Consider the following 57,104-nt stretch of genomic DNA (forward strand, 5'->3'; position numbering starts at 1 on the left):
AATGGTTTGTTTTTCCTAAGTCATTTCAGATAGATAGTATTGAGTTCTTGATGTATATGTTCATGCAGCCTCCATGGATCTTCATGCAGCTCCACTGACAAGACAGTGGTCTCAGCCCTTACATTCCAAGAAAGCAAAACTTACTCCAGAAGGTCAGCAGCATTGGACTTTGCAAAAGGGTCAACATATGCTCTAAAAGAGTATAGACCTCCAAATACATTTTGTGAAAGGCTACAATATTACTTTTAATTCATGACTGATTAAAAGATTTTTGAGTTTGGTTTCTTTTGGTCATCCTGGGATCGTGGCAGTTTCTCAACCGAGATGGACTGATCTTATACCCCTTTTGATATACTAGAAGAAGAGAAGCCAAGTGAATGGTTGCATTTTGCATGGATATTTCTTCTCCAACCTGTAATTTCTTATCAGAAGTGTGGACACAGTTCCCTCAGTTTTCACAAGCTAAATGTGGAATGCATTGTTAACTGGTTTTGATGAAATGCAATTCCAGATCATCTTCTTTTTACTTACATCTTCTATAAATTCACATCCTCACTTCTCACACTATTATTTTTTCTTTAGCAGTTAATCTATGGAATACGATTAATTTCTACTGAAAATATCTTTTAAGCCCTGTAATCATAACATATATATTGGTGTAATGTGAGGTTTTCATATACAGTTCCACCTTCTTTTGCTTTCCTGTTTGAAGAACACTGGTTTGATTTGTGAATTCTCTCTTCCTTTTTAATTTAATCATAATGAATTTAATGGTATTTTTTATTGTTGTTTTTCTTCTCAGTAAATAGCATTTAAGATTAATTGCTTAGTGAAAGCAAACACAGACAATTTACTCAGGAGTATAAATAAGAGTCACTTCATTTGCCATATGAACAAATCACGTCAGAGGTTTGAACAAATAAACCTAAACAGAAAAAAAAAGAAAGAAAAGAAAGTAACAAACAATCCTTTTTTTAAAAAAAAAATGGAATTTTTAACCTTTGGCAAAAAGTTTGATCTGGCTGATGTTTTCTTTCTGCTCAAAGAATATATATAAGCTGAGTTGTACTTCCTCAATGATTTTCTTTTTAAATTATTACTCGGCCTGTAGAGAAACTGCAAGAGACAAAAGACTGCCTGATTCCTCAGAACTACTTCAAAGTCCAATGTCTCCTGTCCAGGGAGAAAAAGATCCTGAAGTACAGCTAGTGATTTTCTTTACCCAGACAAGAGCAGTAATGTCTCTCATGAAATGCTTTTATCCCATCTGATCTTACTCAGATTAGAGAAATATTTTGCAGCTAGTGCAGAGTGTCTATCTCTTTGACAGCCCCAGATCTTAGCACAGTAACATTCTCTATTCAAACTCTGAATTTTAGTCAAACTGCATAAATTTTATTGAAAAAACACACAACTTTTATCCGTATTGAAGAGTTTAAAAACTAGAGGGATCAAATAGGTAAAACAGTAATACACTGTAACTTCATCTCTCCTTCTCTTACTCCTTAAAATATGTCATTTCATTCAACCTCCTTTTAAAATCTGTTGTCTCTTTCTGGGTAACCACTGAATTAATTACTCTTTTGTTTTCCAATATCTCTTGTCGGATTGTCCAAGACTTTTGAGGAATTCAGAATAGTAGTTCACAGTCTTGTGGATTCTGGTTGCTAATTCAAGCAGATTAGTCAATAACAAACCAATGGCTGGTTCACTAGGTGACATCCTTCTTGAGAAATGCAAAATGTCCAAAAGGAAGGCCGTATGTCCAAATCAAACTTGCTTTGTTGCAACATCTGAAACCTTCCCAGGGATTAAATTTCCTCAGTCTGTTTTATTAAGGAGAGCTGGATTAAACAAATCTAAACATGTAAAATTAGGTGGCATAAATATTGCTGTATTTCTGTTTCATTTCCACTGTGTTCAGCAGAAATGAAATTTGTACTTTCCAGGAAAAAAAAAATTAAAAAGAGCCACCAGTGTGCAGGATAATAGGAACAAACTACTCAATTCCCACTTGTAATATAAAAACACAGAACTGAAAAGATCTGTACAGATCCAGTCTCCAGAAATCTCTGGAACATATGGCTACTGAAGAAGCCCATGAAGCAACTATTGCACTTGCAATGGCACATGATGCTTCCACATCAGCTAGCTTAAGAATTTTAATAAGAGGTCAAGAGCCATAGCAATTAAGTGTCACAGGATGAGAACAGGACAGATTAAGGGAGTTGTCAATGACAGAGTTATCTGCAATAACACAGAATTTATTGAAAAAAACTCCCAGATGGTGGGAAAAACCTGTTTGTCCTTGCCAGACTGACATAGGGAAAGATCCTCTATTGACTGTAATTCTGGCGAAACAGATTAATGCAGAGCACATAAAGAGCATACACCAGAAATACACCTTGGCATCTTTAATGTCAATAGATACACAAAGACATTTTGTCCTGCAAGCCCAGGGTTAGGAAAGAGGTGGAAAGATTAGGAAAGAGGGGGAAGAGCCGACTGTCCTACTCCAAAGACAAGCAGCAGAAACTGACACATAGATCAATATAATCTTTGCATTCTCTTACACAAATGTAAATAAAAGTCTCTTTTTCTTACCCTCTTGGAGGTAGTAACACATGCAATATATAAGACCTTAATTTTCTCCCTGAGGATTTTCTATATAATATTTAAAAAAATGTTTCAAATTCAGTTTTAAAACCTTTTCGGTTTTTCATACTCAGGACATTATTCCAGAACTTGGTCTTCAGATACTGTTTCCAGTTTACATGTATTTATTACCACAATAAATATTTTATCTTGTGACAATATTGCCCCTTAACTTAAACAAATCTCCTTCATGTTTAACTCTGTATGTTGCAGAGGTTTTTTTCTTTATTTAATCTAGGGCAAAGGGTCATATCTTTTAAGCAGAAGAAATTGAATTCCTCACCCTTCCTGATGTCTTATCTCAGTGTCTCTGGTGATAACCAATGTAGTTGCAACATTCCCTTTGACATGTATGTTGCTAGAAGATTTTTGTTATCAATCTTCCTGTATATTTCAGGTCATATTGTGGGGCAACTTTGTTAGAATATGGTTAGAATATTTTTCTTGACAGCAAGATAAAGTCTCATCTGATCCCTTCCCAGCAACTTTTCCACTCATACCTGCTACTATTTGCCAGTGGTGTGTTCTACTCTCTCTCTCCCTGTTTTCTCTTCTTCAGTCTGTTTTACTCCTGCTAAAACCCTTGTAAGACTTAATTAGTATCTAAATTAGTATCTAAAAGAACTGTGAACCTAGTTATGCTAAGTACCACATAAACACAAAAAGGTCTGCACCTGATGCAGACAGTGAGTGGAAGAAATTATCGGAGAAAGCAGCAGGGGAAGTAATAACAGAAATAGACATTTTAGTAGGGCAAATTACACATTATATATTGTTTCTACCTAAGTGAGACCATAAGGCAATGTTAAAGTATGGTGGACTTTTCACCTCTGGCAGACTTTAGGCTGGTTTATATAGCACAGCATAACAAAATAAAGTTAGACCCAATTGCCAAGAAAGAATACAACCAGTTATGCATATCTGTTATGCCTATCTACTGCCTCTACTCTTAATGCAGTTTCATCTTAGTAGTAAAATTATAAGGGAAGGGCTTATCTTTAAGGTACAGCTCTCTGATCCTGTGTTTATCCTGGTACTCCCACCTGGAGGTGCAATGAGACCTTCACTCCTCACCCTATTATCTTGAAGTTTAGGCAATATATTATCTTGAAGTTTAGGCAATATATTATCTTGAAGTTTAGGCAATATTTATCCCTAAGAGACCAGCCTCCTGTATACGTTTCTTAACAACTTAGAATGCATAAATTTCAAGTATTAGGATTCCTATATGTCAATTAAATTTTGAAATGTTATTAGGGAGGTACTTTTCTTTCCTGCAACATTTGTACTCTTTTATTCTATTCCCTGTATTAAGCGATCAATATTTTCAAAATTTTTGAACAAAGCAGTTCTAGAGAAAGTTCCTTGAATAATTCACAGAAACTGAGTAACAACATGGTTCATTTTACTAATAAATTACAACAATTGAAAGTTGTTTATGATCAGTTGCAAAGTACTTTTTGAAGGAAGTTACGTTTGAGTCATAATTCATTGGCATTATCCTTGATGGTTGTTAGCAATCATTAGCTGAATGTTTACTGGCAATCAAAAAACCAGGCAGATGATGTCACTTTGTGATGGTACAAAAATATGGTTCACCTAAGTCTTGAGTAATTTGTGTAACTCGGGTAGTAATATTTCATAAGGGCATAGTCAAGTTAGAAAGCGTATAGGGAAAGGCAACTAAAATGATGAAAAGAATGAAACATCTGTCTTTTGAGAAGACAAAAAAAACCCCTCTGAGAGTCCTTGGTTGCCAGAGGAGAAGGCAGAGAGGAATGTGTTTGGGCTTATCGTGCCATAAAGGCAGCAGGAAAGGTCAACAGAGAACTTTTCATCAACTCCCACAGCACTGGAACTAAGGCAAGATCAGTGAAACTAATAGGACATTTGTTTAAACAAAGATAATAGGACATAATTGATTACATAGCAGATAGTGGACTTCTGGAATTCACTGCCAAAGAAGCTCATAAAAGCAGAGGTTATCAATAGGTTCAAAAAGGGACTAGGCAAAGTCATGAATAACTGATCCTTAAACAGGCATGAAACACGACAGGCAGAAATGTACACTCTAACACTCCTGATACATTTCTGCATGCAGCAGAAATACACGGGAAAAAAAATGCAGAAAATGGCCAGGCTCACGTGGTCTTACTGAATAGCATCTCCTATTGCCTTTCTCAGAGCATATTGTGCTAACTGGAGTCACTGTAGTGATTGTAGTATGGTATGTCTTATGTTCTTAAGAAAAAACATTTGTTTGTGCCCTGTTCTAGAACACCTGCTAATAAATACAATTTCCCTTCCTGATATTAAAGAACATCTTTTTGTATAAGGTAATATAAATCCATTGGTCTAATTTTTTCATGATAAATATTGACTGAAATTGAGTGAAGCTATTATATAATATTATATAAGTAAATGTCCTATACTTGATAACTATATATTACAAGCATAATATACTGAATTACTTAAGATATATTCATAGGAGAATGGATAAAGAAGGGATAAAGGCTCAAACAAAAACAGGTCCTAGGGCAGAACTGTAGAAATAATGGACATGTCGGTTGTAATAATCTGAGATAAAGATGTATATGAAATTAATTATTACTACATTATCTATGTCTTATCCTGAAATAGCAATACAATCACATATCTGATAAGCAAGCTGATAAAAGAATCAAACATACAAAATACATGCAGATTAGTGGCACAGTGTCAAATATGTGCAGCGTGAACTTGGTTTGTTGCAAAAATAAAAAAGTCCCTATAATTCTACAAAAAAGTAGGATCACAGTATCTTAAACCCACAGGTTATTTCATGGAGAGGCATGGCATGGTTCTAAGCTGGCATCTGTTTACAAAGGGCAAATACATATGTCATGCTGTAAAAGAGGAGTCTGCTTTGCTCTCTTGAGGAATCACAGGGCAGAAGGCAGAATCCATGCAGCTTTGTAACAGTCCAGCCTTGGGTGTTCTACAGACTGTCTTGTATACATACAGCAGATTATAGAAAGACCCTCAGTAACTCTCGCTCTTCAGGTTTGGTCATATTCCATCATTCACCAAGAGATTTTATGAGCAGTAAATACACAGCTCAAGATTACCCAGCAATTATTTATTGGCTAACACAAAAGATGAATAGCTGGGACTACCATGCAACAAAGATAAGCACTACTATGCTCACCATCGTCTTCCAATTCTCTAATTTTCTTCTTGCTATTTTCTGTCCATCAGTTACTATAAATTACCACCTCAATAGTTATACTTTACCTGTCTTATTACTTTTCTTATCTTACATGCTATAGCTCAAGTACTGTCTCACAGCTCAAAATAATCTTCTTGAAGCTCTAAGCCACGAATATAATTCACAAAACTGGACTCTAGGTCATGGAGAGCTGAACTTGAATCCTTGGGCTGAATTGCATCCTCTGTCTGGGTCATTCCTTGAATAAGTTGTCTCTGCACTCCTCTTGCTTCTGCCATAGCTATGCTGTCCCCTTTTTCTTTGCACAGTTCTTAAAACCTGTATTTGCCTTTTCTGCTTGTACACAGCAGTATAGCATGATTTAATTACTGCATATAAAATCCATTTATTATGATGATGTAGAAGGTTATTTAAAATGGTGCACACCTTTGCTTGCAAATCTGACATCAAATGATTGTAAAAATAATTAAGTTATTCATTCTTCCAGCTGACAAGTCTGTGTCTGAACAGAGCATAAATGAAATACTGAGCAGAAAACCAGAAAATCCTTCCTGTATATTGTGCTGTGAAAGCTGACATCCGAATTTAGATTACAAATTTAGGCTCTAAACATCTTACCACAGAAGTATTTACCTAATATCCTGCTGATAAAGTGATTAGTTCTGAGTGGCAGAGTGAGGCTGTGTTAATGCAGAAATCAACCGTAATCTATAAGAACAGCATCATGGTAATAAGCAATAAGCAAAAGTCCTTCCAGTGTGGTTTCTGCATCACGCTGTTCATAAATGGTCAGGTGCTCAGAATGCAAAACTTCCAATAATAGCTTCAGGCTAGGCATCCTACGGCGTAACTCCTTACAACATGCTGAGGACACAGTAAATGAAAGTACACATTAGTCAAGATTCAGTGGGCAGTCAAGAATCAAATGTTTTCACAATTATCACTGAGTCTTGGCACTCAAATATTTAGGTCAAAATTCTGTGAAGACAAACCAAGAGCATAGCATATGGCATGCTTTGCTTGTGTAGTGTTCATTTTATTGCAGAGGCCTAAAATTTGTTGATTATGGTGCTTCTGTGACACTTGTGAAGTTATTACAAGCTAATTCAATAACAGCTTTTTCAGCAACAGTTTGTATAACTTATGAATATATGTACCATGTTATCATTTGGAATTTAAATTCACACTTTAAAATAACACCAAAATAAATGAGCACATGAAGCAAGTAAGAACACTTCAGAAGTTAGAAAACTGAGAAAATGAATCTGAAATTGTCACAGGCTGAGTACCAGAGATTATCCTAGTGATAGAATCACCCATTTTTGTGATCAAACTTTTCATTACACTTTCCAAAGAAGCTGCTTAAGAAATCTGCACCTGAGACTTTATTTCTTTCTTGATCTACACACAACATGGTATTTGTACATACAATACAACCAAGTGCAAGGAACAACTTCCTATTAGAGGATTAAAATTCATGTTTTTCTTCTCTGGTTGTCATTATTAAAAAGAAGGATGCACTGCACATGCAAATACTCAGAGGAAGGTGACCAAAAAAATTTACACTTAATTCAAAAATGTGGAACCAAAAAAAGACTCCTAATAAAAGGGCAGTTCTAAAAGCAAAACACACACACAATTTCGACATTCTTTATTGAAAAAAATGGCAAAAAAGGCAATTTACCTATGACAGTCCTTTTGTTTGTTTTCTTGGTAGCATCATGACTGAAAGCCTTGTGAGAGATTGCACTTCCATTTTCAGCTCAAAAATTCAAGAATTTGCAGAGACTTCTGCAGCATCTTCTGAAGTTTACAAAGTCTGAACAGTTACAGACTGTCTTGTATTGTTACATTGCCTTGGATTTGGTGACATTTTAGCAACATTCCACAGATGCAGAGGCTTCTGCCAGCTAGAATAATTTTCCCAGAAGAATACCTAGTATACATTTCCCTTGGAAGGAGTTATAATAACTAGATGATACTGGACAGTCCCTTTCCTTTTGTACAAAAGAATCTGTTACCAGAGAACATCTCTTCATATTTAATTCCTAATAAAAACCAATCATAAAAATCAGGAATTATTTTTATTCTTAAACAGCAAAGCTAGTTTCAAACAAGCTGTAGTCACTCATTACATATTGCTTAACAGTTTAAATAGCAGTGATTTAAAAGAACATTTCCAATGTTGTTCTTTGGAAAATGAAAGTCTATTTTCTGACCAGCTGTCATTTAAAATAAGTATCAAAATATATTTCTCTATAAACCTGAACTAATACTAATTTGGAAATTTCAAATCAAAATTATTTTAAAAACACTCTACTAACAAAACCAAAAGGCTATTCTGAAGTTTTTTGTGATATCAGGTTACATCCCAGTGCACTGTAAGCTTTCTTTGTTTTCAACTTCTGAACACCAAGTTCAAAATGCACAGTTCTGCTGTAAGTGCTTTTTCAAAATGAATGAAGCCAAAAGTAGCCTGGGAAGGAGCCCAGAACTGCTAACAGAGATTACAACTAAGAATGCCATTAATAAATAGTAGGATTTACTGTGCTAAGGCACAGGTATGAAGAAGTGTTAGCAGAAAAAAAGAAAGTGAGAGGTAATGAAAGAACATGGCTAAGGCTTCAACAAATAAAAGGAGCTGAGGGAAATGAATCCTACTGGCAACAGATAAGCAGAAGAAACTATGATCATTTCCCTGCAGTCACTGTAGTAACACCCAATATTATACCGCTATCAGGAAAAACCTTTGAAATCCATTGGGAAAACCCTCCTGCTTGCAGATACTCACAAGCTACCAGTGCTGTGGTACAGACAGGCCTGATCTGACTGACAACAGCAAGGGAGTTGAGTGAACTCCACAGTGAAAAATCATTTACTAGGATTTTTCTTTAAGTGCCGAAAGTGAAGCACCTATATGCACAGAACTGCTTTGAAAGGAAAATTCATGAACTGCTATTTTGTGCATCTGGTGTCTTGGCTTTAGGTCTCCTCTTGTTCTGGCCTTAGCAGTACAAGACTTATTGCAAAATCTATTGAAATGTTTTAAGGATGGTGTTTCCAGAGGAGTCTGCTCATGTCTGATTTATTTTCATTTTAAAAATGAGTTTGGTGGTCTAATCTCTCATCACTTACACAGGAATCCCTGAAGATTAGCTGGATGTCACTTTCAGGCTTTTATATCAGCTATTGCTCTTCCCTGATTCATAAAGATGTCACTTGCTTTATCTGATACCATAGATTCAAATGATACCTTGCTCCGAGCATCCCATGATACTTCACATGGTGTGAAAGACCCTGCTTTCATCTCAGACCTTTCCTCTCTTTTAAAGTCCTTTTTATATGCATTTAAAGATGTCTGTTGTGTGCCCAGCTGCCATGGGCACTTGGAAATGTTTTTTTCCAGAAATCCTTGTGTTTTCCAGAAATCCTCCTGTGCTCATCACTGTATCAGAGCTCTCTTGCACCCTCAAGCTGAGCCTCAGAAGAGGGGGTGTGGTGGTTTGGGCTAGGCCTTCCTTGGTGACCAGTTTGTAACCAAGGAAGGGTCCAGATGTACCCAGTATTCCCTACGATTTTTACGTAAGCCAGATTATAAGAAGAAAGGAGGAGACGCCTTCGCTCTCTTTCCTTCCGGCGGCTTGGAGGTGCAGGTTCCCTGCTGTTGAGTCTGCCGTGTTGGGGAGCGAAGCCTGGTTAGGCCTTGTCGACCTTGGGAGACAGAGGTTGCCGGTGATCGTTCCAGAGCGACTCTCGGTTGTCCCAGGAGAGTAGTGAGCTATTTCTTTGCTAACTCTTTTAGTGGATAGATATTGGGCTGCTAATTGGGATATTTATATATATAATATTTTGGTTTTGTTCCTTTTCCCTTCCCCCTTCCCTTTCCCTTATTTTTAATTGTATATAAGTGTAAATATATTTATATATCTCACTTTGGTTGTCTCTCTCTCGTTTCGGGTTTTCTTTCGTTTTTTTCTCCCTCTTCTCCCTGAGGTTTGAGGGGGGGGGGGAACTCTGGTGGTAAGGTTTGGAGACTTGGCAGGGAGCCAGCTTCAAACCATATCAGGGGGAGAGGCCAGCTCTTAGGCAGGAGAAGCCCCCTTGGAGGCTGGTAATACCTTACATTGAGGGTGCTTCTGTTCAGATCCTTCCAGCCTCCACTCTGGCTTCTTCCACCATCTGTCCCAAAGCTCAGGGGAGCAGCATCACATGAAGCAGTGCCAGGGAACCTAATGAGACCTCCCTTGTCTCCTTGGTGTTGGCCTGGTTTCGGCTTTAGCACAGACACCTCTCTCCTGGCCCCAGGGTTCACACTATTGTCCTTCCTCTCCCAGGAGCAGACCTGCAAACCAGCATCTAATGCCACCCTGAATGGGTGTCATCAGCAGCCTTACTGTGGTCAGAAGGGTTCTAAGGAGAGGCAAAAGGGAGTAAGGTCTGGGCAGCTGGCTGTGCCCATCTTCATATCCAACTCTGGTTTGTTATCTTCCCTCTCTCTGTACTAACGGTTCTTCCTTGTCAGCACTACCCTATTGCACTTCCACTTGGTTCCTTCAGCTTCTGCTCCTAAACCAGAGAGCTGAAGAAGTGGTAAGGGGAGCTACTGAGCAATCTAGACCATCCTTTTAATGGTCCTGCAGAAAGCCATCCTTTTTTTAAATTATTAGATTAGACTGAAAGTCACTGCACAGGTCATTCGCAGGGATTCCTGCAAAGTACTTCTGCAGAACTTACAGGGCCATCAAAAATCACCAACCCTTGATGCTACTAGACTCACATTCAAAGTGTGAACTCAGTGACCTTCTAAGTCCCAGCCAATATTCCTTCCTCAAACATGATGCCTGCCCTGAAGACTCCAGACACTTCACATGGTGGTAGTTGTTATCTTACTGTTCACTGCTCCCTCCCAGTATTAATCCTCATATTGTAGCAACACGAAGGATAATTTCTCTACATGTTACTTTATCATATAGGTACCTTTTGCTAAAACCACAGCTAAAAACAAGCATATTAAGAAATATAGATTCACACTAAGGTAAAAATGTTGTAGTAATAAACTTTAAAATAACATTAGTGGAAAAATAGAGGGATGAGACTAATGACCTGCCTAATGCTGCCTCAGACTCCATTTCTAAATTCACCTTTTCTTTTCTGAAACAGACACAAAATACAGTTCAGAGTGATAAACTCATTCTGAATTGCCTGATTCTATATCTCTTGTTTGGAAAACAAGACATAAGTCTTTTGATGTTTAGCTAAACTAGACAGAAACTGTCTACACAGAAAACCCTTATAATGTTAAATAGAAAAGCAGTTCAACAAAAACCATCAAAATTTCCCTCGCTGTGACTTTACTATTACATTGCCACCTGGTAAGAACCTCATCTCATCTCCCATCCTATCTAGAAACAGCCTCAGACGTGAGTTTCAAGGTAACAAAACTTCCTGCTGGACCTGTCCTGACTAGGGACTGGTGGTATGACAGGAATGTGAGTGGAAACAGCAGGTGAAGACAGGACACCCAAACTGTCTGATCTGAGAGGAGGTTACCCCAAAACAGGAAATGAACAATGGCAATGTTTGCTTACAATAAGGATCTGTTGGATTAAGCAGCCACTAGGGGATTATCGAGAGGATTTTGAGAAAATAGTCAGATTGAGAAGTATAAAAGATGGGAGGAAACTTGTGACTGTGGGGTAAAATGTGGGAGTGGGAAGGCACACAGCGTTCTGACCTCTGCCTCAGATGCTGCCAGGAGTGACCCCACTGCCATCATGCCCCATCTCCTCTCTGTCCCATGCAGAGAACAGGGCTGACAGGATGGGGTGCAGCAGCAGAAGGACCCACAGCTTGGAGCACATGGAGTGCCTTTTTGCCAGCACATGGACTAGCTGGCAGCAGGGAGCTGCACTGGTACACATAAAGACCAGTCCTGTGAGATGGGGTGCACACACCTAAGTAAACTCCTGTGGGATTAGAAATGGTGGAGATTAGGGTGATTAGAAATTTATAGGGGCTCTTTAACATCCTGCAAATGTTTTGTCCTCTGGTTTATCTGTCAGCCTGTTGATATTGATCCAGAAGGTGAAGTTCAGAGAGTGTCAGCTAATTATGTGTCATTAATAAATCAGTAAACCAATTAGATCCTGATCTGAGTTAAACCACTTCAGTGAATCAAGTCTTCCTGGCCACACTCCCTGGTGTTGAAAAAGCCATATACTACTAAAAACACAATGAGCAATTAGCATTAGTACCCCTGAATCACACTCAGGTTACAATAGGTCTTTAACTCAGATGATTGACTATTTCATTTCCTAGTATAAATGTAGTTAGAAGATAACATGCTTCTTCTTGATGCTCTGATTATCTCAAAGACAGCTGCTGGTTGTATTTCTGTGCATTCCTGTGCTACTCCTCTCTATATGTGGTCACCCTGTAATATGAGCCTATACTAGAGAATGGAAATTTATTTTTAAATTAAATTTCAGTGGGAAGTCTGAAAAGTGTTATTTGCAGCCCAGCTGTTGAATCTGGGGAAACATCTCCCAGACGAACCATATGTCTATAATTTATTACAGTCATAGGCTATAACTAAGGAAATTAAAAATAACTGATTGGCTAAGAGGGTGCAGAAAGAGCAGAATTAAATAAAAGTTTCCCATTCATCAAAAGCATTGAAAAGGAAAAGGTAACTAAAGCTTTTGGATCCTCAAGTATGAACTGGAAGCAAGAGGCTTCAGTGATTAGTTCCAAAGAAACAATACATCCCCTAGGATTTTATTGAAAATATTAATCATGAAACACAGAAAATAAGTTTAAAACATATAATACAAATCTCTCATGAAAGAAGTACACACATAATTGTTATGAATTTAATAGAAAGAAAATAATAAAGCTACTGGTCACTTTAAGTTTTTTCCTAAAAAGAAGCTCTAGCAAATGGCCAGCCTATTACTGCTAGAGCGTGCCCTGATTTCAAACATTAAGTCACAACCAAGGACATCCTTGTAGCTGCAGATCAGGACCTCAGCAGGAATAAGTTCAGTTTCAGAGGAAGATCCCCATATGGAAGACCTCTTTTTTTATTATGGAAGGACTAACATTAAACTGCTTTACTGCAGATAGACAAGGGCACATCCCTGATTTGCCACCCTGTTTCTTGGGAGGTTAGATCCATTACATTAGTTTTGTTACCCTGCAGTTACTTAAACCAGTAGGATCTTGTTTTGTGGCTAGCAGTGGCTGTCGAGGTGAAAAGTTAATGGTTTCCCTAAGCTCTTGCCTGTGGCCATGTCTTTTGAATTGTCTTTCTTTGACATCACTTTTTTGGCCTGAAAGCATAAAAAGTCTTGCATTATTCACGCAAAGTTACTTCTCACTCTTTAGATAAGAAACAATCTTTTCACTCAGTATGTATATGTTATTTAATATAATGTGTTTATGATTAGGGCTCTTATACAAGGCCAAAAAGTCCACAAATCCACAAGTAAAAATTAATAAGCAACAGAGAAACATAAAGTTATTATTTTCATAGCTATATTGGAAAACAAACCTGTAATATAGCACTATAAAACTTACTTATAGGAATATATACAAAAACTAACACAATTACAAGATTAATATGCTTTACAATAGAGAAGATTTAAAGTTACACCCCTTCAAACTAGTTTTTAAGATGTCCCCAAAGTGTTCACAGTTTTATTATGTGGCCTCCTCTGGCTTAAACTACATCAGCAGCACTTCCAAAGGTGCAAATGAACAGTGGTTGCTAGCAAAATAAAATATCTGGCCCATCATCTAGGGATATGCAACTGGATATGATTTAACTGCATTTACTATGGTACAATACAAAAAGTTAAACCCAAGACTACAACGGGCAGAAACAGTGTCTGATAAATGGCTAGACCAAACAGGTACTGTTCCAATTAATTATAGTTCCCACATGATTCAAAGGCGCTTTGAAGGCAGCAGGCACTGAGAGTATTCATCTGGGCTGTGAAAACGTGTGGAACCAGGGACAATCAAACTCACAGCAGAAGCATTATAAAAGTTATCAGTTATCTTTGTAGTCCTTCCAGCTTTTGCCTCCAAGTGAGAGCTGGAAGATTCTTTATGTAGGAATTAAAGATGCTAGCAACAACCAGTGGGACTCCCCAGTGCTGCATCAAACCAGTTATCTATTCTGTGGCAATTTCTCCAGTCTGGTAAAATGTCACATATGCTTATTTGGCCTGGTTTATACAGAGAGAGAAACAGAAAAGATGTCACTACTGCAAAAAAAACAAAATCAAAACCAAACCACAAAAAATGCACATACACACAGACAAAACCCAAAACAAAAGTAAACAAAACAACAACAAAGAAACCCAGAGCCCTTCATTGTATAAAAATAAGAGCAAGTAAAAATCATATTCTGTCCTAGAATCACAGAATGTGGAGCTGGGGCTGAAGCACCCCTTTATTCCATGTTTCTCAATAGGTTTTCTCTTAAACACTTTTGCTTTGTTTCTGTGAAAAAGAAGTAATTACTATTTGACAGTGTTATTGTTTCATTGCAATTGCAAATACCAAACAACCATAACAGCTAAGGCAACCACAATGATTACAAGAACCTGCATCTCCCACAAATTTGTCTAATGACACAATCTGAGTACAATTACAATGTAATTAGAAGGCTGAGACTTAAGGTGTCTTTAGGAAGGCAATTAGGGGTTCAAAAATCCATGATATAGTAAGTAACACAGTAAATAACATGTCTGGATACCATGTTTGCTCTGTGTCTTTTTAAACATTCTGCAAGTCATGAATAGTATGTGAGTATTTGGTCATTTGTACATTGGCTAATCCCTTTTTAGAGGACTGGAGGGTGTCTGAAGCTTAATCCAATTGTTCCATGTACATCTGCAACTGGTGAAGTGACATTTCCTCCATCTCCTCCTCTTTATTAGAGACTATTTTCAAGCTAAAAGAAAAAAACGTACTTAGCATGCCATAATTTTCCATGCAAATTCCACAGATATGTCACCATTTGCCACCTTCTGTCCCACAGTTCATTGGAATAATGTCTTTTAAGCCATCCTTTCTATTGTAAATGGGAAGCTAAAGATGGAAAGGGTACGGAACACCAGACAGAAAAAACTCGGGTACAAAGACCATTATGGCTGGCATTTGGATCAACCAGAAGCAGGGCACATATTGTAGAAAGTCATACAGATACTTCAGCTGAATCAATTCTTCCTATATATGAATTACAGAGATTAGAGATTCTTATATAGAGCATTCAGGTCTACATATCCCTTCCTGCTAAATGAGAATACAATGCATTGAGTTAAACACTCTCAAATATTTCTCTCAGCTTGTCCACTACAGAGAGATGGTAAAATTACTTGTCTTTGGTAACATGTAACTTAGAACATTTTACTTTGTTTAAATACTTTTCTTAATCCTATAATCTGTTTGTAAACTGAGATGTTGATAAACTAATCATTTTTATTCTATTCAGACACATATCTAATCCAAAAATTTCCTCCAAGAAAACAGTGAAGGTTCTTTTCTATGGGCTCTTACATAAACGTATAATAAACCTCAGCTTGACTTATTGCTCCAGCACACTTCATATATGGTAAGGGAGATGTGCATGCAAGGGTGGAACTCAGTACTACATGAGCAGGTAAGAGCTACTGTGAGAATATGTTCTATTTTATAAACATTGCATATATTTGCTTTTGTTTCATTTTTAACAGCTAAAGATGCTATTCTCAGCATCCCTCATCTTATCTTTATTTGATCAGTATCTGTCTTGGAATTTAGCCTTGAAAATGGATTTAAAAGGAAAGAAATAATGAAAAGCTTTAAAGCCAGCTGAGAGGCAAGGTCACATTCTGAGAAGCACAGTTAAAAGCAGCAAAGCCAGGATCACTGGGACGTGGAGATTTTCACTAAGATACATTAAAAAAAGAACAACAGGTAGGTCCAAGAAGGGCTTTGAAGCTGAGACCCAAGACTCTGTATGAGAGCAAAGAGCAGAAAAGAGGTAAGGGAAGTGAAGAAGTATTTCAGAACAGGATGTGCCAGAGGAAAGCAAGGCTAGGCAGCGAAGGGCAGGTAGCCTGGGGAGCAGGGCTACAGAGACACAGGTTGCTTTGGTGTCATTCATGTGGATCAAGTAAATCATTTCATGTTCTAGTAGAAAGACATGCCATCCCCATACCAACTCAGTGTGAAACAGTCCATTCTTTTCCTACAAGACAGGCTTATTTTATTTTAATCTTTTATTTTAAATTAAACATGTTATTTGCCAGTGCAACCTAAATTGAAACAAGTGTTGTTACAGGCATGTTTTTGCTAGTTTAAGTGGAACATTTTAAAATCATGTCTGCAAGAAATCACACTCCAAGTTTATTGCCCTGCCTAGGTCAGACATATCCATGCAGTTGTGGTCCAAAGAGGATATCTCTAGTATGATATAGTACAACTAGAAAAATGTCAGAAGAGAGTAATGAGGAAAGCCAGAGGTATAGACTGGCTCTCAGAGAAGGAACACTGAATATGCCAGGGCTTGGCATCTTAGAAAAGAGATTAAAAGGAATATGACTGATATCTATAAAATCCATCAGCACAGTAGCAGAGTATGGATCAATTGCTCACTTACTCTTTCAAGAAGGGAAGCAGCAATTGAAGCTGAGAGAAACCATGTTCAAAATGAAAAAGGTTACTTCTTATGCAAGAGCTGTGGGGTAAACTGGAAAGTATCATGAGAAGAAATCCACTGTCCTACTAAACAGGCAGAAAACATAGGCCATCAGCTGCAGATGGCTGGGGAATGGGAGAGTATTAGGAGGCATTTCCACGTATGTCTAGCCTTACCTGCTGGTGCCTGCTCCTCGGGACTGAAGGATATTGGGCTGTAATATTATAAAAGAATAGCCAGCTTGTTCTTATATAATAGTATTCTCCGCATTTTACTAGAATATAACAGTTTCCTTAAGAAGGGGAGTATAATAATTCTCAAGATATTTTGCAATTCACAATTCAATTTTTATGCACAGCATTTGGCTGTTGCTAAACAATTTGTGTTGAAAGATTTTCATTTTATTGGATTTTCAGTTTTGAAATATCATCCTAATTGCAGACACAGTTATACCCATACAAATGCTAGAACTGCTGCAATCTTTCCCCATATTTCTAAAGCATTTAATTACTGTAGAGATAGACATACCCAAGTCCTGACTAATGCTGGTATTTAATATTTTTGTTTATATCAGATGTAAGATGGTGTGTGATTCACGATACAATTAAGATTTTATTTGTAAGTTGATGAAATTTGCTTTTGGATGGTTCTTGTGCTACTGTAACCTGAATAGTCAATCCTTCTGCCTCCAAACTCCTCTTTGCGTATTTCCTACATGAAATGTCTTAAAAATCCTGAGGACATCCTGCACCCTCATGAGGCTGTATAGCCTTATTTTACCTAAAATGTACTGATGCAAATGGAATGAGACAGCATAGCAGACAAACTGCACAGCTCATCACACACTGAATGTAAGTAGTGTAAAGCCCAGTTCCCAGCTTGTCAAAAGCAAACACTTTATACAGGGCCTAAAAGTGTGGACGATGCATTTCTTTCTCATACTCTCCCAGTGTCCAGTAGGCAGGCTAACAGATAAGAAGAGATCACAGAGTCCACAATTATTATCTGAGAAACCCTGTCCCAGTGATTGCAGGCTTTGCAATGGTCTTTAGAGAAAGGGATTTTGTGCATTTTACAGATAAGCTCTGAGTAAGTAGAGCTGTATAGTCCATTGCTCAGTGTTTTATGTAGGAAATCTCTCAAACCTTGTGCATCATCATATAAAGTCTCTGCAGTAGAGGCAAGGATAAAATATGGTTCTACAGGGCAGTATCCCGTGGTCTGCTCAACAGTGCACCTTCCCTTGTCTTCTACCAACCTCCTAAACACCCTCTAACTCTCTCAACAAGTCAGCAGGTATCAGATACAGTCTGCCTAACTCCACAATGATGTTTTCCCAGCTTATATCTTGATCTGGTGTCTGAAGCAGGTGTTCACAGGAAAGAAATCTGTGAATAAAGCCCAGTTATCTCTATCACTGTACCCTATCGCACCTGTGTGATAAACTGAGAAAATTATTTGGGCTAATTAAAAGAAAATCGTGTAAGGTCAATATGACCTGGACAGAGAAAAAAAAACAAATCGTAAAACTTAATTGGGCCCCTGTAAAGAGATAAAACAAGTTACCTCCCTTTTACCTTGTGTAAGATTTATAGTGAAAAAATTTTGTTTAGTTAGCTAGACAATAGCACCTTTCTTAAAAATTTATAACTTTATATAGATAACAAGCAAATATCTGCTGAATGTCTGACTTGACAATATATTATGGATACTTATAGATAATATTCTTGTCTAAGAAAAAAAAAATCTGTTGAATATATGACTTAATAACGTGTAATGCTTATGTATAATGAATATTCATGAATTAGTTGGAAATAAATGTAGAACAACTGTCTTCTTTGGGTGTGACAGGCATTGGGAGTTGTTGAAACCCCTCCCTGATCATCCAGCGCTGAATTTGCTTTTATCATATAATAAATTCTAATTGGAAATCAAGTGATTCTGAGTTTCTATTTATCACACCTGGCTGCTTCCCAATGCTTTCCTCCCTCCCCATCCAAACCCTGCCTCCAGACCCTCACTCCGACCTTTCCACCTCACCCTCCCTCCTCCCAGATTCCTTTGTTCACCAGGCTTTGCTTTCATTTTGACTCCGTCTGTCTGCCCTGTCCCCATTCTCTCATCATTTTAAGCCCTCCTGTTACTTCTTCACTAAGCGGGTGGTGAGGCACTAGAACAAGTTGCCCAGAGAAGTTATGGATGCCCCATCCCTGCAAGTGTTGAAGGCCAGGCCAGATGGGGCTTTGACCAACCTGGTCTAGCGGAAAGTGTCCCTGCCCACGGCAGGAGGATTGGAACCAAGTGATTTTAAGCTCCCTTGCAAACGTTCTGTGATGCTATGATTCTGCTCTGGCCACTACTCCAATATGCCTTGTTCAGGCTTTCCACTTCTGTCTCCCACTCCCGGTTTTACCAGACTTTGGCTGCTGCATCCTTTGTTGCAGGTTTTTGTGGCGATGCCCTTTCCTCCCCTCCTTTCACTCTGAACCCCAACAACACGCAAATGCTCCTGGCGGGGCGTCACTGAGAGCACAAGAAGCCGCATAACCGCGGCTGCCCTCCACCCCCACCTACCGCTCTCGAAAGCCCAGCCACCCCGCAGCGGAGCAGCCTGGGGGGCCGACAGGCGGAGCGGGACACCCAGTTCGGGTTGAAGCAGCTGCTCCTGGAGCGGAGACCCTCCCCACGGCCACAGCGACCGCCCCCCGCTCAGCCGGCGGGGCTCGGGCCGCCCTCCGGCCGCGGCGGGGCGGGCTCGGGCGGGCTCGGCCCCTCCGCTGCCTTCCGCCGGAACTGCCGGCAGGGCTGTGCGCGGCGTGGGTCTGCCCGCGGCGTGGGTCTGCCCGCAGGGATGGTGCAGGACCCGGGCGGGATGCTGGTGGCGGAGCTGCTGCTGCGGGCGGGGGCGGCTCGCAGCATCCTCTGCCTCTGCTCCCGCGCCTTCGTCGAGTGAGTAGCGCCGGGCGGGGGGAGGTTCCCGCCGGGGAGGTGCGGGAAGGGCCGCTCTGCTGCGGCCGTGGGGAGGGGGGTGCGCACAAAAGGACCCCGATAGGTGATGTTTACCACAGGGTACCAGCTGGGGGTGAGCAGAAAAGGGCGAGGGGAGCCCCCCAAACGCCGGCTCCCGTGGGGGCCCTTGCCGGAGCGGCCCCGCCGGCCGCATCCCGCTCCCCCCTGGAGCCGGGGCTGGGCGTCCCCTTCTCCCCTTCCCAAACGGGCGCGGGGGTAACATCATCCTGATGTCATCCTGAAAGGACCCTCAGCTGATCCTCCTCATCCTGAAAGGTGGAGCCGGTTTCTTAACGAGGGAAGGAGACCCTAAAGTTTAATTCCGAGGTGTTCTGCGTAGCTGCGACGTTTTCTGGGCGTCTCTCTTATGGGCTTTCCCGTCAGGCTTTAATTAAAGTGTTGCTTTTTCCGGATTGTTCTTTTTATTTGCTTTGAGTGTTTAGAGTCACAGGGCAGCCTGTGTGGGAAGGGACCTGGAAAGGTCTCCTGGTGCAGCCTTTCATGGGAATGCAAGCCTAGATGAGTTTATTAGGTACCCCATCCAGTCATATCTTGAAACCTCCATTGATGGGGACTTTACCGGACCCCTGGGGACATTTTTTCCATTGTGTGATTGTTTTTACTGTAAAAAACCCGTTGTTTCAGTGATGACTTCCTGCATCAATGTCTGTCTTCATTTTTACAGAGATCGAAAATTATATAAACTGGGATTAAAAGGATTTTATGTCGAAGACGACAATGACAGTACAGGTAACATAATGAAATGTACTATGCAATGTGATGTGCAGTCATACTTAAAGTGAGTTATGTGTGGTTATTTAAGTTCTGAATAATAGTTTAGCGCTTGCATATCTTAGCACTTGCATACCATAATCTTGATGTGGAAGTTTGTGAAGTCTGTGGAAGTTTGTGTCAAACCAGGTGTGATATTTATTCCTGTCCAGATAGACTTTACCACCTCACATAATTTTCCCCTGGTGCATGGAACAGATTACCTCACAGGTCTCTGACCTGTTCTCAGATCATAATTTCAGCTAACTCAAAAATAATCGCATAATGGAGAGTCTGTAGATCCTAGATGTTTGCCTGGGAGCAGTTTTGTCCTGCTGCCTCTGTGCCAGCCTAGGACATTAGCTGTTGCTGATTAGTCTGCTGGGCCAGAAGTAGAGAAAAAACAGTAGCAATGATGGGGGAAATTATGATTTGCATGTATACAAAGGATCGTATGAGGAGGACCAGAAGAGTAAGTCTCTCCCTTGGCATGCTTATTTTGAGGAATTCTCATGGTGTATACTCTGACAAATTCAACACCACTCCCTCATTCCATCCTCACGTATGCCTACATGAACTATAATTCTTTTGGTATCTTTTTCTGTTGCTATGTTGGTAGATCCAGCAGCATATTAGCTTGATTTGAAAGGAAGTCTGAACAGAAATAAAAGCTGATAGTTAATAGCACAGATTAGATGGAGGCAGTATGAGAGGAGTGAAGAAGGAGAATGTAAACCATGTTTTTGTGCATATATATGAGTGAATTATGGTGAGAGTAATCAGCTAAAAACAGAAGGGTCTTGTGTTATATGATAATTCAGCAGTAAATATATCCTGAACAATAAAACCAAAAATGTTTCAGTATTATCAACTGTGTCAAGAGCTTTTGATTTCATAATTTCCATCAATATGCAGTTCCTGCTTCCTCAATTGTATTTATGACTTTGTATACATATGATATTGCTTAACAATTTGATAATGTGCAAGCAGTTGATCAGGTACATCTAAGATAATTTGGTTCTGTAGTTCACACATTACATTTTTGTAAAATCATGTTATCTCTGTCAGTGTGGTTTTGAAAGATTTGTAACAAAACCAAAAATTTCTTGTATTTTGAGTTTGCTGTGACATATACCACAAGAACTCCATTAAAGAATTTTTGTTTCATAATCCTAGTTTTTCTGTTGTTTTCAAGGCATTATTGCATTTCGCTCTGCAAGTTATTGAGGTGAATGTTCGTGGGGGGTTGACCCCAAGCACCTTCACCCTCTACCCCAGTTCTTACTGCTGCACATCACATTATGTGGTGTGGACCATCCCTTCATACAGTTTCCATCTGCAGTCCCAGCTGTGTTCCCTCCCAGTCTCTTGCCCATCCTAGCCTACTCCCTAGCGAGGGCAGAGTGGGGAAAAGAGAAAGCTATGAGACTGTGCCAGCACTGCTCAGCAATAGCCAAAACATTGGTGTGCTGTCCACACTGTTTTACCCACAAATTCCAAACACAGCACTAGAGGCTTCTATGAAGAAAGTTAACTCCATTCCAGACAGACCCAGAGCAATGTTTTTGTTATCAAAGTTACATTTTGGTTCCTACTGATAGTTATGCAGAAATTGAGGTATTTATGAGAAGATTTTAAATGGAAAAGGAAGCATAAGAGGCAGTTTTGCTGGTTTTTGTGTGCCACAGTGTGGCACTGAGGTATCAGTACCAGGTTATATTCACAAGTAATATAACTGTTAACAGGGGAAGAAGAAGCGTCTGAGGAGGAGAACCATTGTCCCAATGTGAGATTTAAGGTGGATACTAATCATGCGCTGGACCTGGAAGAGGTTGAACTAGACTCAGAAGCTGAGCTTATGAAGAGCATGGGGTTGCCTCTTCAGTTTGGTGGGCAGTCAGCCAGGAGAGACTTTGTGGTAAATCTTTGCTTTCTTTATTTGTTCTGTTTGTGTTGTGTTTCCAGATGTAAGGCTGTGCCTCCTCACTTATTTTTGGGATGGCAGTTAATGGAAATGTATTCGAGTTGCCTTTAAGCTGCCTACCTCGCCTCCTTGTAACAGCACACAGCACCTTGGTCTGTCCAGTTTGCAAAATCCACCTGCCAGTTTGACTAAGCAGGGTTAAGGCTGTGCTTTATGCTTCCATATCTTTATTGCTCGAGTGACTAGAGAGACCTGATTTAAAACAACGGTGGTAATGCTGGTGCTGATGTATCAGGAAACTAGAACACTCCAGTCTGAGCATGCATTTCACACTGTCTGCTTTAACTGCTTAGCTTTCGATACTAACATAAAAAACTAATTTTCAAATCTCCCTTGCAGCTGATAAAGCCAAGCTGTTCCAAAGGATGTGACTGAGGCTTTGGTGCTCTGCTTCTCACAGAGAACATTTGAGCTTTAGAAGGGGGCTAAAGTTTTCACAGATGAGAAAAAGACTGATATGAAAGAAAAAGACTATATGAAAAGCTGATATGTCTCTGATATTCTCTATGGAATTTGTAATTCAGTGTCCATTTTATGGAATACAGACCTCCCTGGCAGTGAGAGAGCACTTTTGTGCAGAGCACTACATGGTTCTGACCTGATTAATTTGTAAATAAATAGGAGAAACTTGTATGTGATTTAAATTGATGGCATGTAAATAGACAATACAGACATCCAACTTTGAGCCCAAGGTATATGTGCAATTTTTGTTACTATGTAGTAATACAGCAAATAAGTTGAATGGGAAAATAAAATTTTTTTTTTACTTGATTACTGCTAAGCATTGTGCTTTGGACTGGGTGTTTTAACATGACACTATAAGGGATGCAGATGAGAGATTAGTGCCAGTTCTCTGATTCTAATGTCCTTATATAACGTCCTTATGCTTTTGTGAATGCAACAAAACTAGGGATTGCAGCTGATGGGACGTTTGGAGTAATATCTGTACATTTTCAGTCTTTTGCCTGTGTGAATTCTTTAATCATAAGAAGCATCTGCGAAACAAGTGGAGTTGTATTTGATGAAACCACCAAGTTACCTTAGTGTTCCTTTCTGTAACAGGTTTCTGTTCCACTTAACAAGTGTAGTAGCCGAGTTTGTTATAATAAGTGAAATGGTTGTGTTGCACAAATGAAAGGGCCACCTGTTAAGAGAGGAGGCTGTTTTTCCCTTGTACTTCTGTTTGGATCAGTGTCTTCAAACATATCAGAGATTCAGCTGTGGGCTTTACAGAGCTTATGAGTATAAAGTGATGCTTTTTTTGTGTACAGCACCCAAAGACAGCAAGGATTTAACGTTCTGTGAAGCTGAGCATTATATGTTCGCTATCGTAATAAGACACTGAACAGTGTTTGCGAGTCAGGCAGCTACGGGGTGAAAGTAAGGGTCAGCCTCCACAGCCCCCTAAAATAGGTCCTTGATGTTACTGAGATGCTGTTGAGCTCAAACCAGTGACCCCTCAATTCCTGACCAACTTCCCTTTAGGATTTTATAGTGTTTCGTGTTGATGTCTTTCCTTCTGAATCCTTGAGCTACTAATGACTTCCCTCTCAGCAGCCCTACTTCTGTCTGTAATTCTGCCCTTTTTTTGTGCATGTCTTTCTACAGACTTTCTTACAACTCTTTCTCACAACTTCTTCAGAAGTGTCAGACAAGGTTATGCAGCGGGGCCATTTCAGACCCAAAAACTCTATTGCCTTTTTGGGGAGATATCTAATAACGGTAGGGTTGCACTGAGAGGGATGGTTACAATCGAAGGAGAAATGTGCTCGGCGAGAGGATGAGGCTGTATGTACATTGTGGACTTCTAAGAGTGTTTTTCCATTTTATTTTAGGCAACAGAAAATTATAAAAAGAGAAATAATATGAAATTTATGAAAAAGAAAAAGAAGAAGAAAAAAGAATTACAGCAAAAACATGAGGATAAAAGGGGACAGGAGTGCCAGGATGAAGGTTGTGGTGGTAGTGTCCAGGCCATTTCTGGTGAGCTGGCCCCAGCTACAGAGCAATGTGAGATGAGCAGCAAACCTCAGATTGTAGTTGAAGAGAACTGCGAAAGTTCAGAAAGCCTTGCAAATGAGACTTTATCCAGTGAACTTCAGGAAAAATGGGAGAAGTACTGGAGCGAGTATGGAGAGGGCCTTCTTTGGCAAAGTTGGTTGCAGAAGCATCAAGAGGTCTCATCATCTGAAGCCATCACAGCCTCTGAGCCTTGGAATAGTCTGGACACCAAGGGAGAATGGGAGCAGCATTATAATGAACTGTACTGGTATTATTGGGAACAGTTTCAGTACTGGACAAGTCAAGGATGGACTATTGAGAGCTCACATGGGGACGAGGTGGAAGTTAATGGGGTTACGCAGGAGACTGGTCCTTCGGGAGAAATGAACTTGGTTAGCCAAGGACCTGAATGCAGTGAAGTGCTGAGCTTGGAGCTGTCTCCCTCTAACACCAGAAGTGATGAAACACTCCCTTCAAGTGCTGAGCTCCACAGTGAAATCATCTCTGGAATTTGTAATTTAAATCTGAATTTAAACGAAGTGGAGCAGAGCAGTGCAACTCTAACAGTAGCCCACCAAGGTCATCAAGAGCACAGTTTGTCTGACATTGGAAGTCAGAAGGAGCCCTGTGATGGAGGAACCAGGAAAAGGAGCGCATCTTGTGAAAATAAAAGTGTTAACCAGTCAGGTAATACAAAATCAGCTAAAATTGATTCTATCAGAGTTTTTCTCTAGGTGGTTATATATCAGAAACAAGGGCACATCTGTATTATGCCATTTTAAAAAAGTCGATCAAGCATGTTGTAGAATGATTGTATACTTGATTCCTTTTTCTTCCTCTGCTTTTCTGGATGATTTCTCTCATCTCTAACCTGTATATTGAATGTGTTCTTCAACCAGAAGTGATTTTAACAGAATATGTACTTCATAAATCTTCAAATGTACTACAGAAAGTGGTGAGAGAGCACTGTTAGTGCACATTTATTTATCTTGGTATTGCAGCTGTGTCATGCAGCTGATATGTCTCTTCTTACTGATAGTCTAAAACGACTGAAAACTCAGGCTGATGTTCTTATGAATCTGACACATTTTAAGAACAACTTGCTGAGATAAAAAAAATAGTTCTGCAGTTCCAGGGTTGGTGTTTGTTTTGGTTTTTTGCCTTCTATCTAAAAATGCCATACTTGAAAATAGACTTTTCTTTTCTTGTTCTTTGTTACTGTGGACAGATGTCTTCCAGAGATCCTTTCCAGAATGGAGTTATCAATTAAGCAATGAGCTGCAGTCATCTTTAAACCCTAAATTCATACACTCATAACTAGTGCTAACATGTTATGTGCTAACATGTGCCAGGTAGTAGTGTAGTACTGTGGTGAAAGCCAGTGGCTGTTCCTTACACTGCTTCTGTGAGGGATGTAAAAGATGGGGCTCCACATCTTTTTTGCCAGTCAGTTAGTTCAGCATGCAGAGAGAGAACCATCTTGTTTGCTTGCCAGTTCTTGCCAGCGTTCATTGTAAACAGCAGTGTCACATCTTTCCTGACTATTAGATGTTTTCTTCTGTGAAGAGGGGGGATAAAACACGAATTGTCAGCAGCTCAGGACTTCAGTTTGGTGGGAAACCTCTGAGTCTGCTGCTAGTGACTTTCTAAGGGACGAAGAAGCAGGTATGGTCCCACCTTAATCCTACAGTAGAGTTGGAATGGGAAAGATGAAAGGAAAATCTCCTTTACAACAAGAAATGAGAGGAGTGTTTAAATCTTCTGCTATTAAGAGTACCTTTGCCTAGCTAATGGGATGGAAACCAAATTTCTCATAAAGGAAGAAACTGTTTCAAATTTTTTACCTTGTAGGCGTTGTATTTTTCTTGCAGAGCTGACATAATTTCAAGTTGGTCCTATGCAAGATTTTTAACTCTACAGTGTAACTAATACCAGAAGCTTTTTTGGTATGTTGTCCCTCAGACAAAGACAGGTAAAGATATGTGTGTTTAGCACTTGTGCCTTATTTGTCAGATTCAGGTATGTATGACAGCCTAACTGTAGCTGCGGACGTACTATGGGGACAGGAAGATAAGGAATTGATTTATGCAGAAGGAAATATGATATATCTTTTTTTAGGTTCACAGGAGTCATGTAGCCTGAATTCAAATGAAAAAGAGCAGTTGCTGCTTCATGACCAAGATGAAGATGAGGACGAAGAGCCTCCTGAATACAGACATGTCAAAGTCAAGAGAAGGCAAGTCATGAAATTTAGATGAGCTTTTTTTCTCCAGAAGCCCAGGTCCGGAAGCCTCCTGAATTTATAGTAACTATATCTTTGATTGAGGATGTGAGTTAAAACGTCAGTACAAAATGGCATAGTCTTCCATCACTCCTCTATCACTTTGCCTCGCAACAAGCAGTGGATGTTTCTTCTGTTGCTTTATGAAAACAGTGTATCGCCTCAATGACTGTGCAAGGTGACAGTACTGTTCTTGTGTCACTGAAGGATACAAGATTGTTAAAATACACAGGAGAACTTGCTAGGTCTAATTAGTGTAGACAATACAAGAACAATAGTAAATAATTTGTATTTTTTAACTGTATTTTATGCTGCCTATTAAATGTTCAGAGCTATAGCAGTCATAAAATAGCTAATCTCTGTCTTGTCACTGTCTTTTTCTTTCTTCTCTAAAAATCTATAGCCTCAAAGATGATGAGATGGCTCTTTCTCTCTAATAAATTTGCAAACTCAAAGGTGGAGGAATGGATAGAATTGTTAGCTGCTAATCATGTAGCTTTGGTTTTGTTCTAGTATTTTCCAGTTAATAATATAGTTAATGTAATAAATGATGAAGGCACTTTGGAAATAGAGTGAACAAATGCTATCTTCATCAGTTCCATGTAGGTCTTAATATTAAATATTTTAAGAGGTCATTCAGAATAGTTGGGATATTATAATGCCAATAAAAGGACATATGAGCCTAGAATTGGGTAAAAAAACCCAAAAACTCATGCACATAAATATACTAGTGTTGTCTGCTTTGTTTGGTTTCAGCAGTGTGTGGAGGAGCTTAGTGAAGCCCACATTTAAATGTTTTCAATACATGAGACTTTTAGTGGTATATCTGCAAAGTAAAAGTGTTTTTTTTTACAGTAAGTAACTTTGTCATCCGTGTTTTCTTCCTAGTCATGAACTGGATGTGGATGAGAACCCAGTGGAAGATCCTGAAGAAACTTGCTCTGTGTTGGGTTTCAAGTGTGGAACAGGACAAAAGTAATTACTTATGAGAAACTCAAGGTTTCTTCATATCAAGTCAACTCTCTTGTTATTATTGAAATAGACCATCCATTTCCCTTTTGTTAAACTTTTGAAGATAATTCCCAAAGTTTGTCTCTGCTCTAAATAAAACTGTCATCCTTTGGCTAGAGAGAGAGAGATGCAAAGTTACAGAGACTAGTTAAAGTGCTTTGAAGCAGAAGTGTAACTCATACTTTTAGTCATGTAAATGTTAAATGGCTGGTCAGCTACTTAAATTAGAACTTAAAGGCTCTGACAATGAATGGTCCTCTCAATTTGGAGTCCTGTGAACTTAGATAATAATTCATATCTGTATTATATTAGAATAAGGTTGCTTTATACTAGTAAAATGTTGCTGTATTAATAAAGTGTTGCCAGGGTGTTGACCAGAGAAATTTCATTTTTGGTGGTATGACCTAAAATTACACTGGTCAGTGCTGTAGGAGGAACATCATAGGGCACAGGTCTTAGCAATTCTGCAAAATGCAGTTGTTTATTACATACCTGTTTCAAAGAGAAGCATGTTTTGCAGCTGACAACTTCTGTTCTACTTTATAGAAATTATTTAAGTCAACAGTCCATATTTCCTTTTTGGGGGGAAGTTGGGTTTTTTTGGTAGATTATTTTCTTATTGCATTTGCCAGAAGACAAAAGTAGCTGTTTCAGAAGTTCTCTACAGCCACCAAAAAGATCTTTTATTCTGCTAATCAAGATCTTTTTTCATTTCCCATTCTTCAGACTGGTCTGGGAAATTGCTTCTATCTGGAGTTATAAACTGTCGTGGTTTGAGATAGCCCCAAAATCCAATTCCCTAGCTCCATCCCCCCTCCCACATCTCAACCTAATGTGAGATGGGTTTTTCCAGACAAAACACACCAGACTCAAAGTGGGGGAAAGGGAATATATTACAATGACTGTACAAATAAATACCATATCACATTATACACACGATCACAAACTATCTCTACCATGACATATAGTATTTACAGTGGATCAGATCTCTTCTCCCCTCCAAATAAAAGTCCAGGAGGGAAAGAAGGACAGATCCCTTCCAGTCTCTGAACAGCAACATCTTCTGAGGCAGCAGTCTGTCTTCTTCACATTGATGCAGCAGCATCCACGAGGGAGGTATTCAAGCCTCTCTCTCGGCCCCATCGCCTCCAACCGAGGGGTCTTCCGTGGGCTTCGTAACCCCAGACAAGGTCGTATCACCACGTCATATCACAAAGACACAGGGGGGTCTTCGTGACGGTCTTATATCTCCATCTCCTTGCAGGGCCTCTGTGCCCTGTCTCTCAGGCTGCCACCGTGGCAGCAGTGCAAGGGGGGGAGCCAAGGTCAACTCCCCCCGCATTCCTCTGGCCGTCCCGGTCCAGCTCCGGGACGCTCTGAGCTTCTCAGCTCCTCTCTCTCCGGTGCTGCATGTCTAAAACTCTTCTCCTTAATAGGAGTCCATCTCCCTCTTTTCTCAGAGGGGTCTCAAAGGAGTTTGGGGGGCTGGGACAGTCTTACCCCCAGAACTCTGTCTCTCAGGCTGCTGACTCTCTTTTTCCCGGCTCTCCTTCCAGGAGTCCTTTCTCTGGTGCTGCATGTTGCTTCTGCTGCTCCTTCAGTTCAGGTTCTTATCTCTGGCTCTCTGCCACCGTTTCTCTGGTCAGCGTCGGCTGCTGCTCTGTGCCCATGGAGAAAACATCTCCCGGCATAACTACAGGCACCTAGCCCAGCTTTATGCTGTTCCAGGTCCCTGCAGCCCCCAGCCAGGGGCTGGGAGGGCCCAGAGGGCCCAAAGGGCTCAGAACCCCTTCCTCGTGGCTCACAACATGGCCACCTCTCCTACAACAACCCAACCACAACTCATCTCTTCCGGTGAGCTTGTGATATGTTTACATTTTTGCAGGAGTGCCCATTGGGCAGAACTTCAAAACTTCCAGGGGTTTCCACCCCTTGGGGTCTACCACTTTTCTTAGCCTCTGGGGGAAAACAAAATCCAAACCACGACATAAACGTATTAAAAAAAATTAAAAATCTAAACTGAATTTCGTTAAATGTTTTTCAAATAAAAATATTTTAAAGTTTTCTTGAAGGTACATTGTTTTGCAGCGGCATCCATGACATATATTTTAAATGGAGCAAATGTCTTATAAAGAAATAATTTAGTCTAAATTGTCTTTTTGTAGACATCAACATTCATGTTAAAGCTTCCAGACTGGAAATTACCCAACTAAATACTTGTCTATCTGTCTATTTATTTACTTTCAGGTATGGTGGAATTCCAGATTTCACCCACAGAAGTGTGCAGTACTTGGAGAAAAAAGCAAAACTCAAGTCCAAATACTTGGACATGCGTAAACCAAGGAAGAGCAAAAACACACACATCTTCTTTACAGAGGAATCTGAAATGACATGCAAAAAAAGCAAAACTTTGAAGAAGGTAGTTTTAATTGTCAGCATTGTTGTAATTCATATACTTATCTGCTCCTTAGCTCTTGTTGAATTATGAAAATGAAAAACAAATTAATTGCCCACAGCAGATGGCATTTTTAAGTGTTAGTCCACTGCTCTTCTTTTTTTTTTTTTTTCTTTTTTTCTCCTCCTCCTCCCTGCTCATCACCCATATGAAGAGTATTTAGATCAGGGTGGTTATAGAAAGGCTTTGGTGGACCCTGAGGGCAATCTGTCAAGAGGAACATGAGCTTAAATGGCCAAGTTATGTGAAAGTAATTCCTAAAATATGGGTGCATTGTACCTTTAGAGGTGTGTGTGGGTTTCTGTAGTTACTAAAAGTATCTCTGGTTTTAAATTACATGTGAGGCCAGTTGTTAGTGCTGGCATTTCAGCAGTGACAGAAAATGTTTATGTAGATTAGTGTATTTCATGTTCTTAGTAATTTGTATCAACAGTTTTGCTTATACCTCTACCTGCATTTATTTTCATCTGTAACTTTATGCTTTTTTTAAAAAAAAAACTCAGAAATTAATAACAAGTAGAAACACTTGTTCACTGTACATTTTACTTAATTGAATCTCTTTGAAAATCTGAGGGAACAGATTTTAATGTTACTTTGCCTTCTTCTGGGATGCTCGGCATTCCCTGACACCCAAGTGTAAAACACTGTTACCCGGTGGTGACAACACATGTTGTATTGAACTCCAGTCCCATTGCTATAATTTTTGATTAATTTTTGGTCTTGTACCTGGGGCCAGTATAGTTCAAGGGCAGCTTTAATTATGTGAAGAGAAAAAAAGTTAAAAATTCCTCAGACTTTCAGGTAAGGAACTGCTCTGGGTCGAGAGCCACTCAGAGCAACTGTAATGTGAAAGGGAGCATCTGTGTGTGCCTTTGAATTTGGAGTAGCATCTGCACATTGGTTAGGAGGTAATGTCGAGCTCTCTGCTGTGCAGCAGAACCCTTTACCACATGCACCATTCGTTACATCTTGGAGATCAGGCAACTAATGTATGAAGGTAGTTTTACCTGTTTATGCTAAAAAACTCTTCCCTGAGAGGCAGAGTACATCTCTGAATGCAGATTGGAGAAAGATAGTCAATTAAAAAGTAGTAGATTTGGTCGCCTGTGCTGTAGCAAGTCTAACTATTTATGTTTCAGGAAAAAAAAGGGGCATGTTTAAGGACTTCTTGAATGTTTTGACTCTGGATGTTTTACTGTTTCCACAATACACATGGTAGAGAGTGCCTGCAATGGCAGGTGCTTTTGAACTGTGAGACTTAAACTGTGCTCTAGGTAAGCAGTACCATCTGATTATCTGTGATATTTGACAATTGCAGGTGGAAATGTTCCTGAAGCGGGTTAGTAAACCCGAGGAGGAAGCTACATCCCAGACAGCCGTCCCTCAGAGTAAATCAGAGGCATTGTCTGAGAGCAGCAGCGACTCAGAGGGTCAGGAAGGCCTTACTGCCACACAGACTGTGATGCTGAATGCTGAAAACCAAAAGCCACCATCTTCCAGTGCAGCCTGCACAGAACCTGTAGGGAGTAACCTTGAGGAGGAGGCACAGGAAGCTGCAGAGAGTGGCTCCAACGAGCAGGGTGCAGCGGGGCCAGAGTGTGGTGGTGGGCGGCAGCTTGTCCCTCTGGATATTCCCGATTACCTCCAGGCAAACACAGAGGACGTCAACCAAGGTACATCAGTTACCTACAAACTGGTGAAATGAATTGGCAGTGGACTTAATGCTGCCTTCCCAAGTTAGTGTTGTGCATCACTTATTTATTTTGTTTATTTAAAGAGACTCATTAGGTCCAAGGGGCAATGAGCATGACTGAGAACCGTGCTAGTCAAAGTAGCTTATTCCTGGAGTGCCAGAATCCCAGGTCTTGTCTTTAATGTTGACATTAAAGATAAACAGTAATTTTTGATGTTCAACATGGTCTAGCAGGTTTCTAATTCATGTCTTGTTCCCCTCTGCAAGGATGAGGGTGATTGACTTCTGGTCAATCACAGACCATCAAGTTTTGGGTTCTCAAATGCACAATGCTGAGCTCTGTGGAGCATGTGTTGTTAAAATTATTTTCTAGAGGGAAAAAAATCAATATTATGAACTTTTCTATTTAACACTAAACAAAGGAAAAGGGGATTATTCAGGTTTTTATACATAGGTAATCCTTCCTACAGTAATTCAATTATGTTAGATTCCTACTGTAAAACTCTTGTCTAGATTGGTTCTTATTCTTTACTGATATAAGGGCATTAAATTGGTCTCTGATCAACTTGTTTGCTCGCTACATAGAGTTTATTGCCATCAGTTGAAGATTAAGGCTCTTATATGATGGGTCTATTCTTTTGATTTTTAGGACTGTGACTGATCCCTTGAAATACAGGATGCTCTTTTTTAACTTAAAACCACTAATCTGCATAAGCTGGTGAACAGTAATAAAGGACATTTAGCAGTATTTTTAAACAGGAGCATCTTATATCTTAACTCTCCCCTACCTACCAGTTACATTCCTCACCTACAAGAACAGTAACTGTTAACTTTTGCAGTGTCTTCCAGCTGTAGATGAAAAAATCACCACAAAGAAGAAGGAGAAGAAAAGAAGAAGAAGGAAAAAAATTGCACTGAGATCTATACCTGCTGAGATTGCTGCTGATCCAGAGCTGCTCAAGTACTGGGCACAACGCTACCGGCTGTTCTCTCGGTTTGACGAGGGAATTAAACTGGACAGAGGTGTGTTTAGTACCAAGTGTGCTGACTTTGTGGTATAACATGTATCCAAACCAATGGCCCTTCTTGCAGTTTATTACTGATTTTCTTAAAGGAGGAACATTACTGAATGTGTGTTCGCACCTCTGGATAAATTCCACACCCCCCAGCAGGCAGGTGAACAGAAGTCTTGGACTTTGGAAGTGCTTCCGGTGCGGGACACCTCTATCTGCATTAGTCCTGATGTTTGCTGAGGATCATACTGGACTCAAATTATACTTGATCGTGACTTTTTCAGAAACTTAATAACATTTTTCTATTTCTATATTTTATAAAATAGTTTTGTGAAGCTTCCAAATATGCTGATGGATCCACTTTTGTTATTTTGTTCTGACTTTAAGAAGTCACTTTCAAAATGACTTTTTTCCATTTTTTACATAGAAACCACTTGAAATCATAAATTTATAGGTAAAAGAGGAATTAGGATTGACGTTCTTTTTGTTTGTTGGGTTTGTAAGCCTTTCATTTCTAATGCTCTCCCTCATAAACATGCAGATTATTTGGCAGACCAGGCATTGTGGTGAAGAAAATAACATGTCAGATAAGAGAGAATATTTCTGGTTTTGTTTGCTACAGAGCATAATCCTGATGCATAAAGTTTTTCAGAGCTGTGTCTGTGGACTTGTCCTTGATAAGCCAGAATCCTCAGCACCAAGTTCAACAAAGCACTTACTGAGATCAAGGCATATCTCTTTGCTTCAGTGAGGCTTTGTTTGCTTAGCAAATCGCTGGACTGACCGGAGTTTATCATCTTCAAAGCCTGTATTTCCTGGTCGAATGCACTAAGCCAAAATTCTTGGGATTAATGCTAAACCTTCAGTTGTATGTGGGGGTTGGTTGGTTGTTTTTAAATTAGGTGACCTTGAAATAAGAGGCAAAAATACATTTCTTCCCTTTTCTTTGCAGAGGGTTGGTTTTCTGTTACTCCTGAGAAAATAGCTGAGCATATTGCAGTCCGTGTTAGTCAGTCATTCAACTGCGATATCATAGTGGATGCGTTCTGTGGGGTTGGAGGAAACTCTATTCAGTTTGCATTGACCTCAAAAAGAGGTAAGTAGGTGTTGTATATGGCATTATTTTGTTTCTTCAGTCTTTTTCCCTAAAAAATTTGGGTATGTGCTTTGTTGGCAGATTTTTTTTCAGCGCTTCTGTAGCAACAACAACTTTTTTGCTTCATATGACTCACAATATGACCTTTCTGTTTTCAAAAAGGGCCTATAAAACTACTTTTTGATTTTAAGTCAGAGTTGGATTTGTGTTTTACTAGTCAACGTTATTTTTACGTGGCATAGTATCTAGTCTGTCGGATATTTTGAAGATTGCTGGCAAAAGTGGACTTCTGTCAAAGCTGCTACTTTTCCCAATTGTTACTCCAAGTCTGTTTGTACTCAAAAGCAGGTTATGTGTGAATAGTACTTAAAACAGTTGAATGGAATCACCTACAGGTGCAGTAGAACCAAATACAGAAAAGTGGTGATAACTTAGTATTAAGCTAATGCCAACTAATGGAATTGTAGTGAAACATTGAGAGTACTTTCTGTAAAAACATTTCCTACTTGATACTCGTCTGCTCATCAAACACTCTGGTAAATTACAAGTTCATCTAACTCTTCTGAGCAAGACAAGTGGTAGTTTCTACTGCATTAAATTTGGTAGGTAGTAATCCATTCTATAAGTATTTTCTAAATTTTGCTTAGCTTTTTGTTTTTCCTGGCTAAATTTTTATATTTATTATTATGCCCTTTTATCACCTCCTTTGTGCTGCGTTAGGTGTGGGTTTTTTAAACTCAATTTTCAATGTGATCACCTACAAATAAATGTTTCTTTTTAACAAAGGAGAAGAGTAAGTTTCTAATTGACACCATTTAAGTTGTCAGGCTCCTGCCAAAATTGAAGCAAGGAGGACTTCCTCTCTTAGGTGGAGAGCCTTACCCACTATTGAGCCGAGATGTGGGGTTGTCACAGCAGCAGATGTTTGAGTGCCAAAAGGTAAAGCTTCCCAGATTTGCAACAGCAGCTGAGCCTTCCCAGTCTTGGCTACGTGGCTTCCCTTGCTGGTTTGGAAATGCAGCTGTTCTGCTCTTGGTAGGTCCTTCCTCTCTGAGGTGCTGTAGCTTCATGTCTGCCACAACCTATAAAAGTGAAGTAGCCACTCACCTCACAGCAGTAGATTATAGATGTGACCTGTATCTGATGGCTACAGAAGGACACCTTCCTTCTGAAACGTCCTGACCGTGGTTGGGTGGCTCTGGCTGTGTGGGTTGGGTGGCACAGTCCACAGTGACCCGCACGTTTGCTCTCTCTCTCCCTTGCAGTGATCGCTGTCGACATCGATCCCGAGAAGCTCAGCCTGGCGCGCAGCAACGCCGAGGTGTACGGTGTGGCGGATCAGATCGAGTTCGTGTGCGGGGACTTCATGGTGCTGGCTGCCGACCTGCAGGCAGATGTGGTGTTCCTCAGCCCGCCCTGGGGGGGACCTGATTATGCCACTGCCGAAATCTTCGATATCCAGACCATGATTTGCCCAGATGGATATCCTTTCCAAGTTATGCACTGTCGTGATTGTCAGTCATTTACAGGTGGCTTTCTCTTTTTCTTCTCCTCCCTCTCCTGACATGGGGTTTGCACATCCAGTTGCCTGGAATGATACGGTCAGCAGCTGAACTCCCAGAAGTGCCACATTTGTTTAATTCTCTTCCCCCAGCCACAGCTATGTGGCTTTGACCACCTAAATTTAAATATTTTTATTTAAAAAATAATAGTTATGAATTATTCTTAAAAGTAAAAAATCCATTTGAGGATTGAGTAGCTTCTTAATTTAAAGCATTAATTCAGCAGTTTTAACTCCTTTATCTAATTTTATTAAAATACCCTGAAGTAATCAAATAGCCATGTGGTGTATATATATATAGATAGATAATAATTAGTTATGTGAGCTATGACTTTGTCATTAATTCCACTTTTTGACTGACTTATAAAGGGAATATCTTATTTAAAATATCTTACTAAAACTGTTCTCAATCATAGCACCAGCCTGTGACTTGGGAAATCACAGAAGAGTGCAAGCAAAATATTAACCCTTTTAATTAATATATAAAATTCCATGTTAACTTATTAACAGTGCTATTGAACATTCATCTGGGAAGGTATTAGCATAATAGTTTCATCAAATATGAAGTATGGGGAGTCTTTTGTCCCAGAATAATCTCATTTGTTTCCTGTTTTGCTAAAATGTAGCTATGTTTATAAGCATAAGAAGGTCTTTCTATTCATGTATGAGAGATGCCACAAAATGGATTAGAAAACAAATGTAAATCAAATGTATTACCTACAAAAAACATTGAGATTTCTCAAATACTTCTCTGTAGTTCAGTTAAATTTTCTTAAAGTGAGTGTTGGGGCCTTTTTTCTGCTTTCCAGGGCACTAGTGGTAAAATAGAATTTCTGCATTTAGACAATAGTAATTTCTGCATTTCAGAAGAGATTCCTACTCACCCACTCAGAAGACTAACTATAATTTAATTGCATAATGACTGAATTTGAGTCCTACTTTAAAAATTAATGAATATAAAGCAATTTTTTCTTCCTCATTCTTGTTTTTTCCTTTACTGGCTTCTACATTTGAAATTTTCAGGCTCTCCAAGAAGATCACCAACAACATTGTGTATTTTCTACCTCGGAATGCTGATCTTGATCAGGTATGTTACTGGATAAGGGCTTGGTAATCAACAAAATGCTCAGCTGGCATAAAACATAGGTATTATAAGCACAAAATGTAAGACTTTTCGACTGAATGTGGAGAGTTAGGGTTTTTTAACTTTCACCCTCATGTTAAATGATTTCTGTGTTAGCAGTACTTTTGATATGTTTAGAAATGGGAGTAGCAGATTATTTCCATGATTTTGGCACTGTCCCATCTTAAAGCAACAGATGGGAGGTTCATACAAAAGATCCAAAGTCAGTAGCCAGACGGATACATAATTATAAAAGAAAAAAGATACATTTTAAAAGATACATTTTAAAAATATACATTTTAACTCTTACTATCTGATAAGTTGCTGAGCCTTTGATGTCTTTCAGTTTCTGAAGGAGTTGCAGTTGTGTATCCTGCAGTCACTGCTATCACTGATGAGTAGATCAGACACGAATGCTGTGCCACCAGAGGTGGTACTGATGCTGTCTACACAGGTGTGTGGTTCCATGTGGGCTGCTTGCATTGCAGTGATTCGTGATACACACCATTTGTTGCACTGGTGCAGGGGAGTTTGTATTAGAGATTTTTGTTAGAATTTTTTTTTTAAGCAGTTAGGTGACTAACAATCCTCCCGAGTGTCTGGTTTAGTTTCCTCTGTGTATTTTCTACGCTAATTAGGTCTTGTAGCTTTTTGCAAAGAAGGGATCGGTGAGATGATCTCCTCACCTGCAACGTGCCACAGAACTTCCCAGCATTACTTCTTGCTTTTCCAAGAGCTCTGTCTGACTTAGAGCAAGCAAGGTGTCAGGCCGGATGGTGGCTTGCGGAATCGTTGGTGGCAAACAGCTGGCTTGAGAAACAGGCTGAAATTCACATGGCTTGAGTATTAGCACACTCTGATCCCACGCTATGAACAGCACCATTGGTATGGCAGGTGATGATGATTCATTTCCTTTTTGCACTTCAGGCAGGTGAAATGTCAAAGTGGCTTATTGAATCTTTGAACAGGGACCTTAATTTTAGGCATAGTTTCTCTAATTTCAACTTCCAAGCACTGCGTTTTACGAAATATTTCATTCCCATGATGAAGAATGACTTTAGCAGTTTTCTGCTCTGCTTATGAGCATTTTTTACTGGGTTTATAAACGGGCAAAGGCATCTGCATTTCAGTTACATTCCCACAAAAGCATCCAAGAGTGCTCCCTGCAGGCCACATCTGTTTCTGTGGAAGAGCTCAGCACCTCCATGTGGTTGGGTCAGGTGTCTTGCCACCTCTACATCTTGGTGTGATTGGCTCTCAGTGGTGTTGATGTACATCCATGGCTTTGCCTTTACACAGATGGCTGAAGAGTAGCAGCTGTTGCTCAAAACCATGGCTTAGTTGTTAAAAGTACATGGCTGGAGATCTGAATTGAGTTCAGTTCAATGTTCCAGGCTATGGGCTACTCTCAGGAAGAGAAATCGACTCCTCATGCCTTTCTCTAGAGATTATGTCAATATGAGGAAAAAAACCCTGAACAGTTGATGATCTCAGAGCAAGGAAAGAATGTCAGTCTAGCCCCTGTTTAGGGAAATGTTTTAATCTTGTGTGGACAAACTTGTGTCAAACATGACTAATACCAAACGTGACCTTAGTGGATATGCTTTTCCATAGGACACTGGTTATGGGTTTGGCTGCCAACATCTCTGGCTGTATTTAAGAACAAAGCTTCTGGATTTACTGCCACTACACTTCCACACCCGTGAATCTCCAGAAAAAAACCTTTATTGTTGAAGTTCCTTAATACAGGCAGTTTTCTTCTCAGTTTGCTCATGGTTTTGCCCACGGTTCTTATCTATCTTACTTTTCTCATGGACCAGATAGGGTGGCTTCTGCTGCAACAACTGCCTTGGCAAGGGCCTGTGGGCACCACTGCAGGGGTGTAGCGATGTAGCTTGGGGTGTGAACGTACTCCATAAACTCCAGGGGCCTATAAAAGCTTGATGGGGTAAACTTTAAACTTAATGAAGTAAACTTTTGCTGAAGACTAACACCCAAAAACTGAATAACGGATACAATGATATTTGCTGAACAGATTATCTGCTGCCTTAGATTTGAATGGAAGCTTAAAAACCTAAGTTTGATTTCTGATAACATTGCTCAGGCATGTAGGATTTGCCTCCTCTGTGTCTTCAGAAATTAATTTAGTATGCTCCTAGACATATGTAAGGCTTTCAGAGATCACCTAGCTTTTTCTTTTTATGAAAGATAGCTGTTAGATAGCTAAAGGAGAGCAGGGATCCTGCTCTGGTGAGAAAGCAGGTGGTAACTGACCTTGACTTAGCTATGTTGAAGAACTCTGTGTTCATTGCTTTATTAGTAGACAAGAGATCCAGCCTTGTTCCACACGATTTTATTGCAAAAACAGTGCTTATTATGTCTGCAGGCAATGCCTTTTCTGTGTAGAGTTAGTGTTGCAGAGAGACATGGGGTTCTTTGAATTTCCTCATAAAAAAAATCACTGAGATCGAACGAAGAGAATTGAATTTTTGTACTTCTGCCTCAAGAGGGAGCAGCGAACCAGTGGAATATGGTCGGTGCATTTACAAGAAATGTAAAACATTTCCCTGAATTGCATCAAATTTCCTTGATTACAAACATGTACTTGTTAGAAAAATTGTAATGTTTGCAGGTCCATTTTTAGCTTGAATCAGTCTTTAACAGTATTCTTTCTTGTTAAGGAATAATCAGGAATTATATATATGTGCATGCACATACATTAAAAAATACTGTTTTATTAATGCCTATGATGTAGCTCACGTGATACCCTTATTGATACCCATCTCTCTGCAGCATCTTTCCCTCAGTCTTTTCTTTCTATAAGTTTTTTTTACACCCTTAAAAAAAAAAAAAAAGAGAGAAAAAGGGAACGTTGTAACAGAGACTTCCATGAGTGCCTTAAGAAGCATGCTTGTTGAGACAGGATGATTAAATATAGTTTATGAAGTGTTTAGCAAGCTGTGCTCTGCCTCATTGTGCAGAGTGAAAAATGTATACTCACCTCAGAGACATGGATTCATCTCAGGTCGTCCAGTCTCTTTCATGGACTGTTTTCTGTACTGTATAATACTTCTATATCTTAATATTTGCAGCAAAGAACAGGGAGCCTGAGAATTGTTGGTGTAGGGCCTTCTTCCTAATGGTGGGATATATTCCTATCACCTCATTGCAGAAGGCACACTCAGTTAATGTTGATCTCTCACTGATGGCCAGAATGGAGTCAGGATGCATGATGGCTCCCCCCAATAAAGTGATGAGCCTAAAATGTTGGTGACCTGGTATGCTGTGCTACAGATGTCCACATCAGCATCTTTACCAACCTAGCCATGACTGAGAGACAGAGTACTGAGGAATCAGGAGATTATTAATTATCCTGACTGTGGATCATTAGTGACTCAGATACTGTATTGTGCCTTATTGATTATATAAAACTTCACCATACTTTGAAGACAGGCATACTGTTGTTTGTGATAGGTATGCCTAACTTTGTGAAAGTTAGGCATACTTACTGTTGTTGCAGATTTTTCTGCCCTAAATGTTTGTGTCACAGACCTGTCTTATATTCCAAATACTGCTAGAATATAGGAATGGCTTTTTTGTTTCTTGTCTAGTGTATAAAATGATTCCCTGAACCTGGAATTAAGTAAAGGGCTCTTGACCTTGATAGTCCTACAAAAAATCCACATTATGCTGGTATTTTCCTTTTTTTCTTGTTTTTGTTCCCACCTCATCTTCATCAATCATTCTGAGAAAATCTGGAGTTAGACACTGAAATCTTGTTTTGTCTGCAAGTCTAGTACCTGGATGGGAAAATGTTTGCTGTGTTTCTGTTTTTGCAAGTCCTCTTGTTAAAAGTGACTGCTCAATGAAGGGAGTGTAAAGATGGGTAAAGCTCATTTATTTATTTTAATTCTCTCTGGTGTCCTTCAGAGAACAGAAGATCATACCAGAGAGACCAGTTTAATAAATGAACATATGGTAACCCCTGTGAATTAAGAAATTTGATGGGAGGCTGGGTAGTAAGACTATTACTGGCCCTGTTCATTTAGCTATGAGTTTAGACTGAAGACCATGCCAAATGAGACCCACCAAGCAATGGCATCTTTATTTAGGAGTAAACAGAACAATGAGCAAAGCGGGGAGTGAGAGGCCAGGAGATGAACTCAGATTAATCTGATCATGTTTTTAAGATGCTTGGATATTAGGGGAGTTAGCAGGTAAAGGACAGTGGGTTGATGTGTTTTGCAGGCTGATCATTTCTAAGTGAATGTAATTGCATACACCTCAGCTGTGACTATCATGTTAATAATGACAGCTTTTAAGCAGCCCGCTTAAAACTCACATCTGTTCTCTGTCCTTGGTAAGAGGTAAAGCCAGAAGTTACCCACAGCATATACTGAGCCAGAGTGACACTTCTGGACTTCAATCTTCCTAAAGCTCATAGTGCTTAAATACTGAACTGTGGTTTGCCTACTCTAAGTTAACAATAAATAAATAAATAGATAAATAAATAAACGTCTGGCCTGTCAAAAGGTGGCAGCATCACTGTAACAGTGGCATAATTCACCTGCAGACCTGTACAATATGAAAAATACTGCCTGAAAGCATTTTATTTTCTTATGTTCAGTGTAAAGAATACCATTGCCTTTTTTTAAGTGATTTGGGTTTTTTTTTCCCCTAGCCTTTAGGTTGTTTGCAGGGGGAGGGGAATCCTCTTTTTACTAGACCTGTAAAATTAATTGAGCCACAGTGTCCATGTGTGAAGCCAAAAAGCTTCACACTTTTTGGCTTCACAAGCTTTTGCCTGTCAAGCCAAAAAGCTTGTATTTCTTATCCGTCAGAAAAGTTTTTAGGAGGGGAGAAAAAAATAAGGATAACCTTTTTGTCCAGTTACCTTAGGAGTAAGGTGGCTAGAACAGATAGGAATTCACTCTACTAAAGGAATTTCAGTATAATTAAAAAAAAAAAAAGAAACAAAACGAAAACTGTGAGACCAACAGGTAAACCTTCAAATTCAAAAGTACAGAAGAAGAATATAAAGCAGGTTTGCACCTCAAGCAGCTTGTGCTCCTGAAATAATCTTCTATGTTCATTTCCCTTTTCATATTTCTTTCCCGATGTCTCCTATTTTAAACGTCAGACCAAACCTGCTGGCTGCTTTTTTAATGCTCCATGGCTGTGTCTGTAGCTGTGGACTTTTTCTGTCAGTAGTCACTGAACTGAAGGATGAAGCATCCAGGTGAGAGGGATGCAAGGAGGCGATGACTGAAGCTGCATCCTTTTCCTCTGCCTGGGGAGGCGTGTGGCACGTGCAGAATTATCTAGCACAGCAAAGGAGGCAATATCTGTCCACTTGCATACATGGGTTTGGACCAAAGAACAAACCAGGATAAGGAGAGTTGCCAGCAGGAAATCATTGTATTTGCACAGGAAAATGCAAAATAAAGAAACTTTGGAATAGTCCAGTTTTAAAAAAAAATTAAAAAGCCTTTTTGTAATTACCATTCACTGCAAAACCAGGAGATGTGTGTCAGTATCTCTAAAAATAGGTGAGCACCTTTGTTTTTCTCAAAGCATCGTTCCTCAATCTGCTGTTATTTTTAGAGGGTGTCCCTCTGCCAAACTGGCAGCTTTCTGAAGCTTGGTGTGTGGCAGCTTTCCCTCACACCGTCAGGGTTGACTAAGCCCTTCTGAGGAAAACTTGGCAACTCCCACGTAATCAAATTTGCAACCACCAGCAATTTACAAGTAAACATCATTGCAGAGGATTTGCATTTGTCTCTTCTGAATATTGGGTTGGGTCGAAGAGCGTACTTTGCCAGATCTGTCACTGTGGAGCCTGCGCCCATGTGCTCATTTAAATTTTTGTCACCTTTGGGTTTGTCAAATCCTCCTAGTCGTTGTTTGAAATAGTCTTAGTTATCCTGGATTTAGCACTTAGAGACTAGACACGGCATATGTACATTCTCGGCTGCCCTTTGGTGGACGTGACCCCTCAGTGTAGGAGCAACGTTTGTCTGCACGGTGATGAAGCATCTTGTTTTACTTGGTCTTCTAAGAGAAATATGTAGTAAACACTGGTGTTTAATATCAATGCATTAGTCATACTTAGATATGCAAGTGACACAAACTGTGCCCTGCAAACAGGAGTGCATAACCCCAAGACAGTCATTTCAATATTATATTAAGTTGACTAATCCAAGTAATATTTTAGAATACTTAAATGACACTAGCTATAAAGTGCAAAGCCTCTTAATGCTATTTGGAAGGGACAATCCAACTTTTGTTTGTAATAAATTAAAAGTATAATCTTAACATCTTCCTAAAATAAAGATACGGATCACCGCAGAATGTTAACTGCTTTTAGGATTTCAAGTACGAGCAGATAAGTTGTAAAATTAACATTCCTGATCACTTGCCAATTTCAGATTCTTGTGCTATTTATAAGTCAACCAGCCTCTGCTTTTTTACTTAAGTGGCAGGTTCCTCTCTGACAAGAACATGGAGGGTTTTTTCCTATCACTATTAAATTGAAGGATGAAGAAACCTCTCACTTCTGTTTTTGTCTACAGAAACAAAAAAATGAAAAGGGGGAAAATAAAACCAAAACAGAAAAGTAAATGCTTGATCTAGATAAGTGTGGCAATTTTCTGGGCAAGTCAATAAAGGTTCAGAGTATAATTTAAATTAATCTGTTATTTTCTCCTGATAGGTTGATTTTTTACTTACAGTAAAATAGAGGAAGTTCAGCATGTTTATATTTAAACCTGCACAACGGAGTCAAGTCTCAAGGGAGTTTAGAAGTGTTAATAACACAGCCTGAACTTTAAGTTTCAGCTGCTAACATTTTGGTTTAAAGATCAGTTAAAATCCACTGCAGGCTTCTAGACCTTGATCACTTTGTCTGCTGGGGAAGTTTCCCTGCAGAGGGAAACTGCAGGAATAATTTTCCTGCAGCAACCTGGGAAAACAGAACTGGCTGTGGAGCAGGGACCCCCACTACAGGACAGGTCCTTGGGGTCCAAGATGGAGGGAAAAAAAAAAAAGCAGTCAATGTTCAGTTTTGGTGGTTTTCCTTCTGACTGTGCGGTCTGTCCTGATGAGGAATTGGTAGCCTGTAGGCTGACATTCCTGAGAGGGATCGTACTAGGTATCATGAGAAGGAACAGGAGAGGGGAGAGTATTGCATGCTCCAGTCCAAAATGCAAAGTCTGCTGTCTGTCTGGAATCATAAAGCATTAAAGGTGTGCACCAGGCTTGGTCAACAGAGCATGAATGGTGAAATTCTCACTCCAGTGATTGTAAACATGAAGCTGGGACCAGCACTGCCTTGACGGGCTTTCCCTGCCTGCAGATACACTGCTGCCCCCAGCCTTACCTTCCGCACTGCCTGCAACTCCAATCAATGCACACAACAGCTCTTTTTTTGGTTGCAATAGCAACAACAAAAAACAGTAGCTGTTTTTTGTGAGTTTCTCTGCCTGTTTGGGAGTTGGTTTTGTTTGGGTTGTTCCCCTCTATCCTCCCACTCTTCAGTGCAACCTTTATGCTTCCTAATTCTAATTCCTAAAATTGGTTTTACTCTTCCTCCAAAATTTGGGATTTGAAGTCTTTTAGAGCACAGTTTACAGCTTGCTTTTTGCCACAGCTGGGCCTCTCAAGTGCCAAGTACCCTGTAAACCAGAATTTAGGATCTCTTTCTCAGCACAGCATGTAAAATTATGAGTATTTATCTTTGGTTCTGAAATCCTCTTATTTTCATGATTTGGGTGAGGAGGGTTTTTCAATCACAAGAAAGCCACAAACCACTTCTGTGAGTTAAAGGAGGCGTAGAAGGAGGATCAGAGGCATTAGGTGCCAAGGAAAATTTCCCACCAGTATTAACAGAGCAGAGATGAGTTTTAGGTGATTCTTTCATGTGAATAAAAGGTTTGGGGTTTTGCCTCTTTTCCCATGCATTGATTGCTTTACTTCTCATTCTTTGTTTTTCAGGTGGCTTCCTTAGCAGGCCCAGGAGGGAAAGTTGAAATAGAACAAAATTTTCTCAATAACAAACTGAAGACGATAACAGCTTATTTTGGTGATCTAATAAGACATGACATCTCCTGAACTCAGTGTGGATTCTTCCAAGCCCAACCGCCCTGACTACTGCTTTGCTTAAGCTTTTATACAGCTGGCTGGTCAGAAATGACTTAAAGCCATTTTCCTCTTTAATTTCTGTTTACAGAAGTTTCTTCTGTTTATTGCTACTGTCAATAAATGTTTTATAATAATTTTGACAAATTTGTCAATGTAGAGAAGCTGTGAATTTTTGAAAAAAAATCTTTATAAAATGCAGTTTTGCAAGGTTTGAGCCCTACCCATGGAAGGGGCACTCATAATTTCTTTGCAACTCTCACAGGTGCTGCTTCTGTGCTTACTCTGGTTTTAAGCATCCAGAGGGTCAAGAAGAAAAGCCTGAAAGCTGCCAGGTGTTTCAGGAGCTGTTGTCTGTGCTTGAGAGGCATAAGTGCCTGAACATCAGGTGGAACTAGATGGTCAGGTACACCATGAGAGGTTAACCCCAGTCCACCTCTCTGGCTCCATGCTCATTGGGAAACCTTTTTAGGTTTTCTTTGTAGGATGAGGGTTCACACATTACTTCCAGTGAGCGCTCTGGATTGTTGCAGCACAAGGAGAGAGCTTGTTTGTGTCTGGAGGCAAAGCTCTACTCTCTGGGTTTTACCATTTTATTAAATTTTATTTTTTATCTCCTTGACAGTCCTTCTTCATTGCAAAGATATTTTGAAGAAACCTGACTGGAAGTTTGTACCAGTAAACAGAGGGGTATGTGTCCCCCTGTTTTTGAGGAATTTTGGATCCTCACACAGGCTTCAGGGAGGCAGAGGGAACCCAGCTCTTCCTGATGAGGCCTCCCTGCTCCCACGTGGTTTGGAGGGGAAGAGTGGCTTTTGGCCACTTCTCCAAGCAGAAAAGGAGGCAGGCAAGAAGTGCCTAGGGCATGGATATGGCATTCTCACTGAAATGCTTGTACAGTAAGTCCCCAGTCTCAATGTTGAGCTTGTTTCTGACATAAGAGTGTAGGAATAATAATTTTTAAGACAGGTTAGTGCTGCTTCTTCTCTGCTTGGAGTGCAGCAGGATGCTGAAGGCAGCAGAGACTAAGCACTAAACCATGCATTAGTGCTATCAAAGAAAAGCATAGCATAACTGTAGAATAACCAAATAAAGAAGATCTATTTTCCCCCTTAAGGAATGAAACCCAACTCTTCAAATCATTCAAGAGAACAAAGTGTTTGTGTGCATATGAGATGTTAAAAAACATGCAGCCTTGCTACACGTGGTGCAAGTTCACAGTGCAGTAAAATAGCACTTGGGAAATAATTTTTTTCAAACTCTACCATCCGTCTGGTACCTGACAAGTGCTAAACTGTTAATGACTGTTACATCCATGCTTTATGTAATGTATTTTAGTTTACTTTGAAGATAATTTGGCTAATTTGCATCACTGCATTTTGCCAGAGTGATACAGTGAGGAGGAAGTGTTGTGATAGTGCTGGACTCTGTATCGATATTTAAAGGGAATTATTAAGGAAATAGTATTTCTTAGTTTGCTATTAGATGGTAAGGGAAGTTGGCGAGAGTGCTAGTATTACAGGAGCTCCAAATCTACTGTGGCAGTGGCATATGAATGTAATGATACTGTTAAATTTTCACTACAAGCCACAAACGAAAATGCAAGAAAGTCATGAGGCCAAATGAAGATTAGATTAATTTATACTGTGTATGTCACAGTACTCTGTACACTGAAATTTTACTGTATTTGACTTATTGCTGCTTATAGAAATACCCTTGTCTTATTGTTTGGTCCTCTTTCCCTCCCTAAAGTTAAGGGGGTGCTTTAGAGGCATTTTGAGATCTTGCTGATGCTACTTCTATAAAAGGAAGCTTTGAGGGGGAAAGGCCCCTGAATTTACATTTACTTTCCAAAAAGTAGTTCAGTGCCCAGTATACAAAATATGGAAGCTGAAATATAAAAGGTACATCATTTACTGTTTTAATATTTACTTCCAGGATCGAGAACTTCATGGTAAAAAGGAACAATTTCTCAAAGGTCTCTGCTGAGCTTTACAAGCACATGAAGCATCAAAAGCAGAAGAGTATCTTTGTTCGTAGCTGTTCCTGTCTCTAACCAAGAAGTAAAAAAGTTCTTTTTTTTTTTAATACAACTTGAAGTTGGAATACACTCTGCTGGGTTGTGATAAGTGTTTGCCCTCATCTTTCCACTTGCACAGAACTGGCGAAGTTCCCCAGGGTGAAGTTCCCCAGGGCTTTGAATCTATCAATCTGTTAAGCCTAAAATACATATATGACTATTTTTACTTTTTTGTTAGTAAATTCAACCAACAAGCACTTCATGGAGGACAACCTAAATTATGATATGAGTTTTTATAAAATTTTATTTTGCTTTTTATTTCAGAAAAAATTAACATGGGTTGAGACACTGTTAAATTTCTGGACAGCTCATAGCCAATGCTTCAATAACCTTTTGGGATTTAAGCAGTATTTTGTAAATGATGCATTGGGCAGCAAAGAAATTATATTGCTACTGTAAATATTCATAGAGGTTTGGTCTTTTACCCATTTTAAGCTACAGAATAAGCTATAGAAAAATGCAGACTTTTGGTTTGGAAGTTAACTAATATTTGGACTAAATGCAATAAATACATACAGTGTTACGCTTTCCAGTGTGCTCTTGAACACATCTCTTTTGGTTTATCTTAATTAAATCCAGAATTAAACCAAGTCAATCAGTTTCTTTTTCTGGTGCATGGTATGAGGAGATGCCATGGAACAAGGAGTAAGTACATTACAAGGCTGAAGCTTAATTTTAGGTTCAGGGGGACCACAGCAGAGCATCATCAGGGCTGAGCAACTGTCTATTCATGGTAGGACAGTTAGCATTGTGCCCTTCTCTGAAGGAGGCCCCATTAGTGTTAAGGTAAAAAATTAACTGTTCCATGAAGTTTTCATTTACACATTTTAGAAAATCTTCCCCAAGTGTAACGTTTCTGAAATAACATCTGGGTCTGTATGTGCAGCTCAGGGGTTATATAAACAAATTAATGTTACGCTACAGTGACCATGGTAATATTTAGCAGAGGGAAACCCCTTAAATAGCAGAAGGGAAAAACTACTTGCAGTAGCTCATTGAACGAATCACAGTAGAAAATTGAGTCATTTTCACTTGGTTTACTCTCAGCTTTCATATGCCTCATGGTCACTGTTTGTTTTAGCTGTCCTTCCCTCATACATAGTGTAACTCTTGGGGATGGTCCCGTGTGGGACTAAGAGTTGGACTTTGTGATCCTTGTAGGTCCCTTCCAACTCAGCATATTCCGTGATAAATCTTCCCACCTCCAAATACGAAGGAAGGAGGGTAATCCTGTCATGTAGTATGAACTGATTTACCATTGCTAGTATAGCCTTTCCAATGCAGGTATCTTAGTATTTCTGTCACTGGAATATCTTTGTGTGGTCTAGAGTACTTACAAAAAGTTGATTTTCAGCATAAGGAAGTTTTAGATTTCCTTATGAAGACAGAAGAAAGATCTTTGCAAGTGTATGTTGCAACAGCAAGAGATTAAGTGCTCTAAAACCAGTCTTGAAATCAATTCAGACCCTGTTCTGTTTCAGTTGTCAGACTATGAAGCTGTCAAGCAGTCCAGCCTGCTGGATCAGGGCAGAGTATTATCGATATGCACACTCCAGCAAAATACTCTTAAGAGTGATGCTGTGTTGATTCAGTTAAGTGAAGTCCCCCAAACGCCCAAATTTATTCATACAAAAAAAAAAAATAAATAAAAAAGCAATTCATTACTTGGAGGCTGCAGAAGTTACCGCTAGCTGAGAGGAAGCAATAGGAATGGCTAAAGCCAGCTGAAGTGACTGAATGTAGAGAGTCTGGATATTCACCCGAGCAGTGAAAATCCTAGCTGCAACCATACAGAGAGGTTGCTGAAGTAGAGGCTGAGTCTGCAAACAGGCTTGTCCACCCCAGAGTTTGGTTTTCGCCTCTACTCAGCGTGGTCCTGTGGTCTCTCTTACCAATGCCTGAGGCTTTGGCAGTGCCTGTTGATACTGTGAGCAGGGCTGTTGCCCAGGGTGGAGGTGGGGCAAGCAGCAGCCCATCAGGGAGCTCTGACAGCACTGGGCTCTGCTCAAGAGTTTCCTCAACCAGGGGAATTCCCAGTCAAGCTGTGCACACAGCTCTGTGAAACACTCCCTGCAAAGTAAGGGTCAGCCCCGGATTTCTCCATATAAAGACCCAAGGATCAGTGTCTTTTTAGCACGTGGTCACACCAGGTGCATCTCTGGGTGTCAGGGAGTGTGGTTTTGCCATCAACCCCTTGTGGACCCTTCTTCAAGGCTCATGCAAATGTATTTTGTGAGCTCCTCCTTTCCGCATTTTGAGGTTTTGGCCTGCCACCTTGCAAAGTTCCAAAACCAGAGCAAATTTCAAGGTGCTTCCCAGCAGCACAGGCTTCACTGAAAACCTAAAATGTCCCTCTGGGTTTCTGGGTTCTGGGTTCTCAGACCGCTGAGGAAAAAAAAGTGCTGTTGGTGGCAGTCTGGGTATGATGACAGCGCGATCCTTCCTGTCTCCCTCTGTGCCTCAACTCATTACCTTACTTTTTCTCAAGACTGCTCTGCAACCTTCTTGTGAAACCCCTGTGGTTTATTAGAGGAGTGTATTGGCAGCACCAGAGCTTTTAGCACTGCATAAACATGAGTACAGAGGCTCACAGTGTGCCTTTGGTGTTTTGGGAGCAATGAAGTGCCTTTCCCTAATGTTCTATCCTAAAAATAGGATGTCCAAAGAATGGACATCAGAGAGGATATTCCTCTGCACAGTTATCACAGGTTGATGCAGGTTGAATAAACACATTTATCATATTAGTGCACTACTACCTGGACCTCTGGGGGTTCTTTCACGTTGTCACAGTGTCAGATACAGTGATGGTAACACTGGCAAGAGCTTTTGTGAAAGGCGGTATTATGATCTGACAGCAAAACCTGTCCTAAGTATTCATTAAATTGTTCCAGGCACTGGGACAGCCTATGATTATGTCAAACAAGGGAGCAAATTGTACACTTTGCTTTCCTGGTATGTGCGAACTTTATCTGAAAATCTACCTAGAAAGGTTAAACACAGCCAGCTTTGTTTAGGAGAACTCCAAACTGGCAGAGCCCATCACCTCAGAGGGTCACTTGTGGGGGGCTACCTGTGCCAAATGCTTGTGCTGGTGCAAGAATGATTTCTGTGGGTGCAGGCTGCAGCTGAACTTCTCCAAGGGGTTCTCTCAGGGGTCTGAACATTTGGGTGTTCCCAGCAGATGCAATGCTATTTGTAGCTCAGGCTCTGACCTGTACGTCTGGAAAGCTCCAAAGCAGAAGCTGGAGTTCCCCAGGAAGCAGCTGTGTGGGGAACTCTGTGCTGTGGCTCCTGCTACAGGAGAAACCGTGTTCTAGGAAGTGCTTTTAGTGATGGATGGGCTTTGACACCAAAAAGCCCAGTTCTCCCAGGAAAAGTGAGCGTTGTGGGGGTTCTTTATCTTATATAGAAATTACCCAGCAGGGTATTCATTAACTCTGCCAAGAGAAGGTGTTGTTAGGAGTCAGGTTTGAGAACAACTCTTCCAGTCATGTAATGTAGAGTGGGACACCAACAAGCAGGGGTCCTGATTGCCCAAGGCTGAGCTGAGTACTGGGAGCAGGACAGAGCATGGGGCCAGCAGAGCCGTGTTCAGTCTGCAGAGTTGAATGCCATGGTGCCTGGGTTGTGGTTTCTGTAAGACACACTGCTTGTGTTCACTTTTGCTTCTTGCTGCCAAGTTTTGTGACTTCACTGTCAGTCTTTTGATTTTTTTCTGCAGCTTGTAAAGAGCATTCTCTGAAAAAAAACCTCCAACCTTTATCTAAAAATAAATCTGTAGTCCTTGCAGCTAAAAAAAAAAAACAAACCCAAACAAAAATAGCTGACACAAAAACAAGACCTGAATGCATTATAATAGTTCAGAAATCAGATAAGAATGTCTGAAATGTAAGTAATTTGCAATTACTTTGTAGGTAGGTTCACCTCATATTTTGCCCTGAGGCACAGAGATAGAGGCTGACATGATTTTTCAGGAGTTTGGATTGACCATGCTGCTTGTCCCTGCTGCTGCTCTGATTTATCAGCTTTGTTTAAAGATCAAAGCATTTAGTATAAATAAGTTAAAGTAGGAAAGTCTGACTTCTTGCACGTTTATTTTCTCTATTAATGTGAAGAATGACGATCTGTCCAGTTAGCTAAAAAATAGCTATGCCGGTACACAAGATGCAAAACACCCTGGAAGATTCATGATCTCTACTGAGCCCAGAGGAGGAACCAGCAGTGAGCAGCTGTTTGACAGCTATGAACCGTGAGGGAAGTGAACCTGAGTATCTGGCCAGCTCAGAGCATGTTGACAGACATGATAAGCAACAGGGATTAGGGACATGAGAAAACTGCCAAGAGCAGAAATTCCAAGGAGCAGTGGGTCCCAGCCTGGAAGTCACCTGTTTGGGTGACAATTAAAAAGAGCCAGAATTTATAGATTCACATTTTATATGTATCTGGTCCTGCAGAAAGTTCATGAGTCTTAAGAGAGAAAGGAGCAGCAGGTTATCTTGCCCAGGCTAGTGCAGGTGCTTGAGGGTATGTCTGGGAGCCAGCCTGGATTACTGCATAATTTTTGCTGGTGCTAAAAGATGCTGCTGCCTTTCAATGCTGCAGAACCATCATCAGCAAAGAGGAATATCAAAAATCCATGGCAATTTGCAATAACTTAGATAAAGCAGGATTAAGAAAGATCAAATTCCTGCTGGAGTCCATGTTGCGTTAAGCAAACACTGCCCCTTCCTTTCCTCTCTTCATCTGCAATATGAGTTTTGTATTGCTTTTGGGCCATGCAGGGATCTTTACTTTTCATTTACTCAAGAAAAACAATCAGGCAACCTTGGTGACAGGTGTCAAGTCGTGTTTTTGAGACCACACGCTGAGCAGCAATGCTAGGATCCCCACCAGCACTATCAATTTCCACAGCTTATTGCAGAGGAAGTAAACACACAAGTTGCTCCATGCTGGCCACAGCGGGACTCTCAATCCCTGTAGCACACCACGCAAACTGCATTTTCAAGAAAAATACCACAGATGTTTCAACTGGTAGGTCTGGGAGCAATGCTGGGAGTAAAGAATAACTGGCCAATGTGACCCGAACAGGCAGCAGGGTGATACCAGGTACCTTCTTCACAGCATCTGAAATTCTTCAAGCTCCCCATGGGTCTCTGAAGAAAACCAGGGGAAGGAGGCAGTGCAACCAGTGGTCAACCCCCATCTAGGCAGGGTGGCACCTGCACTGTCCTTTCCTGGTTAGATCTTCATTAAAAACAGGTCAAAATGAGTCAGTGTCCTAAGGCAGTGACACCTGCTGGGGTGTGATAACTGTTAGCTTTCTGATCTTAAGAAAAAATAGCAATGCTGCAGTTTGCTGCTTACACTATAAAATGTATTTGCTAAGACCATTGGGGGTTAATTATTGGGTTAATACAAAGAGCTGTGAGTACACAATATGAGTAAGAGTATACAGTAGAAGCTCTGAAGTCATGACTTCTAGCTGACACCTGGTTATTCCAGGTGAATGTTTACTTGGTACCACAGGTGGCATGAACCCCAAATCCCTTTCTTGTAGCTGAAGAGAGATTCCCAGTCTTCTTTCTGTTGTTCCTACTAGGGCAACCCAGATTCCAATCCCAAAATCAGTATCAAAACATGCCGGAGAAGTTACTACAGCTAAGTCTGCATAATCAAGTCATGCAACACCCTGGGAAGGGAGCTACAGAGGAACAACCAGAGCAGAGGTCCATGCAACACACATCACTGTGATTTTATCACAGACTAACTCTCACTCAGTCCTGTGGGTCACATGTGCATTGGGGGTTGGAGTGTTCCGATTAAGTTTCCTCTGGCAGGAATCCAGATTGCACACTCCAGGCGATGTGAGCCACAATAAAGGGAGCAGCCACAAAATTAATTCTAAAAATGTGTTCATGATCCAAATTAAACTACCACCCTGGAAATACCTAGAGATAACTAGTGCCTTACCCAGTGCCTTAATTCAGCACCTTGTGGGTGACTAAACCCCATCCAGCTCAGCATCCCAACACTCTCTAACTGGGAGAACTGGAGGACCAATTGTAGCTGATAAAAAAGAGAGAATCACTGCTAGCATCTGTCCTTCTCCGTATTTCTGTGTGTGTCTGTCTCTACAGACAGCAACTGAATGCTTATACTTTTCAAAATAATTTCAATCTGCTTTCACTTAAAATTTGTTTCATTTTGAGGTGAGTGATGTCAGGCTGGCTGGCTAATGACCAGTATCTCAGTCTCTAGGGAACAGCAGTCCCAGATGGCACTGTGCAAGCAGGGCCCACCAGCTGCCAGCAAGGTCCCTGTGGATGCAGAGCCTGCATCCAAGCCATGAAGGCTAGTTTGAAGGAGCAAAAGGCAGCCAGGAACTGGAGTAGCACTGGCATAGCCCAGGAAAGGGAACACCCAGATCCTGGCTTCCTCTCCAAAATTATAATTCTTTCCTTTCCATGGCATTCTCTAAGGACTAAAACTATGTGTCATCTCATGTGAGAGCTGCAGATATGCTACCCACCCTTACAGGTATTGGCTCAGAGATTAATTTACAAATAAATATTATTCTGTTAATTATGTGTACCATGGGTTTTCTTAAAATACCAGATGCTGCTATGTAAATACCACAGTTATCTAGATAGGTTATCTCACACCCTGCCTCCACCTCTTTCCCATTTCTCTCCATCATGTGATGCCCCAAATGCACACAGCTGCTGGCCATCCTTATGCCCATAGGTTCTTGGGACAGCACGGCCTCAGAGCTGCAATGCAGAAGTGGATCTGCTGGGTGTAACTCAGAAAAGAAATGATGCAACTCTTAGAAACTAATGAAGTAGTAGCAAGTAGGGCAAGATTGTTTTGAAATGAGAATTAATTATTATTGCATACTAAGCTGGTTATGCATCCAGGTTGAGATGTACAGAGTGGGTGGGCTACACTATAGCTGGGAGAAGTGAGGCACACAGCCAGCCCCATACAATGTGTGTGTTTGTGTGGCTGGTGGCAAGAAAATCCGTCACCCTCTTTGGAGAGTACTGTAAATGTGAGCAGAGTCTGCCAGATGGCAGACATCCGGAAAGACACAAGGAGGGAGCAAAGTGTAACTGCATTGTGCATGGCAGTAAGCACACTGGGGCTGTCCACACATGGAAATTTGCAAATCCCAGCCCTTGGGTGAGCTCATGGGAAAACGCTGGCAAAGTCAGACCTCAACTCCCCAGACTCCTCTGAGAAACTGAAAAACCAGGACAAGATCCAGATCAATCTCATCTTCTAAGGCTGCACAAATCTGGAAGAAATGGCAAGCCTGGATGTGGCTGAGCTACTCTTGGTGCAGGGTGCACAGAGGGACTTTAGAAAGACAAACTGACTGACAGCTCATTAGCTCCGGGACTAATTAGAGTCTGGATTATAGTCTACAGACATATTCTCTGTTTATAAACCTGTCTATGGAGTAGACAGAATAATATTTCAAAATCAGAAAGTACAAGGAATGCAAATAATGTTCCTTTTTCCTCCTCTGGCTTTCTTTGCTTGTCACTCTCCCTGGGCAGCCACAGGGTAAGGTATCCTAGAACTCCTGAATGCCAATGTGGAATAGGGAGGGGGAATTTTTATGTAGCTGTTTCCTTAGTTGCATCATGCTACTATTTCCAAAAATTGAATTCCATGAAATGAAGACAAGAATGACTGGAAGAAAAGAAAGTTTGTTTCTTTTTTCCCCCTACAGAATTCTGTCTGTATTTGACTAACTTACTTCCTTCTTTGCAAAACTTTTTGTCTGTTTTCCCTTTCAAGGCAGGCTGAGAAAACAGAAAGCAACATGGAACTTGTGCCTGTGTCCTCCTCCTTTGCCTCCTCTGCCTCAACTCAAGACACAGGCAGGCAAAGATGGGGAGAGGGTGCTTACCTGAGACTTCTGACTTAGGCAACTGACTGTGCAACACACTTTCTGAATCACTCCTCTATATGACAAATAGGGCTAGTCTTTTTGCTTCATGTGTCCTTTAGTTTTATTCTTATCCCAAATAAGAGAAGCCTAAGATATCTATCTCAATCCAAATGAAAACAGATAGCTTGGAATAGTTAATTTGATTTACACCAAAGGACAAACCTGTTTAGACAAACTGGTATGTGTTTTGAAGCCAGGTACTGATAAGTCTTCCTGATAAGTTCTTCTGAGTTATGCTTTACTCCAGAAACTAAAAGACCTAGCAGAAACACGATAATTTGGGTGTTGATCTGTGATATATTTTAACATCTTCTGTGCAGCAGCCCTTGAGACTACATTGGGGTGTGTATATGTGTCAAGGATCTACGGAAGGGCGCTTTGTAAAGGTACGAGGCTCTTCCATGCTGCTGTGATATAATGGGTTGTTAGTGACTTGTCAGTTCATGTTTTCAATTACTGTTATTACTATTATTTTAAAACTGTGGGTGTTTCTAAAATTGCTTTATATCAGATAATAAGTATACTCATTCTTCAGTTACACTAATTAGTGTTCTGAGTTTGATTCTGCCACCTCAATGGCTCCAAGAGCTGGGACTGGTTACCACACACACAAAGCTCTTAGCTCTTTTCCATAAATAAATTACAACCTCACAGTTTTAACTCTTAATGTCCCAAAGATGATTATTCCTTCCTCTGGCTTTTCCATGGCTCGTTCCTGTTACTTCTTTAGAGATTCTCTCCCACCCGATGATGTATCTTGCAAAAGAATTAATCTTTTTGACCAAAAAAAAAAATGCAATCCCTAAGCAATACCCATTCCATAGCATGTTGCTGCAGAGCACATTTATTTGAAGTGTCCCTAGTGAACAGCTTCCATATTAGCCTCTCCTAGGCTGCTCTTATGTTTCCTCCCAGTTTTGCACGTATTCCCCAGCCCTGCAAGGGTACACTTCTGACCATTGCCAGGCTACAGCCTGGAGTAGCCTGAAAATGCTGTGTGTGCCCATCTAGCTGAAAACAAAGCTGATGAGCAGTGAGTAGAGCAGAGAAAAATCTTGCTTTTAAAAGCTGCCTTAAGAAAATATCTGAATCTGGCCTAAAAAGAAACAAAGTAGAAGAACAAGTAATCAGAGCAAAGAGAGGAGAGGATTCAATAGTGTGACACTGCTGGATGCAATGAGGCTTAAGGTAGGTTATCATACCAGAAAAAAATGCTTTCCTGAAAATCTTATGGTATTTCACTGGAGAAATCTCTAAAGGGGCATTTCAAAGGAAGAAGAAACCAAAGAAACAAAAAAAAAAATCCAGACCATAAGAAACCTTGGAAGATGGTCCACAAGGACTTGCATTAAACTGAGGAAAAGAGAAAGGGTTATCTAATAGAAGTGACTGAATTTTTTTTTAGAGCCTTCTTAGGAGTGTGTATGCATTTTATGGTCCACCTCCCGTCTGAAGAATATAATTTTCTCAGTGAAAATCAAAATATGTCTTTTTAATGATTGGGAGATATCTAGAGCCCTGAAACTGTGGCACAACCAAATCTATTTAACGAGGTGAACTGTTTTTCTCCTCACTGGCCTATACATGTATATCACTCACTTGCCTACTTACCTTCTCATCCAGAGGTTTCTTGGTCTCCTGTCGCCAGATGAAGCATCTCAGCTCATTTTCTTACAATATGAACATAAAGCAGCTGCTGGTAGATATCAGCTATGAAGCTCACTTCACACCTTAGGTTTGCCATCAAACAAGTCCCCTCACTTTTCAGGCCCACTACAAACCTGCTCCTTTTCTCATCACTGATACCGGGTTTTCTATTTATGCGGTAGCTTGAATGGCTCACATAGCAGATGCCCATTCCATTGAACTGCCAACATGGAGAGAGTTGACATGGCCATCTTGGAGCTAAGGATAGAACCAGGTCTGTTGATGGCTGCCCGGGTGTGTTGGCACACAGGACACTTCACTACAGCCACCATCCAACAGCTGTGAACCGATATGTGGCTTTACTAAAGGTGCAAAAAGAGTCAAAGTGACTCTTTGCTTAAAAATGCCAAGATTAGAAGATATTGTGTTTATTTTAAGAAAAAAATATACAAATGCTCCTATTTATAGGATATTGATTTGATTTCTAGCAGGTCTATTTGTAGCACATTTCCATCAACACTAGGAGACAGCTTCCCAACCTAACCAACCAATGGTCCACTTACTGCATTAAACCAATACATCTTCCTTACTGTGGTAATTAGTTGTATTATTAAAGCAAACAACAACCAAATCATAAAAATGAGCTCAAAACACTGCTCCTGGCTTGGCTTCTGCCAGGGGACACATTGTAGATGTGATGAACTCAGATGCTTTCCCTTGTTTTTGACGT

General features: G+C 40.2%; 1 protein-coding gene across 1 annotated transcript; it reads left to right on the plus strand.

Annotated features, from left to right (window-relative positions):
* Positions 1 to 19,292: 19,292 nt before the first annotated feature.
* TGS1 (trimethylguanosine synthase 1) lies at positions 19,293 to 44,829 on the plus strand. The gene is made up of 13 exons (XM_051771842.1): positions 19,293 to 19,502; positions 20,248 to 20,312; positions 22,079 to 22,251; positions 24,153 to 25,005; positions 26,437 to 26,554; positions 27,488 to 27,574; positions 29,858 to 30,029; positions 31,384 to 31,738; positions 32,608 to 32,781; positions 33,724 to 33,867; positions 35,133 to 35,349; positions 36,437 to 36,515; positions 44,544 to 44,829. The coding sequence occupies exons 1-13, from the start codon at positions 19,405 to 19,407 to the stop codon at positions 44,658 to 44,660; spliced, it is 2,652 nt and encodes an 883-aa protein (XP_051627802.1). The 5' UTR covers positions 19,293 to 19,404; the 3' UTR covers positions 44,661 to 44,829.
* Positions 44,830 to 57,104: the final 12,275 nt, after the last annotated feature.

The sequence above is a fragment of the Manacus candei genome, unplaced genomic scaffold (assembly GCF_025592945.1).
Source record: "Manacus candei isolate 608988 ecotype Guabito, Panama unplaced genomic scaffold, ASM2559294v1 h1tg000008l, whole genome shotgun sequence".
In the NCBI taxonomy this organism is placed as follows: domain Eukaryota; kingdom Metazoa; phylum Chordata; class Aves; order Passeriformes; family Pipridae; genus Manacus; species Manacus candei.

Excerpts from the sequence above, each read along its gene's own strand:
- TGS1 (XM_051771842.1), top strand. The coding sequence starts at position 19,405 with ATGGTGCAGGACCCGGGCGGGATGCTGGTGGCGGAGCTGCTGCTGCGG. Across the intron at positions 30,030-31,383 it reads AAAGCAAAACTTTGAAGAAG|GTGGAAATGTTCCTGAAGCG; the intron begins GTAGTTTTAATT and ends TGACAATTGCAG. Across the intron at positions 31,739-32,607 it reads CACAGAGGACGTCAACCAAG|CTGTAGATGAAAAAATCACC; the intron begins GTACATCAGTTA and ends AGTGTCTTCCAG.